Here is a 72,089-nt window from a genome sequence, read left to right as displayed (position 1 = left end):
TCTCCAGAACGGAGCGCCGATAAATTGGTCCATTGGGTAGCGGCGCACCTGGGGTCAGATCGATGGAGTGCTTGACTTGACAGTGCAGAGGAACCCCTGCCGGGGAGGTGAAGATGTCTTCGTACTCCTCCACAATCTTGTCCATCTGTAGCTGCCGTGCAGAGGGACCCCGTTTGGAGGCCGCGGCCACTGTCTTCTTCTTCCCTTGAGGGCGTATCATCAGGAAAACAAATTTCCTGGTTTTGGAAATGATCTTACTGCATTGTTTTGCAGTAATCAAAGAGATGGCGGCAGGTGGTGCTACCTCTGGTATCCTGAACAACTTATTTCCCAATGTAATAATAACAGCACGGGGCCTTGATTCATACACAGCATGTCGCTTCCACAAGTATGGTTGTCCTAGTAATACATCACAAACTTCAAGGGGAGCAATGTCACACAATACCTCATCCGTGAAGGGCTTGATGTTGTATGGAAGGCGACACTGCTGGCTCACGCGAAGATCTCGCCCTTGGTGAAGCCACCCAATGGTGTATGGTTGTGGATGTGCTGTGGTCGGTAAGCCCAACCGCTTCACGACCTCTGCCGAAATGAGGTTCTTTTGACTCCCGCTATCAACAATGAACTATATTGGGGAGCCCTTTACCCACATCTGGGAGTGGAAGAGACGCTCCTCCTCCTCTGGATCTTCGGGTTCATTTTTCTGGATCTTTGCGGTAGCAACAGTGGCGCTGGGATCCGCATCAATGATCTGCTTCCCTTTTTCATACCCCTTATCGGGTTCTGACTCAGAGTCAGAACATGCATCTGATTCTGAAACCTTTAGCTCAGCCACCAGTGACTGCTTGGCCCGACACTCACTTGTGTTGTGAGTGGAGCTCTTATGGAACTCGCACCATTTTCCAGTGTCCTTTCTCGGCTTCGCGGCGTTGCTCTTTGCTTGCAGCTTCGGCTGGTTGTCTTGGGCTGTCCCGCCTTGGCTTTGTCCTTTGTTCTGTGGTTTAGGGGCACCTTTCCCCTGCTTTGGATTCGCAGATCCAAAGTCTCGCTTCTTTTGTTTAAACTTCTGCTCGACCTTGACGGCATACCGGTATGCTGCGCCGAGCGAGGGGATGTTTAGGAACTGTATTTCTTCCTGGATGTACTTGTGCAGGCAGCCACGGTATTTGAGTATCAAATGTTGCTTCGAATCCTTGATACCCAACTTCGTGCGAAGGGTATGGAAAAGATTGGTGAACTCCGGCACGTCTTGGTCCCTTCCCTGCCGCAGCGTGGTCCACTTTATGTATTCATCCTCATAGCTTCCGACAGGGTAGTACTGCTCCTTGATGGCATCCCGGAACGAATCCCAGGTGGGTGCGGCTGAAAATAGTGAGCCAGTACTTTCATCCTTCTGCTCGCAGTAGGTTTCCCACCAATCCTTGACGTGGGGGGCTGCTTTGAGAAGAGCAAAAACAATCTTTTCCCGACTCGAAAATTCATGAACAGAAAAATAACCCTCTAGCAGATTTAACCATTTATCTACGGCATCGACGTCTATCTGACCCTCGAATATGGGGATTTCAAAATTAACTTGTACCTTAAAGGGTGTGGCGTTTCCAGAGGAGCTGCTGGAAGCCGATGCGCCGCTTCTGGGTAGCCGCTGAAGGATCTGCGCAAAGCTGTCCATCATCGCGTTCCGTTGTCGCTCGAGCGCTTCTTCGAGCAAGATTTTGATGGGATCTCCTGACCCCTCGTCTTTCTTCTCATCCGCCATGGGAGGCCGTCGGGATTTGCGAGGCTAGTCTTGCAAAGGTTCAACCAGTTCAAGCCCTAACTCCTTATATCCCGACCTTGTTGGGGACATGCAAAGAAAAACAGAGAAAAAGCAGACTGCTCTGATACCACTGATCCGGATTTAAACAGGAATGCAACAAATTACAGAGATAACCATATACACAAAGATGCAGCGGAAATAATACTTCATTTCATTAATGGAAATACTGAAATATGCTTACAAACAGAAATGGCAATAAACTAACTAGGGCGATGGTAGCTTATCTCTGAGAAGAGATGTGATGGCTACATGCCTCTGAATTGTTCTAAAAACTGTATTACAATGAGGCTCGAAGGCCTATTTATTGTTGAGAAACAATGGAAAACCCTTCACATCCGAAACCTAACCCTAGAAGATGAAACACCAAATTGTGGGCCCCGTTTGGGTAAATTGGTACATCAATTTCCCGGGTCGTAACTTTGGCATACGATCTCTGTTTGACGCGTACGATAGCTCGTTAGAAAGATCTATCCGAGAACTACCACTTTGAGGGCAACATCGTCCATTGAGTCGTTTAGGGCCTCAAAACGGCTCCGGAAGTTCAGGACCCGAAAAACTGCTAAAAATAGTAAGTTGTGCTACAATTAAGGAAACTGAAAATGCTGAGAAAGACAATGGTGGGGTCCAGGTGGACTTGGCAGGTGGCCACCAATATCCACCTGGATCATCTGTTCTAAATCAAAAGGCTACACGGCTTCAACAGTGGCCTTAACACAGTGAATTTACGGCTCTAATGTAACAGCCGTAACACTGATAACCTAAATTAGCAGAGAGGAAGACGTAAAAAAAAACAGAGTATGACTGAGGTAGCAGCGTAGTGAGCACAGCGGAATAAGGGAAATGAGGAAATGAAACAGCGTGAATGGAATGGAATGATACGAGCGTATGAGGGTTATGAAATGATGGGTATAAACGGTTAGGTCCTTAGGCTTCGGTCATAGGTCACTTGGCTGCGTGATTATGACTTAGAGAGACGTAGTACAGCAGTCTACGTCACTTAGGTACGAAAACCTTAATGGAAGAGCAGCCGCAATCCAGTTTCAAAATCGTGATGAATCATGACCGATGAGTGGGGAGATACGTGGATTTTTGGTCGCATGATGGATAAAAACTGGTAATCATTACATTAAATGGCAAGAAACATAACCCCGAAACTTTGCAAAATGAGATAACCGTAAGTTTAGGATTTTAGATCATACCTCAGGTCCGCGCTTGGATTGCCTTTGATTATTTCCCACTAACCCTTCATGGTTTTATTGCTGTTGCATGACTCTTTTCCACTTATTGTTGATGACTTTTGAACTATAAATTTCTTTTCAAACAGGCTGTGTTTTTTTTATGCAGGTGCAGAGAGCTGCGGAATCGTTAGATGGCTGCGGAATCTGCAGTAGTACCCTCCGGCTGCACAAAATAACTTTAGTTGTCTAAAAAAAATACTTTATTGATGGAATGAAATGTAATGAATGGATGGATGGATGGAAAGAAATGAGGTGAAGTGAAAGTGATGAGATGGTGAATGAGGTGGATGAAATGGCGAAATGAGATGGAAGAGAGAGAGATTTTTTTGTTGGAAAACATGAGGTGTCAGGTGACCCTGATTTTCACCTCAGGTTTTCTGCATGAGACTGCCAATCAGAGATTGGTTTTCAGGCTCATACATTTATTTTTTTTTTTCTTTTTTTTTTTTTCAAAAACCAAAGATTAGGCTGATGGAGGAGAAGAATCCTTCTCCACCAACCTGATTGCAGAATCTTCTTTGAACAATTTGACAAACTCTTCTTTTGAGAATGGCTTTTGGTAGATTTTCAAGCGATGGCCATTCACAATAAGAGGAGTATGAAATTCATCGATAGTTTTCACTCGAACTGCTCCATTGCTAAAGACTTCATCAATCTCATATGGCCCAAGCCAATGAGTTTGAAACTTTCCTTTGAAGTCTTTGAATTTTGAATCAAACAATAGAGCCCAATCTCCTCTCTGAAACTTTCTTTCTTTGATATGACGATCATGCCATTTAGATCTTTGGTGCTGAACTAGATCGGTCCTTAGAATTGCATCTTGTCTTATTTCATCTAGCTCATTTAGCTGGTCCATTCTGTGTCTTTGGGCTTCTGAGAGGCTCATTCCCAATTGGACTGCCATCTTGAAGGTCTTGATTTGGAACTCAATGGGGAGCAGGACTTCCTTCCCATAAACAAGTTCATAGGGAGAATGCCCTGTTGTATTCCTCCATGTGGTTCGATAGGCCCATAAGGCTTCAGGAAGCCTTTCCGCCCAATCTCTTCTATGAAGATGAACAGTCTTGGTGATAATGCCTTCAAGAACTTTATTGGTAGATTCCACTTGGCCATTGGATTGCGGATGGTAGGGAGTAGATGTTCTGTGCTTGATCTTATATTCCTCCATCAGCTTCTCCATCAATCTAGATGTAAACTGGCTGCCCTGATCTGTCACAATTTCCCTTGGGACAACAAAACGAGTGAAAATATCCTCAAAAAGAAATTGAACAACTAAATTTTCAGTGGCAGAAGGCAATGCTTTCGCCTCTACCCACTTAGTAACATAATCAGTACAAACCAGTATATACTTCTTTTGCTTTGATGGAGGATTAATTGGTCCAACGAAATCTAGAGCCCATTTCTCAAAGGGTTCGATGCATACCTGAGGCTGTAGTGGCATTTCATTTGAAGGAGTTGGTCTCCCAACTCTTTGGCAGCTGTCACACCTTTTAACATACTGCTTTGCATCTTTAAAGAGAGAAGGCCAATAATATCCTAAAGAAAGGATTTTATAAGCTGTCCTCTTGTCCACAAAGTGCCCGCCGCATGGTTCATCATGACATGCCTTAAGGATGTCAGGCATTTCATCTTCCCGAACACACCTTCTGATTATACAATCTGGCCCTGTTCTGAACAATTCATTAGAAATCCAAGAATAATGTGAACTCTCCTGAATGATTTTCCTTTTTTCATTAGGAAATAAGTGTAGAGGAAGCTTTCCTGTAACTAGATAATTAGCCATATCTGCATACCAAGGAGTCTTGGTAGTTACTGCAAACAAGTATTCATCTGGAAACTTATCTTATACTGGAGAATCCTCATTAGTGTTTTGGATTCTAGACAGGAAGTCAGCTACTGTGTTTTGTTTTCCAGGTCTATCTAACACAGTAATGTTGAATTCTTGCAAGAGTAAAAGCCATCTTGTAACTCTACCATTAGTGACAGGTTTGTTCATTAAATATCTTATGGCAGAGTGATCAGTATGGACAAAGGTTTCATAGCCGGTTATGTAGTGTCTAAACTTATTGATCGCATGTACCACAGCTAAGAACTCTTTTTCTGTAACAATATAATTTAACTCAGTGGGAGTCAAATTCTTACTTGTGTAATAAATGGCATAAGGGATCAAATCCTTTTGTCCCAAAACAGCTCCTAGAGCTGTATCTGAAGCATCAGTAGAGATGTGGAAAGGGAGTTTCCAATTTGGCCCCCTTAAGATGGGTGCTTCAGATATTCTAGTCTTTAAAGCTTCAAAGGCAGATTGACACTCAGGATCCCATTTAAACTCACAGTCTTTGGTAAGCAATTTAAAAAGAGGAGATGCTATCCTAGTGAAGTTTTCAATAAATCTTCTGTAATATCCCGTAAACCCAAGAAAACTTCTAACATCTTTCTGGCAATTTGGAATAGGTAACTTAGAGATGACTTCCACTTTGGATTTATCAACCTTAATTCCATCTCCCGAAATATGATGTCCTAAAACAATCCCTTCAGTAAACATCATAAAACACTTTTCATGACTTAAAGAAAGATTTGTTTCCTTACATCTTACCAGTACTTTTTCCAAATTTTCCAAAGCTTCTTCAAATGTATTACCATAAACTGTGAAATCGTCCATGTATACCTCTACACAATCATGAATCAGATTTGAAAAGATTCCTAGTACAGCCCTTTGAAATGTAGCAGGTGCATTGCACAATCCAAAAGGGAGTACTCGGTAGGAAAAAGTTCCCCAAGGACAAGTGAATGTGGTTTTGTCTTGATCTTCAGGCGCTACCTGAATTTGATTGTACCCACTAAAACCATCCAAGAATGAGAAATACTTTTTACCTGCTAAAGTGTCTAGGACCTGATCAATAAAAGGTAGAGGAAAATGATCCTTTAAGGTTGCCTTGTTCAATTCTCGATAATCAATGCAAACTCTCCATTTACCATTCTTTTTGGGCACTATAACCAAGGGAGAAACCCATTGGCTGTCTGAAATGGGGTAAATGAAGTTTACCTTGAGCAATTTCTGAAGTTCTTCTTTCACGATTTCCCTAAGGTTTGGATTCATCCTTCTTTGTGGTTGCCTAATAGGTCTGCTGTTTTCTTCAATATAAATGTGATGAATACAAGTCTTAGGATCGATTCCTTTCATGTCAGTGTATTCCCATGCAAAGGCAGTGGAATGTTTTTGCAACAGTTTAGTTAATTCTTCTTGTTGTGACCTTTCCAAGTTTTTGTTAATGTTTAATGGTTTTCCTGGAAGGATTTCAACTGTAGAACTACCAAACTCTTCCATTGAGAAGAGAGACATCTGTCTAGAGGAGAGATATTCAATGTCTGCATCTATCTGAAAATGTGTAGAGTCATATTCTAAAGATACTTCAAAATTTTCTAATGTATTTAGAATTTGACTGTCTTCACTAATCTCAGAGATGGTTAGAACAGGTTGAATAGTATCTTCATCCTCTACCCATTCATCTTCTCCTATTTCTGTTATAGCTTTTGCTGGGGGATACAAGTTGAATTTCTTGGTGGAATTACCATCTGATATATACATGTCTCCAGACCTACAGCTTATGAAAGCATCAGCTGTGGCCAGCCAAGGTCTTCCTAAAATAAGAGGATGTCCTCCTAGATTATTCTTGGGAGTTAAAATCATAAAATCAACTGGATATTCCCAAGAATCTAGAGAGACTGGAATATCTTCCAATACACCATCAGGTTTAATGATTGATCTATCTGCAAGCTGCAGCAAAGTAGGTGTAAAGAGAAGGTTAGGAAGTTTTAACTGATCCATGGTCTGTCTACTCATGATGTTGATCGCGGCTCCTAAGTCAATCAGAGTATTTGGGATTTCAACCCCATTAATATGAGTTTTGACAATAGGGCTACCGGGATCCACATATTTTTGCATGGTAATCTTACCCATCATAATGTCTGCAATTTTTCCAACTAGATGTATCCTTTTGGTATCTTTGGTTCTTTTTCCTGTTTTCTTCAAACTCAACTCCTTTATTGTCTTCGCTAGAATGGAAATTTCCTTAATGGCTTGTAACAAGGGGATCTTGATACATACATTCTTCAATTCATCTAGGAAGCTATAGTCAGGCATCCATATCTGCTTTTCCACTCCTTTGTCGATTTGTAGTCTTTCAGGGAAAGGAGGTGTAGCTACAGGTGTAGGTTGCTCAACTATGGGAGTTGTAAAGGTTGATTCTTTTTCTTTTTCTTTTTGGATATTTTGGTTTTGAAGTGATACTTCAGAACCTTTATTGACTTTGAGAGATTCCTCCTCAGAAATGCTTGGTTGTTGAACACTTGTAGAAGGTTGATCTAAGATTCTACCTGATCTGAGTTGTACTTCATTAAGAGGAACAACCATATAGGTAGGGAATGGTTGACCTTCCATCATGTAAGCATTTTGAGGGTTCCTATTATTTGGATTTGGTAATGGCTGAGAGGGAAGTTGATTTGATTTCTGCTGGGATTGAAGCGAGAGTTGAGAATTTTGATTTTGTGGAGGAGGTTGTTGTTGTTGAGGGTATGGCAATGATAGTTGTTGACCTTGGTTTGGAAGTTGTGGAGCTTGCTGATTCTGAAATGATGGAGGATATTGATAGAATTGAGCAAATCTCCCATAAGGATTTTGCATGCTTTGCATCCATGCTTGGAAAGCATTTTGAGGTTGAGGCCAAGGTTGTTGCCAAGGATTCCAATTTGGTTGGGATTGAGAATTCATAGAGTTGTTAAACCCTTGATTCTGTTGCCCTTGCCAAGGTCTCCTTGCAATGAAACAGAGAGATTCAAGTGTACTTGGATCCTATTGAAAGACTGCTTTGAGGCCAGGTATCGAAGGACAATCCTTAGTCTCATGAGTTTCTGAGCAAATTACACATGTTTCTACAACGTGTGCCTCTAAGGGACATTCCCTTAAAGCATGTTTTTTTCTACATTTCGGGCAAAAGATAGCCAAAGCCTCAGCTTCTGCTTGTTGTTTATTGTGAATCTTAAGGGTATCAAGTTGTTCACTAAGACTCCCTAAGATGTCAGTTTTAAATTCATCAAGCATATTGCCGATTTCAGCCCTACTTACTGATCCTGTTGCAGATTTATTTGCCCTAAGGAGAGAAGGATCTCTAGGCCCTTTTTGAGTTTTTGATTTGCCTCTCGAGAGATGGATACAGAGTTCTGCTATATCATTGAGTGAAAGTTGAGAAATATCCCCTTTCCCCATCATGTTTAGGATATCTATCCATTCATCCCTAATGGCTTTTAATAAGAGGGCTTTTAAGGTCTCTTCATCCAAGGTATTCATTTTTGCTCTTTTTAAGTTATACTGAAATCTTTCAAGTAAATCTTCTAAGCTCTCATCTTCTCTTTGCATCATTTTAAAAACCTCGTCCTTGTGATTAGTAGGCATACAATAGTCCAGATACCTATCCAAAAATGTCTGTTTCATTTCATCCCAAGTCCTAATGGATTGAGTGAGTAACCCCATGAACCATTTCAAGGCTTGATCCTTTAGTGTTGAGGGGAACAATTTTAATTTCTGGGAGTCATCCAGGTAGTCATAAGTTCGACACACCACTTCGAACTCAAACAAAAATGTTTCAGGGTCCTCAGTCCTTAACCCATGGAAATTTGGGAGGACAGATGGTGATATGTTCTTCATAGTAGCTCGGGAATCCTCATTAACAATGGAAAACCCAAATGAATTATCCCCATATCTATTTCCTCCTCCAAGGGGACCTCTACCTCCATTATTATTGTTATTGTTGTTTCCTCCTCCTCCTCTACCTCTACCTCTACCACCTCCTTCTTCCTCGGCCATAATGGTTCTCCTAGGGATTTCAAAATCTTCTGGTTCCTCTACAAAAGGTGAATGAGAAGAGATTTCTCCTTCTTCTTCAGATGATTCCAGTTCCTCAATGACAATTGGTCTTCCTGTAGGAGAAAGAGAAGAGTCTCTTCCTAGTTCAAACTCAATAGAAGGTGTAGGAGAGTCAACTCTTGGCTCTTGAATTCCAGGAGTGCTGGTTGGAGATAAGGGAGGTGTCTCTTGTCTTTCCCTTGAAGCAGATGGACTTGTAAAAATTGAACTTCGAGCTCTAGCTAAAAGCCTTCCTCTAGAATCTCTAGCTCTATGCATGTCATTTTTTATTTTTTCCTTCAAGTCAAGTTAATAGTTCTTTTTTCTGATCTTCCAGTTCACTCTAGGTGCAAGAAGAGAGCATACTCAAGAAACTATCAAATCAATAACTTTCTCTTTTCTGATCCTCTAGATCACCTTACAGTGCAAGAGGAGAGCATACTTTGATAGGTTATCAACTTCTTTCCTTGAAATCTCTTTTTTTTTTATGTTTTTTTTTTCTAAGAATCTGGCTACTTAATTTCACTTCCCTGGCAACGGCGCCAAAATTTTTAGTCAATTTAGTGTTTCTAAATTGATGTCATTAATTGTCAACCCCGGGCTCGTAAGCTGATGAAGTGAAGGTGTACTACATGTACTTAAGCAACCTCTTAGAGCTTTTGTCGTTTGGGGTGTTGTTTGTGGTTAATTTATATTTCTAGGATGGAGTGATGTTTTTATGAACAGATGAGTGATGGTGTGTGTAAGGTGAATTCTAGATGAGTGAGAGTGTGTGTAAGTGGTTTCTAACTACTTGCTGAAAAGGAAAAGCTTGAATGAAATAAATAACTGGAAATGACTTGAAAGCAAAGAACCACTTTCTAATGGCATTAGACACCATTCATGCTGCTGCAAATAAAAGGTAAGAAAATCACTTAAAAGACCAATGATAATGTTTATCTCTTCCTAACTCTCTGCCTCTAACACATAGTACTGTGTAAGACACGATTAGGGAGTAGCTAAAGAGAAGTCTAAGAAATGATAAAAAAAATGAGAAAATCTACTTTAAAGACTAGTTATGATGTTAAGCTCTCTCTAACTCTCTGCCTCTACCACATAGTACTGTGTAAGACACGATTAGAAAGTAGTTAAAGATTAGTCTAAAAAGCACTCAAAGCCAGCTGCAATGTATCAGTATTCTGATCTCTATAAGATAGACAATTTATGATAAAGAGACCATTCATATGTTAGCAGACAACTGTGAGAAATAAAACTAAAAATCAGCTATGAAAATAAAGTAAAGGCAGCAACTTGAATTTGTCAACTGAAACTACCACTAGATATTTAAGCAAATACACAAACACAAAATCAATCCAGGGCTTAAAAACCTACAAAAGAACAATGCTGATCAGCGTAAAATAAAGGCTGGAAATGAAATAACAAGAAAGTAAAGCAAGCTGTACATGTTTCAACTAAAAGAAATGCTGAATAGAAATAAGGAAATGCTGCACATAAAATACATAAAATACTTTACAAGGCTAACATGAACAGGGCCCTCCATTCATATCATCCAAAAGAGACTCAAGGAATTGTAAACTTCAAAACAACACTGTTTCTATTACTCCATGTGCAGAAAAATACAGTCCAGAGTGCTAGAACAGCACTATAAAAACAGAGTCTTCGAATGCTCTAAAATAACAAGTTTATAAAATGCAGCAACTAAAAAGTAACCTTCAGCGTATGCAAACGCTAGTTTTTATAGGCATCTGAAGAATAGCCTAATGTGTACAGCTAAAACTGGAAAACTAACTAACTGTCATGCGTAATTAAGGATCAAAACACGTCATAAGTCTGCGTGGATGAGCTGGAGGTTCTGGTCGTTATGGGCATTGAATCCAGAGTTGGATTATGTCCCCCACGGCCTGCATAAGACGGACAAGTCACCTTTTAAACTGACGTGACCCAACAGCTTACGTATCACCGTTAAGCTGCCTTTGTTGACCGTAACTTGACCCTCGTTGACCGGAGGTACAGATGACGTGGATGGCTGAACATATAGCACAGGAACCTCGAGCACCTTGATTCCTAAGTGCCCATGTGGCTCATTTGGTAAAATGACATGTGGAACCTTGAGATTAACAAAAAGGCTGCGGGATCATCAGATGGCTGCGGAATCAGCAGATGGCTGCGGAATGCCTATAAATACGTCAAAATCTAAACAAAACAGTCACACATTAGCAAAATCCCTAAATCATGCTTAATGCCATCATATGTAATGATCTGGGTGAGTTTATGCAGCAAAATAGAGCAAAAGGGAGAGATGAGTGAGGGAAAACTGTAGGAAATGATGGATAACCAAGTGTAAAGTAGAGACTCTACAGTAAGTTTGTGAAATTTCTAGGGAAATTCAAAACACATTGGTTAGGCCCATATGTTATTAAGTATATTACTGACGGAGGTGCAGTACAGTTAGCGAAGTTAAATGGATAATTAGTTCAAGGAAAAGTAAATGGTAGTAGATTGAAGTTGTATAGGGACAACCTTGTACCTACAACTTCACCCTAAAGAAGAAAGAAGAAAAGCCTTGGTGTAACATGCAGTTGAAAGTGGACACTGGACTATAAACTATGCTGTAAAGAGAGCTTCAACGAAGAAATTACTTCTTTACAATAAGGAATATGTCGAAGTTCCTGGAAAAGTAGAAATATGACTGTTAAAAGGGAAAAGCCAGGCATCAAGTTGCATTTAAGACGACAATTGGCATAACTGAATGATAAATGCACAGTTAGTGATGAAATCTGAACAGAATCGAGACAAAATCAAATCTAATGATGAGGTTCGAAGGCCAGAATTACTATAAATAGCTAACTCCCCGCTGATTAAGAAATTTATTGAATCGAAAGTTTGAGAGAGTAATAGTGAGAAGAAGTTGCATATATTTCTTGCATGAATATCTTGTTGATTGAAGAAATTGTGCAAATTATTAATGAGAAATGCTTAGGATTTATGGAAGTAGCTACCACAACAACAACTGATACACCCACAACATCACTAGTTGCACCACCCGTAGCAACAACACCCTCAGTAGCTGTCACCACAGAAGCCACAAACATCGCCGAGGCAGAAGCAACCCAAGGAAGTAAGAACCGAGAAAAATCAGGACAAGAAGCCTGCCAAACCTATCAATCCTCATAAGAAACCTTAACAGGTTGACATTGAAGAAGCAGTGGAGGAAATCCAGGTGGAGGAAGGTGGTGCAACATTCATCTCACCTCTACCCTCATATATCTCGCCAAGGAAACCAAACGCTAAACCAGTAAAATATGCCAAAGATGTGAAGTATGGGACATTAACACCTCTCTTTTTGGAGGATGTGCCGTTTGAAGGAGAGATTTCAGGAAAAACCTCGCAGCTGAAATTCATAGATAATGATTTTAATGACAGAATGAAGTACCCTCAATTCGCACTAGACCGATACTTGTAGCATGTTCATTATCCAGACAATGGAGTGATGAGGTTTGAACCACATTGGTGGGAAAACAGGTTGGTGCAGTCAAGGCTGCTCAACATGTTGAATGTACCACACTTTGGCAAGAGTTCATAAAACACATCATGTGCTCAACAATTGTTGGTGTTAGTACATGATGGACACTTACAGATGGGAGATAAGATCCCCATAGACCAAATGTTGATCTAGAGGATCACTAGATTACCGTACCAAGGGCACAATCCCATAGAGGAGCTTGTGGGGAAGGACAAGGACCTTGCCTTGGCAGAAAGAATGAAGCAGAAGTATGGTCTCCTGAAAGGAAACAAAGGCTATAACATAACATCTATGAAAGACCAAGCAGTCGGCTTCATGGAACATATTATGGATGGAAATATTATGAGGAAATGTTGTGCAAATGAAGTCCCTACGCCGGTGGTGGCTTTAGCCGTGTAGTGCGCAAATGGAGTCCAGTATAACTGGGTTGCGTATTTATGTAAGGAATTCCTGGATGACTGCCGCGAGGTCTAGGAGAAAGGTACATCTTTCCATTATGCTTGGTTACTATTGATCATTGCTATGTTGGCATGGAAGGAACAAGATGTGTTGGGCATGGCCCAACTTGCTCCAAGTTTTGGGTAAAATACCACACGAAAGAAGGAGCGGACTGCACTGAGTTGGCGAAGATATATTCATGGCGCAAACTTTTAGGGATTTTGGGGTGGGATAAAGACCTTATTTTGTAATGCGTATTGGGTAGTAGTCCTTGTTTTATGGATCCATGGTATATGGACCATGCTTTTTGTATAGATAAATTGAATAAAAGGATATGTAATACCTTAGCGAAATGCAATAAATAGAAGAAAGTAATGAAATATCATAAGTGAATCTATGTTTTCACGTTTGTAGTCTGTAGTTTTGGAGAAGGATATGCAGCTGAGTGCGCGAAGACCTTGGAAGAGTATGTAGTTGAGTGCGCAGACCACCTGTAGATGGGTGCACAGGTCAGAGAAGTGAATTTAATTGAAGATCTATTTAATAAAGAAGTTTTGGCGAAGTATTATATCTTTGTATCTATTAATTGTGTACTGTTATGTATCTGATTATATGTTTTTCACTGAATAATGTGAAGAAATGTAAGATATACTGTTATGTGTTATAATTTATTCGTTTTTGTAAACTAATTATCTACACGAAGTTCTTATGTATGTGAAGTTATAATATTGATATACAATAGAAGTAAATACACGATGCCACTTTGCAGATATCCCTTCGATTGTGGAAACCTGATTCTACAACCTCCCATAACTGCTTCGGGTGAGACTGCGATCTGCTTGTAGGTCGTTGCTGAAAGGGCCAATAGTTGAGGGCTTTGTTGGTGTGAAACACACTCTGAACCTGGGTCAAGGCCCCTTAAACCAAAAAATGGTTTTGTTGCCGGGATCTACTTAAAGGGATATGATTTGGTGTCCATCGAAGAAAGAACTCTAGGAGTGGATCGAATAGAAAGAAAGATAATTTGTAGAAAGAGAGAAAAAAATCTGTGTTTATCTATTGAAGCTTGATTGCGGAGATATATCTTTGAAGATCAATACAAGATTTTATTTGGTTCGTTCCACATTGAATTGCTTGAGTGGATATCTAAGTTAGCTGAGCATAATAATTGTTTCAAAGGCGGCGAACCTATGAAGTGGAACCTTGATTTGATACAACGTCTCAAGAGAATTGATAACAATATCTCAAGGGATGTTGATTTCTAGATCGATAGCATTTTGGGAGGATTCATCACTGAGTTCACGATTGACCAAATCGTGTCCTATAGCGAAGCTAAATGACAATTCTTCAAAGGACCACGTGGTAAGATTTTAAATTCTCTAAAACTCTGTATTAAAATGTTATTGTGAGAAAAAGGGATTCACAGATGCAGTCAGATTAATGTTTAGGCAAAGAAGAAATAAGTCGGAACAAGGAGCTATGCCAAGTGGGGAGTGATATAGAATAGATTCGAAGAATTTTATTGAGGTTGAATATATCCCTCTATTGGGATATGAGAACGAAGAAGAAAGAAGTAACCCTACAACCTTGCGATATTCTGCCACCCATCCTGAAGGCATGTTGAAGTTAGCGAATGAAAAGAATTAGGGCGTCTTTGGGATTCCCCATCCATCCACCCCCCTCACACCCAATCCCCCTCATCATAATTCACCTCCACCTCCACCTAGCCCCCCAAGAAGAAGAATCACTAATGACATTAAGATACTTGTCTTTAGAGGACTGGGAATAGAGGACCCTAACCAGTTTTGGTTCGTAGTTGATGCAGTATGGATGACAAGACAAATTAATAATGATGATGTAAATAAGGCACAACTCATCACGTCACTGAGGGAGAGGGTGCTGACATGGTATATGAAATACTCCCGAGTAAGATGAATGCTATGTTTGATGAAATTAAGAAGGCCTTGGTAGCAGAGTTCAAGAAGCCAAAATCAGAATCATAATGTATCATAGAGTTGAAAGAGATCAAGCAAGCATCGAATGAATATGTGTGGGAATTGGATCAACGATTCAAGGTTTTGATGGGTCAAGTGAGCTTTGAGATACCCCCACAACAACATAAGGAATGGTTCATAGCCGCGCTACTACCACATATTAGGTTACCATTGACACAATAGAAGATCAGGACACAAGCTGAAGCATTGGAGATTGCGATGAAGTTGGAAGCCTCGTCGGTTGGAGATACTCACATAGGAGTATAACAAATACATAATCAAATAGCTATGTTGACCCTAGAATTATAGGATCTAAAGATAGGTAAAGAAGTCAGACCTGAAAGATCAGAAGTATGGTGTACAAAGTGCAAAGTGGAAGGTCATTATAAGGATCAATGCCCAGTATTCAGAGATTATATTGCAAGTGGAGTACCTAATCCAGTGAATCTGGGTCTGTGGTGTGAAATTTGTAGGATGCGAGGTCAACATTGCTCTGAAGAATCCTATCTATTACAGAAATATATACAAATCCTGAAAAAACTATTTTGTAACTTCTGTAGATTAGTAGGCCATGATGAGAATTTTTTTGAAGTTATGAGATAATGATGGAGCGCACTGCTGATATTTATATACTACAAGCCGAAGGACATGCACATGAAGAGCAAGGCTAGCACACTTGAAGAGGAGGATTTCAAGAATGAGGACAAGGAAAAGGAGGAGGAGTTGGTCAAGGACGAGGCCAGATTATTTGCTATAACTATGGACATACAAGACACTTTGCGAGAGACTGTCAGAACTCAACTACAACCTACAATTACTGTAAGGATTTTGATCATGTCATAAAATAATGTCCCATCTTCATTGAGAAGATGTAGGAGAAAATAAACCAGCAACTTGCAATAAATGTCCAAATGACGACCGCTGAGCCAAAATTATAACAAGAAGTGGAGCCATGACTGGGAATGACAAGGCTGATGGAAACAAGGAAGATGAAGTCACATGGATAAGGAAAAGCACCGAAAATGCTCCTGTATTTGATATCTCGAAGGAAAAGCAAGAATTCATGGAGGTGAGGTGAAGCTTTATGGATGATGGGGCCTTGACCTCTACCACGCAGCTGAATCAGAAGGATAACCGTGAAATAGTACAAGTTGCGACACAAGAGGTGGATCCAAATGTTTTGAAGTCTTTTCTATAGACCTGCATGAAGCTATTAAGGAATCAGAAGGTTGTGGAGGGATTACATGAAATGATAGACTCCTATACGTCTAGGGATATACCACAGAGCGAGATTCATGCAATGAATAATCTGCATAGACACAAGAAGAGAGAAGGGACAGAAATGAGGATTACTGTGCATATTGGAGGATATGACATGGATCAGGTTATGTTAGATCTGAGATCTGATGCCAATGTCTTTCCAAGGTAGACTTGGGAATCGATGGGTAAGATGAAGCTGAAATGGTCTACTATTCAGCTGAAGATGGAAAATAAAGATAAAATCTTACCCCTAAGAAGGTTATCTAATGTTAGAGTGAACATCAATGGAGTGCACAATACCACTGACTTCGAAGTGATTGAGATAGTAGATGATAGTAATCCTTACCCCGCGTTGCTTGGATTGGATTGGAGTTTGACAACATGGCTATAATTAATCTGGAGAAAAGGAAAATGATATTCGAAAGAAACAATATGAGGGTTATTGTTCCATTGGACCCATCAGAAGGGACGGGGTATACAAAGCCTATGAGAGAGGAATATAACAAGGATGAAGTTTATAATATATATCAGATCACAACGAAGGAAGAAGGATGGATCAAACCTACTGTAGATGGAAAGCTGACTTGGGAGAAAGATAGTTCCTATACCTCAGATTCAGAAGAAGAATTGGAGAACTGGCAAGACAGATTGCATGAAGTGTCTACAAGGTGATGTGCAAGGATCACCAAAGTAGTGCACTACATGACAACTGAGGTACGAGATTTACCTTTATATGATGGTTTGGGTGATGTAAATACCTTCTTTAAAGATTATGAAAGGTGAGTACTAGAATGTAAAATACTGTTAGCACTGGATCAAGCACTGAGGGCTACGCTCGCTAGATGGTGGGGTATGCATCAGAAGAATATAGGAGATTGTGAGAAATGTAGAAGGTTGATGTGGGTAAGATTTGGACAAGTAGCAATAGAGTTCACAGATAAGTATGATGGCTAGAATGATCCCATAAACCATATACAACTTATATGGAAGCTTGGAGAGACATTCTGTGAGAAGAATCGGTGCATGGTTTCATCCATACCATGGAAACGATCCCTCAGAACTGGTATTTGGAAATTGATCTTCGACATGGCACTACTAGCTAGGCAGAAATGGTGGATGAATTTTTGATGACATTCAGATTTGAATATGACTCTCCATATATAGATGTATCTCTAAATATAGTTAAGAAGAAGATTTTTGAAAATGAAGTTCCAATTATCTGGAAACTTGATTGGGCTGCACCAATCCAAAATGTGATGGAATGTTATAACCTTGTTGCAGAAGATGACGAAGATCCTCACAACATTTATATCGAAGAGTCAGAAAGGACATTGCGGAGTGAATGGACCTTAGATATAGATGCTAGATATAACGTAGCCACTGAAAATGAAGAAAGTAAATATAGGGACAAAAGATGAACTGAAGCATGCGACCATAGGAGATTACTGGGACGACGACACTGTCAGCAAGATAATAGATTTGTTGCATGAATACAAGGAGTTGTTTCCCTCTAAATTTTCAGATATGAAAGGCATCCTAGGGATTTGGGAGTTATGAGGATTCCTCTGAAGCTTGATGCAAAGCCTATTATGCATAGGCCTTATAGACTAAACCCAAAATATAAGAAAAATGTAAAAGAAGAATTGGACAAAATGTTAGCCACGGGGATAATTGAACCTATCGAAGAGTCTGAATGGGTAAGTCCCATGGTAGTTCAAGAAAAGAAGGATAAAGGGGAAATTAGAATCTATGTGGAATTGAGGAAGTTAATTGATGCATGCCTGCATGACCCTTTTCCGACCCCATTTATAGACAAAGTGTTGGATAATGTAGTAGGACAAGATGTTTACTTTTTCACAGATGGCTTTTCGGGGTATCACTAGATCATAATTGCATTGGAAGACAGACATAAGACAACGTTTGCCACAGAATGGGGGTCTTAACAGTACACAGTGATGCCTTTTGGGTTGAAGAATGCACTTATCTTTTTTTCTAGAGTTTTAATTGTAACTTTCAAAGAGTTCACACACAAATTTTTGGAAGTTTACTTCGACGATTGGACAATATTTGGGCTATTAAAGAAGCATGTGGCAAGCTTGAGGTTGATGCTAGATACACGTAGGTAGTATCAGATATCGTTGACCTTGAAGAAGTGCATATTTTGTGTTGAATTTGGAATATTGTTGGGACATGTGGTTTGTAAACAAGGATTGATGGTATATACAATGAAGATAGTATTCATTTTGAACTTGCCAACACCAAAAATAGTAAGACAACTGCATACTATGCTAGGAAACATTAGTTACTACAGGAAGTTTATAAAATGATATGCGTAGATAACTGTGCTGATGGAAGGATTTTTGAATAAGGATGTGACATTCCAGTGGGATGAAGAATTCCTCAACAACTTGGATGTGTTGAAAGAAAAAATGGTAAATGCGCCCATTCTAGTTTTTTCGGATTGGAAGAAAGAATTTCATGTGCATGTTGATGCATCCTGCATAACTTTGGAAGTAGTACTAGCACAACCGGAAGCAGGGAATATTGATCATCCCATCGCATTTGCAAGCAGGAAGCTGTCTAAGGCAAAAAATAATTACAACACAACAGAAAGAGAGGGGTTAGCTATGGTGTATGCACTATAGAAGTTCAAACATTACTTGTTGGGAGGATACTTTAGGATGTTCACAGATCACTCTATGCTGAAATATTTGGTAAAATAGTCCATCTTAGGAGGAAATATCTACCGATGGTTGTTATTATTCCAAGAATATGACTTTGAAGTTATAGTGAAGCCAAGAAGATTAAATGCTGGGCCGGATCATCTATCTAAGACAGAGACAGGAGAAGAACCTACAAGTCTTGAAGATAACCTACTTGATGCACAACTGTTTGAAATTAAAGTTTTGGATGATCACTTCACGGATATGATTTAGTTCTTGTCCATAGGAATGACTCCCGCAGAATGCACTACAAAGAAAAAGAAGTGATTGGTGGTTCAAGAAACTGATTTATCGCTGATTGTGGGACACTTGTATAAAATGGGACAGGATGAAGTACTGCAAAGATACATCCCTGAACATGAAAGACAAAATATTTTGACGAAATCTCATGGAGGAGTTGCAGGTGGGCATTATTCAGGAAAGCCACTGCACAAAATATTTTGAGAGTTGGGTTATGGTGGTCTACAGTGCACAAGGAAGAAAAAGACTTTTGTCAAGTATGTGATGTATGTCAAAGAAAAGGAAATCCATCCAGAAGAGACAAAATGCCACTAGTAGCCCAAGTGACTTTGCAGGATTTTGATAAATGGGAAATTGACTTTGTTGGACAGATCAGTCCACTAGGGAAATAGACTGGTGCAAGATATATCATCACTGCGACAAATTATTTGACAAGATGGCCCCAGGCGAAAATTGTAAAGGGTTGTAGCGCAGAAATTGTTGCAAAGTTCATTTTCAAGTATATATTGTCTAGATTCTGTTGCCCAAAGATCTTGATGAGTGACCAAGGGATGCATTTTTTGAATAAGATGATTAAAGCACTAACTGAGGAATTCCAAGTTTACCATAAGAAGATCACTCCCTATTATCCTCAGGAAAATGGGATAGTGGAAGCTTTCAATAAGATTTTGGAGAATACATTGACCAAAGGTGTGCAACGTAAACCGAGATGACTGGGATTTGAGGATTCTAGCAGTGTTGTGGGCATATAGAATGACATGCAAGAAATTGATTGGGCATACACCTTTCAGGTTGGTATATGGACAAAAAGAAATTATGCCAATGGAATACATTGTGCGAAGTATGAGAATTGCAACTGTCATAGATATGGCAGACCCTATCATGACGAATGAGAGGATGTCGCAGATACTAGCTTTAGAAGAAGACATATTCGTAGCAGGATTCCATTTGTAGGTATAGGAAGCAAGGGAAAATCCTAACATGATAGACACATCAAGAATAAGATATTTCATGAAGGGGATCTTGTATTATTATAAGACAATAAATTTGCGAAGTTCCCTGGAAAATTTAAAACACATTGGTTGGGGCCATATATTGTCAAGAACATTACAGATGGTGGTGTTGTTCAACTCACGAAGTTAAATGGTCAAATGATTCCAGGACGAGTAAATGGTAGTAGACTGAAAATACACAAAGACGATTATGTCCCTGGACCATCACAATGAAGAATGAACAGAAGGAAGTCTTAGTGCCACTTGTAGTTGAAAGTGGGAATGGGACTATAAATTACTCTGCAAAAATGGATTTCGTCGAAGGAAGATTAATGTGTGATACTCATGAGTATGACGAAGTTCGTAGGAGATACGAAGAAGAGCTGACTATGCCAAGAGATAATTGAGATGAGGTTAGCTAGAAATATGACCATTGGAAGGAAAAAGGGCACCGTTAAAAATAAATAACTGTTGAAGGGTGCAGAAGAAAAACATTATGAAGCAAAACTAGATGTATCTAGCCGATACTTGCATTAATGAACCAAATCTAGAGCCAATCATGAGTCTGGGAATTCAAAATTGTTATAAAAACCACATCCCACACCACATTTGACACTTTATTGCCTAAGAGAGATTAGAAATTGCACCTAAGTGAAGAAGAGCTATTGCATGTCTGAGAGAAGCTAGAAAGAGTTGGTTAGACTATTCAAGAATAAAGAGCTAGCTAGTATCATGGAGTCATGAGCAAGAAAGACTGCAGGAGAAAATGTACCTATGTCCCTAACACACTTAAGGTCGCCAAGGAAGGTGTCACAGGCACATCCGCAGTTGCAGCCACAAAAGATGAAGGAGAAGAGACTAACTGAGGTCTTTGCAACATAATTGAGAACGTCACCACGAAAGAAGATGCAAAAAGAAGTGCGGTCGAAGAACATGGAGGACAAGGGAAAAAATCCCATGCAGAAAGGAAAGAGACCGATGCAGCATGAGGGACCTAAGTAGGTCAACAACAATGAGGAAGAAGCTGAGTTTCATAGGAAGGAGACAGAGGATGTGGAGACTCCCTTTGTGCTCCCAACATACATGTCACTGAGAAAATCAGGCGCAAAGCCGGTTAAGGAGCCAAAAGAAGGGAAATTTGCTACTTATATGCCATTGTTGCCAGAAGAGGTGCCTTTTGAAGGAGAATTGTTGGGGAAGATTCCCCAACTCAAATTGGAATATTCAGATTTCAACAACAGAAGAAAATTCCCGCAATTTGAGCCTAGTAGGTACTTGAAGAAAGTCCACTACTCGGAGAGTGGAGTTACAAGATTGGAGCCGCAACAATGGGTTGTGAGAGTGTAGAGAGCATGACTTTTGAACATGTTGAATGTGCCACACTTTGGTCAAAGCCCATTCAACACAATCTATGTGCGACAACTCCTCACATTGGTGCATGATGATTGCATTTGGTTGAGGATGAGGATCCTAATTGATGAGATGCTCATAAAAAAAATAACAACGTTTCCATATCAAGGAAAGGACCCCGTGGATGAATTCGTTGGTAAAAAAAAAAGACAAGGAGATGACCCAGATGATGAAACTAAAATTCGGGCTAGTAAAGAAATCTCGCGGATACGAGATAAACTCCATTGAGGATCGAGGTGTGCACTTCGCCGCACATATCTTAGTGGGAAAAATCATGAGGAATTGCAGGGCCAATAAACTGCCTGCAACAATAGTGTCGTTAGCAGAACAATGTAGCACAGGGGTCTAGTTCAATTGGGAATCTTATCTATGTAAGGAATTTTTAATGGATTGCTGGAAAGCATAGGAAGAAGGAAAGACCTTCCACTCTGTCTGGTTGTTGATTCTTATTGCACTTATTGCATGGAAGGAGCCAGAAGATTCTCAACTTTTTACTGTTGAGGTGGATATATGTGAATCCGTGAGGTATGCTTCACTATGGTTTACGAAGGAGTCAACACGCGCAACAGAGAATAAGATGTTCTTTGTAGTCATGGCGATGGATCAACATATGGTGGTGAATCAATATCCCAGACTGTCACCGAGCCTGTACAAACAATACTATCATATAACAAAGTTTAAGGTAGACTTTCATAAGGCGTATGTGAAAGCAATGCAGGACCCAACATAAACATCATTGGCATCCATAGCCATACCTGGTAACGAAATATGATCTCCTCGTGGTAGTGCAGGATTGGCTAGAAGAATGGATGAATCCATCTGTGGGAGCGGTTGGAGGAGAGGGAGCAGAAAAAGGTACCTCATAGGGTGCGGCTACAACTAAGAAGAATGTCGATGAGGAAACAAAAGAAATAGGGGGAGGGAAGGAACATGAAGAACACCGCAGTGATGTAGAGGTATTAGAAGAATCACCCTTTGTGATAAAAATGTGGCCAAGAAAGAAGCATAAGGCATATAAGAGTAAGGGCGCAATGCCGCTTGTCCTCATTGATGGGGAAATCGATGATATAACAAAGAAAATCTAGGAGATTAACACATAGACCTAGGACAAGATTGCTGATCGTTGTAAAATGATCTTGACTGAGGTACAAGAAGGAATCATAGAGAAGAAGGTGTTGCCACAAGCAGTGAAGAAACTAGAGAAGGCAACCTAGCCATCGAAGCAATAATAGGGACTAGAAATGAGCTTTGGAATAATGATGTTACATGTGTTAGCTAGGGCACTAAAGTTTGAAGCAACAACAGATAAAGAGAAAGCCAAGGCATGACATAGTGTCCAGATGAATGTAGCTATGATACCCCTTTAGGTGTTGATGAATTTCATCAAGGAATCACAAAAAAGATGTAGGAATGAGAGCAACGTATGTCACTCTTAAAAGGAAAGGAGGATTCAGAGAAAGCAACCCTGCAAAATGATCTGAAGCAAGTGGCCAAGGAAAGGGAGGAAGAAAGGTAGAAATGAGAACAGTTGGCATTAGGGGATTTTTGAGGTCTAAAATGGGCCTCCTAAGAAAAATGTACAACCAAAATAAAATTTATTAGAACCAATAGGATTCAATATGATGGTATCAACCATGGGGGATGATTCACCATTTTTGGGGTAAAAAAGTAAAAATAATAAAAAATATTAAAATAATAAAACTACTTTTTCAACTCGTATTTTAAACTTATCTCCCTAAGGTTTTACTCACATTTCAAGCGGTAGTACTTGTTGGATGCAAAATTTAATTTCTCATCCAAGGAGTACCCATGTTGCATACTTTTTATGGACCGTGCTACATGAAAAATGAGAAATACATGAAAAAACGTGATTGCAGTCACTTTTTTCAAGTATTTCTCATTTTTTGTGTAGAAGGGTCCATCAAAAGTATTCAACATGGGTACTCCTTGGATGAGGAATCAAATTATGCATCCAACAAGTGTTTCCGCTCGAATTTTGAGTAAACCAATAGGGAGATAAGTTAAAAATACGAGTTGAAAAAATAGTTTTTCTTTTTTCCCTCTAAAATTTGATGATGTAATCAAATATTATTTTATTATTTCCACTATTATTTTATAATTTCCTTAGGAGGCTCATTTTATACCTCAAAACTCCCCTAATGAGAAGGCCATTGCTGAGACTCACAACACAGTTCTGGATGTAAAGGTCGGAGAGGATGAAGCACCAACAGAAAAGGTCACCTCACCCTCGCGATCAAGGACTCAAAGAATGCTATAGCCTAGCTGAAATTTGATTACGAAGTGAAGATAACTCATAGATAAAAATAAGGTTGTAGGCAAGTACACCACCAGAGGTTTGGGAGAAGAGACAAAGGGATCTCAACACAACATTGAAAGGCACATCTGATACGGTGGCAGATTGTGGGAAGTTGCTCGACGACACGATGTAGATTTGGACCTCGCTGAAGGGGGATCCAAATGTATTCAATATTGAGGAAGAAATACATGCCAAGCGTAAGTGGCGTGTTGCGATCTTGGTGGCTGTGAAGACTTACCAGTCTGTGCAGAGGCTTTCTAGCATTTTCGAAGGAAAGAATCTTTAGACGCAAATAGATGAATTGCAGAGGAAAGCACAAATCTTGTAGGAGAGGACTTAGCCATGGTAGGAGGAAGCCATGGAACTTTCGTAGGCAGTAGATGAATAACTGAAGGAATTGAAGAAAAGGGAAGCATAGCTACTATAGAAGACCACTGGCCCTACTACAAAAGCTTTGCTGAAGGAGGCACAACAAGAATAAAAGTTGATGGAAAAAACACTTCAACATTACAATGCAGTATACAAAAGGATCACATCGAAGATCAAGGGCATCGAAGCTGAGTGATTCAGGATGTTTCACATATGAGTGTTGGGGGCCTGTTGGGCATGGCCCAACTTGGTCCAAGTTTTGGGTAAAATACTCTGCGAAAGAAGGAGCGGACTGCGTGGAGCTGGCGAAGATATATTCATCACACAAACTTTTAGGGATTTTGGGATGGGATAAATCCCTTAGTTTGTAACAGGTATCAGGTAGTAGTCCTTGTTTTATGGATCCATGATATGTGGACCATGGTTTTTATATAGATAAATTATATAAAAGGATATGTAATACCTTAGCAAAAGGCAATAAATAGAAGAAAATAATGAAATATCATAAGTGAATCTCTTTTTTCATGTTTGTAGTCTATGGTTTTGGAGAAGGCTTTGTTACTGAGTGCACGAAGACCTTGGAAGAGTCTGTAGCTGAGTGCACAGACCACCTGCAACTGGGTGTGCAGGTTAGAGAAGTGAAAGTAATTGAAGATCTGTTCAATAAACAAAAAGTTTTGGCGAAGTATTGTATCTATGTATATGTTAATTGTCTATTGTTATGTATCTGATTATGTATGATTTTCATTGAATTATGCGAAGACCTGTAAGATATATTGTTCTACGTTAGAATTTATGCATTTCTGTAAACTAATCATCTACGCGAAGTTCTTATGTATGTGAAGTTATAAGATTGATATACAGTAGAAGTAAATACATGACGCCACTTCGCAGATATCCCTTCGGTTGCGGAAACTTGGTTTTGAAAACTCCCATAACTGCTTAGGGTGAGACTACAACCTGCTTGTAGGTCGTTACTGAAAGGGCTAGTAGTTGAGGGATTTGTTGGTGTTCAACACACTCTGAACCTGGGTCAAACCCCCTCAAACCAACAAGAGGATATGGAGTTTCCTTCGATAGAAGAAGATGTATGTGAGGCCACGAAGTATGCTTTGTTGTGGCATACCACTGAACCATCACATGGACAAGAAAACAATATATTTTTTTATACTATACCAGATGGATCTGCACATGCTCATAAACAAACATCTGCATCTTTTGCTGAGTTTGCACAAACAGTACAACCCTGTGGTGAGGTTCAAGGAAGATTTTCATAGATTGTACATATAGCTGTACAAAGATGCGAAGAAGCAACGGAATGCATTGCCATATATGGTAAAAGAGGATGATCTACTAGACGTAGTGAAAACATGGCCCACATATTAGATGACTTGGCTGGAGGAGGTAGGAGACAACGCAACAAAAGAAGAGTTGGATACCTCGCACCATGGCGAAGGTAGTGGAAAAGACAAGGAGAAGGAAGCAGAGGAAGAGGAAGAGGAAGAAGAACATCATGAAGAAGAACACCATGATGAAGAACACCATGAGGAAGATCCTAAAGAAGGTGAGGATATGACGAAGAAGACAAAAAAGGCAGAAATAGAGAAATCTGCTGTAGAGAAAAGGAAGAAGCAAGGCGAAGCTTCCATCAAGGCCAGAAAGAAGCATAAGGAAGATAAATCAAAATAGATCACAAAAATGGTTCTCAATGAGGGATACTTGGATCAAATTGGAGATAAGGTTCAAGAGATCACAGTGAAATCTTGGAATTGGGTGGAATTTTGCTATGATGAGATTATCGCAAGATGTGCAGGAGAGGATTGCAGAGTTGAAGCTTTTGGCATTATCAATTAGACAACCTGCACAAATACAGAAAATGATTATAGAAGGAAGGATGATCATTCCTATCCTTGTAGTGAGGCTGAGACAAATGCCTGTAGGGGTTCTATAGTTTGAATCAAGAGAAATTCAACAACAGGCCAAGGAGTGGACACATATAAACATGAACATCGTAGCAGTGCCACTGCCAAGGTTACATAAGCTGCATGAAGAGATTACAAAGGAATTAAAGCTAAGGGAAGAGCACACATCATAACTCAACATATAGGTGGAAAAGGAGCAGGTTGCGCTATCACAAAAGCTTGACTAGATAATACAAGAGAGAGATTAGATAAAAAAATAATATCAACATTTAAACACATAGTAGAAACAACATGTAAGGGAATTCTAGACATGGAGGTCTGCGAAGAGGAATCAACAGAAGAAAAGGTCGAAAAGCTTGACCTTGCAATCAAGGAGAAGAAAGACAATGTTGTTGTGGTACAGTTTGAATACGAAGTCAAAATCAGTGAGATGCAATTGAAGCTACAACCAACTACACAATAGGATGTAAGAGACCAGAGGGAGGCTGACCTAAAGTTATTCATGGTTAGTATCTCCGCAACATTGGAAGAATACATCAAACTATTGGACGAGAGTATGAAAATTTGGACTTCACTGCGTTAATATCCAAATGTTCAGAAACTGTAGGAGGAGATGCAGCAAAAGCAACAACAATTAGAGGAAAGTCGAGCTGCTACGAAGACATTGCCTATATCACAGAAGCTCACAAAGATCAATGAAGTGAAGGTGCTGCAGAAGAGTATCGTAAAGCTAAAGAGGGAAGAGTAGACATTGATAGAAAGAACTTAGCCTTGGAAGGATGAGGTTATTCAACTCTCCCAGACAGTAGATGAGAAGCTCCAGGAGCTTTGACAAAAGGAGGCAACATTACTATAGAAGGCTGCAGAGCATGTAACACAAGCATTGTTGGAGGAAGCACACAAATGTTGGACACAAATTGTCATTGATGTCAATATGGCAATATTCAAGAGGAGGAGACAGAGCATATCGGAGCCGAGAGGATCAAAAGGAGCCAGAGGAACCAAATTGGAGGAGCCACATATATCAGAGCAAGAGGAGCCATATCGGAGGAGTGCCATCGCAAGAGGAGCCATATATGCCTTTATTAATACTATCGGGCGTTGTTCGGGCAATGAAAACCCACATATGCATGTATTAACAATTATCGGGAGTGGAGGCAAATCGCAACGATATCGTATCGGAACCCTTAGGGATGAGAGCGGACGCGAATTCTTATTCAGATTGGTCCAGACCCCGGAACCCTTAGGGATGAGAGTGGACGCGAATTCTTATTCAGATTGGTCCAGACCCATATCGGGTCCGAACCCAAATATCGCATCGGAGGAGTGGCTTGGAACTATCATGTGAAAGCTCCGATATATATCAGAGCCGAAATATTATTCAGCGCTCCCTATAAAGCGTCGGGTCCGTCATGTTCAGAGGAGGGAGTGTTATTGTCTGTGACCACCGCCGATAAGCGGACCCGCCGAAATATCTATAGCGTGGCATCTAAACCTTTTCAGGTCCGAAAGGAACCTCAGCGCGGTTAAGTGACGAGCTCCGAAATTCGGAGCCGAAGTATTATATTGAGGATGGTTTAATGGGTCGTCGGGTCCGCAAGGTCCGTTAGACTTTGAAACTGCCAGAAGGGAAGTCGCCGAAATCCATCGGGACCGAAATCATAATAAAAGGCAGCTTAAAGGTGTGTCGGGTCTGCACCTCGTCAGAGGTCAGGCCTTAACAGTTTTGTAGTGATCGCCGAAATTCGGATCCACCGATAATTATAAAGGTAGACAAATAAGAATTGAGATCCGCGTCTGTTGAATGAGAACAGGAATTACGTTATTTTCCTGTGTGTTAAAATATATGTGGCTGCGGGGTTTTTATAGTGTTGGCCATATATTGCATATGATATAAGGCTTTCGATGGTTGATTAAAACGCTCGGGTGGTGGCTTCCGATGGGTGATTAAAAGCACCGATAAAGCCTGTAAGACAAAAAAAAAAAAGAAAAAAAGAAAAAAAGAAAAAAAAAGAAATGGAAACCGAAGTGTCAAGCGGCTCCAGTATATGCCTGCGATCATGAGCAAAACATGAGTGTTGTTATAATTTTGATGTATGTATCCTGTGATTATTGGAACGATTGGATAAACAGAGGTAACTGACAGGGCAAGCAAGTGCTGAGGAAACCGAAGAGCCTACGGAGTAAGGAAGCTGAAGAGCCTGTGAATAAAGGAAGTCAAAGAGCCAATGAGAAAGAAGAAATGAAGGGACAGAGGCATGGAGCATATGAAAAAAAAAAGCAGCAGAAAATAGTGAGAGTAGTTGTTGTTGTTCGGGGACCGGATAACCTGAGCATGAGATAGTGGAAGCAGCAGAAGAAAAGAGGGCAGCAGAAGCAGTGGAAGCTGGAAAGAGCGCAGCAGCACACCAGTGTATACCAAAGAGGTTGGAGCCTCAGAATTGAACAGGATTGAAGTCCTTGGGAGTTGGTGCTCCTAAGTCCAAGATTGGTGTCTTGGCAAAATAGAGTTGGTGCTCAGGAGGTTGGAGCCTCACCAAAGTCCAAGTTGGATCTTGGCAACCAATTGTGATAATCTATTTATTGTATTTATTTTTACTACACAGTTATATTAATAAAAGCATTTATTCCTGCTGTTCATTTTGTGTTTCTGAACATATATGTTTTAACTAGTAAAACAATAGTGAGAAAAAGAAATACTGATTTACCCCCCTCTCAGTATTTCCAACAATTGGTATCAGAGCGGGCTTCTTCATTCTAGCCTAACAGCTTGAAGAAGGATCAACAACCATGATGAGAAATCATGAAGCATCAGGAAAACCTCCTCTGTTCGATGGCACTAACTTTGGGGTTTGGAAGAAAAGAATGACTTACTATTTAATGTCCCTTGGACCTGAAGTCTGGAATTTTTGTCAAACTGAATATCGAGCGACTTCCACTCTTCCAACAGACCAAGACGAGAGGAAAGCCTACATTTCAAATGAAAAAGCCATGAACTCTATCACTAGTGGAATCACTGATTCCGAGTTTACAAAAATCATGCACTGTAACTCTGCCAGAGAAATGTGGGAGAAGCTAGTCGGCTTGTACGATGGAGACTCAAAAGTCAAAAAGGCAAAGCTTCAAACTCACAGAAGACAATTTGAAAGTTTGAAGATGGAAGAGGAAGAAGACATTGCAGCATACCTCCTCCGAGTAGCTGAAGTGGTAAATTCCCTGAAAGGATTGGACGAAAAAGTTGAAGAAAGTACTATTGTACAAAAGGTATTAAGGTCTCTTCCAGACAGATTTGACTCCAAAATAAGTGCTATAGAAGAATCAAAGGATCTTGACACCCTCAAAATGGATGAAATCCATGGAATTCTCACTGCCTATGAAATGAGGAAAGGTGGACCTAGCTCCAAAGATGCAACATTCAAGGCCTCAAAGTCAAAGAAAGGGAAAGAAATGAATGATTGTAGTGATGAGTCAGATGTGGAATCCGAATTGGTTCAATATGTACGAAAGGTGAAGAGAGGATCTAAGCTTAAAGGCAAGTATCCTCTTATCTGTTTTAAATGTGGTAAAATAGGTCATATGCAGCAAAATGTCCTCATAAACATGATAGTGATGATGAAAGAAATTCTAAAAGAATGACATACAAAAAGAAAGGGTTCAATAAGAAAAACCTTCTCTCCAAGCAAGGTGAGTCTGATGAGGATGAGTTTATGGTCATAAAAAAGAAATCATATGAGGAAAGCGATCATGATGAAAGCCAAGAAGCATTATTCATGGCACTCACAGATGATGATGACTCGGGGCCAGGAGGAAATGTGGATGAATTGTTAATAAGTGCCATTGAAGAGAACGAGAAACTACGGAACAAAATTATCTCTCTCAAAGTGGAAAACGAGGAAACAAGAAGGAGAGAATATCTCTTGGAAACAAAGCTTAAGGAAAAAGAAGAGACTTGTGAAGAACGTGAGGCCGAAGTAGTATCTCTGAGAAAGGAGTTGGAGCAAATTAAAAAGGGTTGTAAAAGCTCTCAAATACTTGATACTATTCTGAAAAATCAAAAACCTCAACATGATAAGTCTGGAATAGGTTTCAAGGGAGAATCCTCAAGCACTAAGAATAGTGTGAAAAGCTATGCCGATGCACTTTCCTGCAACCCAAAAGATGAAGAAGTATCTTATCAAAAGTGCATCCCAGATTCCAAGAATAAAGAAAGAGTTACTCCAAAGAAGAATGTGGAGTCGAATCATGGACACTATAACAAATACAAACCTGTACTCCACCAAGGGCCCATCAAAAATCCAAAGGATGAGGGAGGAGTAATTCTCAGAAAGGAAAGCGAATTAAACCGTGGTTGCTTCAAAACCATATTTCTTGGACACTGTTTTCACTGTAAAAACTTCGGTCACCAAGCTAGACACTGTATGGCTCGAAAAGACAACGCAAAAGGACCGAGTAATCAACTCATATGCTCCCAAAAGGCAGGGACAAATCAAAACCTTCAATTCATTCGATCCCTTGACTAAATTTGATCTAACTTGCTCTTTTTGCTACAATAATGGACACTATGAACAAAATTGCCCACTCAAAGGAAGAAAGGCGAGTAGCAAGATCTCTGCAATGGACAAATGCGGCCTAACTCTATTTGCGCAAAATAATGGAAACCAGTGGTTTGTGGATAGTGGGTGCTCCAGACACATGACAGGAGACAGAAGGAAATTTATCTCACTGAGCAAAAAGGAAGGGAATGTGTCCTTTGGAAGCAGAACTGGCAAAATTGCAGGAAGAGGAACAGTTACTCTGATCAATGGAAAAGGAAAAGCTCAAGATGCTCTGCTGGTTGACGGACTCAAACACAACCTTCTGAGTGTCAGCCAAATTTGTGATCAAGGACATAAGGTTGTTTTCAGCACCAAAGACTGTGAAATAAGGAACTCTACCTCTGGGAAACTTGTGGCAAAAGGAGTGAGAACACCAGACAATATTTACGTTCTGAACAAGATTCAGGAAAACAAATGCTACTTGAGTCAGGCAAATGAGAGTTGGTTGTGGCACAAGAGACTTGGACATACCAGCTTTGAAAATCTGGTCAATATCAGCAAGATCAAAGCTGTAAAAGACATCCCAAGGTTGTCCAAACCAAAGCAAGCAGTGTGTGGTCCATGTCAACATGGAAAACAGACCAGAACCAGCCACAAGACAAAGGAACACTATACATCAAAGCCCTTGGAGATCATACATGCTGATGTGTGTGGGCCAACTAGAAATCAAGCACTCCAAGGAGAAAGGTACTTTGTATTATTTGTTGATGATTATACTAGAATGATGTGGATATATTTCATAAAATATAAATCTGAAACTTTTGAGTGTTTTAAGAATCTAAAAGCCCTTGTAGAAAATGAAAAAGATTCAAAAATTAAGTGTCTCAGAACAAATAGAGGAGGAGAATTCACATCAAACGAGTTTAGAGAGTTCTGCAATATTCATGGAATTAAAAGGGAATACTAGGTTGCCAGAACACCTCAGCAAAATGGGGTAGTTGAAAGACGAAACCGAACTGTCCAAGAAATGGCAAGAACCATACTGTTAGCAGCAGACCTACAACCTAAATTCTGGAGGGAAGCAGTAGGGACAACTGTCTATACATTGAATCAGACTCAATTAAGACCAAACTGTGACAAAACTCCTTATGAGCTATGGAAAGGGAGACCTGCTTCGGTGAAGTATTTCAAAATATTTGGAAGCAAGTGCTTCATAAAAATAAATGATGGTTCACCTGGAAAATTTGATTCTCGGGTTGATGAGGGGATATTTCTTGGATACTCTCCACGGAGCAAGGCTTACAAGTGCTACAATTTTCGACTGAAGAAAATAGTGGAAGGCATCGATGTAAAGGTTGATGAAGATCTTCCAGAAAAGGAAATTGAAGAACAGGAAGATGACTTTCTCATTGAAGAAGAAGAACCTAAAGAAGAAGAGATAGATGATGAAGAAGAAGAAGAGGAAAGAGAACCACCTCATACCCCTTCAAAGATGAAGTATGTAGAAAGATACCATCCAGAAGAACAGATCATTGGCGATAGAGATGAAGGTGTGCAGACCAGAAGAAGGACAACAACCTCACCCAAGAGAAAAGCCGTTGCCCTCTTATCTATGATAGAACCAGAAACATTCACAGAAGCAAGTAAGGATCCTCATTGGGTAAAAGAAATGGAAGAAGAAATGTCCCAAATTGAGAAGAACAAGACATGGGAGCTGGTATCTCGTCCAAAGGACAAAAACATAATAGGAACCAAATGGGTGTTCAAAAATAAAATGAATGAGGAAGGATAGGTTATCAGAAACAAGGCAAGACTTGTCTGCAAAGGCTATTCACAAATTGAAGGAGTTGACTTTGAAGAGACATTTGCACCAGTGGCCCATATGGAAGCTATCAGGATGTTCTTAGCATTTGCTTGCTCGAAAGGATTCAAAATCTATCAAATGGACGTGAAATTAGCATTTCTAAATGGGGAACTCAAGGAGGAAGTCTACATGGAGCAGCCAGAAGGTTTTGATCTGACAGCAGGAAAGGACCTAGTCTGTAAGTTGAAAAAGGCTTTGTATGGGTTGAAACAAGCTCCTAGAGCTTGGTATGCAAGACTAGATAACTATCTCCAACAACAAGGCTTCAAAAAGGGAGTGGCTGGAAGCAATCTATACATAAAGACAGATCAAGGTAAGTTACTAGTTGCTCTTGTTTATGTCGATGATCAGATTTTTGCTAGTAATAATGATGAAATGAGCCATGAATTTTCTCAAAGCATGGCAAAAGAATTTGAGATGTCAATGATAGGAGAACTGTCCCACTTCCTTGGACTTCAAGTATCTCAAACCAGAGCAGGATTGTGTATATCTCAAGCCAAATATCTAAAAGACATGCTCAAAAAATATGGAATGGAGGACTGTGCACCCATGAGCACTCCCATGACCACAAACTGCAAACTGAGCAAAGATGATGACTCCCCTCTAGTAGATGCAACTCATTACAGGTCAATGATTGGAGCCCTTCTATACTTAACAACTACACGACCAGACATAATGCAAGCAGTAGGAATGGTGGGAAGATTTCAATCGGCTCCCAAAAAATCCCATTTATTAGCTGTAAAAAGAATCCTCAGATATCTGAAAGGAACTTCTGATTTCGGTCTTTGGTACCCAAGGAACTCAACACTGACTGTAACTGCATACACCGATGCTGATTGGGCTGGAAATATAGATGATCGGAAAAGTACTAGTGGAAATGCATTCTTCCTAGGAGACTGTTTGGTATCTTGGCTCAGCAAAAAACAGTTATCCATATCATTATCCACAACCGAAGCCGAGTATATTGCTGCAGCAGACTGTTGTACTCAGATACTATGGATGAAGGAAGCGCTAAAAGATGTCAACATATGTACAGATCAACCAATTACCATTTATTGTGACAACACTAGTGCTATCAGTCTCAGCAAAAATCCAGTGATGCACTCAAGAACCAAACACATACCAATCAAGTATCATTTCCTCCGTGAGCAAGTAGCTGAACAAAACATCGCTCTGGAATATATAAGTACTAAGGAGCAGATAGCTGATATTTTCACAAAACCTCTTCCTCGGGAAGCATTCGAACATCTGCGACAAAAGATGGGGGTTATTTCTTTATCATCACTCAAGTTTATTCATAAAGATGCAGCAGGACAGGGGGAGCAGCTTGACAGGGGGAGTTTGTATGCATGCCTTTGCCATTGATGTCAAAGGGGGAGAAGGCAGAAGAATATTGCCATCAATAACAAAGGGGGAGATTGTTGGACACAGATTGTCATTGATGTCAATATGGCCATATTCAAGAGGAGGAGACAGAGCATATCGGAGCTGAGAGGATCAAAAGGAGCCAGAGGAACCAAATCGGAGGAGCGACATATATCAGAGCAAGAGGAGCCATATCAGAGGAGTGCCAACGCAAGAGGAGCCATATATGCCTTTATTAATACTATCGGGCGTTGTTCGGGCAATGAAAACCCACATATGCATGTATTAACAATTATCGGGAGTGGAGGCAAATCACAACGATATCGTATCGGAACCCTTAGGGATGAGAGCGGACGCGAATTCTTATTCAGATTGGTCCAGACCCTGGAACCCTTAGGGATGAGAGCGGACACGAATTCTTATTCATATTGGTCCAGACCCATATTGGGTCCAAACCCAAATATCGCATCGGAGGAGTGGCTTGGAACTATCATGTGAAAGCTCCGATATATATCGGAGCCGAAATATTATTCAGCGCTCCCTATAAAGCGTCGGGTCCGTCGTGTTCGGAGGAGGGAGTGTTATTGTCTGTGGCGACCGTCGATAAGCGGACCCGCCAAAATATCTATAGCGTGGCATCTAAACCTTTTCGGGTCCGAAAGGAACCTCAGCGTAGTTAAGTGACGAGCTCCGGAATTCGGAGCTGAAGTATTATATTGAGGATGGTTTAATGGGTCGTCGGGTCCGCAAGGTCCGTTAGACTTTGAAACTGCCAAAAGGGAAGTCGCCGAAATCCATCGGGACTGAAATCATAATAAAAGGCAGCCTAAAGGTGTGTCGGGTCCGCACCTCGTCGGAGGTCAGGCCTTAACAGTTTTGTAGTGATCGCCAAAATCTGGATCCACCGATAATTATAAAGGCGGACGGATAAGAATTGAGATCCGTGTCTGTTGAATGAGAACATGAATTACATTATTTTCCTGTGCGTTAAAATATATGTGGCTGCGGGGTTTTTATAGTGTTGGCCATATATTGCATATGATATAAGGCTTCCGATGGTTGATTAAAACGCTCAGGTGGTGGCTTCCGCTGGGTGATTAAAAGCACCGATAAAGCCTGTAAGACAAAAAAAAGAAAGAAAGAAATAAAGAAAGAAAAGAAATGGAAGCCGAAGTGTCAAGTGGCTCCAGTGTATGCCTGCGATCATGAGCAAAACAGGAGTGTTGTTATAATTTTGATGTATGTATCCTGTGATTATTGGAACGGTTGGATAAACAGAGGTAACTGACAGGGCAAGCAAGCGCTGAGGAAACCGAAGAGCCTACGGAGTAAGGAAGCTGAAGAGCCTGTGAAGAAAGGAAGTCAAAGAGCCAATGAGAAAGAAGAAATGAAGGGACAGAGGCATGGAGCATATGAAAAAAAAAAGCAGCAGAAAATAGTGAGAGTAGTTGTTGTTGTTCGGGGATGGGATAACCTGAGCATGAGATAGTGGAAGCAGCAGAAGAAAAGGGGGCAACAGAAGCAGTGGAAGCTGAAAAGAGCGCAACAGCACACCAGTGTATACCAAAGAGGTTGGAGCCTCAGAATTGAACAGGATTGAAGTCCTTGGGAGTTGGTGCTCCTAAGTCCAAGATTGGTGTCTTGGAAAAATAGAGTTGGTGCTCAGGAGGTTGGAGCCTCACCAAAGTCCAAGTTGGAGCTTGGCAACCAATTGTGACAATCTATTTATTGTATTTATTTTTACTGCATAGTTATATTAATAAAAGCATTTATTCCTGCTGTTCATTTTGTGTTTTTGAACATATATGTTTTAACTAGTAAAACAATAGTGAGAAAAAGAAATACTGATTCACCCCCCTCTCAGTATTTCCAACAACAAAAAGGATAAAAAGATGACATAAGTGCTCCAATAGTTCAACTAGGCCTATAACAACATTGCAGAAATCAGAGGCAGAAGCAGCTAAATGACTCAGGATGAGTTGCATGTGAGTGTTGGGGGCCTGTTGGGTGCAACCGATCTTGGCCAAATTTTGGGCAAGGAAACCGGATTTTGGGGATAAAGTGCAAAGTGGATTGTGAAACAGAGCAACGAAGCACATAAGGACCATGAAAAAACTCACCACATAGTATGGGGGTTTCATGGCAAAGCCCCTTCCTTTTGGTAAAAAAGTTATAATATTGTAAAAGTTGATAGTTTTGAACCATAGTCCCTTGTGTTTTGGAAACCATGGTTTCGGGTCCATGTTTATGTAGTGACATAATCCCTCATGTAATAGTATCTATAGTGATGAATAATAAATAAGGAGGATAAGTATTGATCAAAATCTATGTTTATGGTTGTATTCTGTTGATCTGTACTTTGAAGAAAAGGCAAGGCTCCACAGTTGTGTGGATGGAGGCCTGGGTCTGAAACTTAGTGCACATATTGTCTGCAGATTAGTGTGTAGACACCCTATAGCTGTGTGAGCAGGGAAGAACTGTTGTTGTACCAAATTATCTATTATAAGAAACAATTCTTGTGGATGTAGTCCAACATTGGGATGAACCACGATAAAATCTATGTCTCATGTGTTAATTTTCTTATTATCTACATTTTTTTCAGTACTGTGAATTTTATGGATGTTTATGTTATGTTTAAGCGATGAATGTAATTCTTCGAAGTAATATATAAGTGCGAAGTAATTGATGTATGCGAAAAAATTTATAAGTGTTAAAACTTAAAGAAAATACAAAAGTGCCACATCACAAAATCCCTCAGGCAACAGAAACCTGGTTCTGCAACCTCCCATAATCATTTCGGATGAGACTGCGACTTGCTTGTAGGTCATTTCCAAAAGGGCCAGTGTTTGAGGATTTTGTTGATGTGTAGTAAAGTATGAACTTGGGCCAGCCCGACCTAAGCCAACAATAATACAAAAATTAGAACACAATATGGACATATGAATTCATAGTGATTCCATTTGGATTGAAAGATACGTTAGCCACATTTATGTGCCTACTAAATAATGTTCTCAACAAATACTTGGACAAGTTTGTGCTGACATTATTGACAATATCCTGTTGTAGAGGGAGAAGCACAAGGGACACCTTGAGGAAGTGTTACAAGTGTTGTGGGAACATAATCTATACACTAAGATCAACAAGTATGATCTATTCCAATCTCAAGAACAATACTTGTGGCATGTTATTTTAGAGGGAGTGGTAGTTGATCCCGAAAACATCAAGGCTATAATAGAGTGGACTAATCCCTGGAGTGTAAGAAAATTTATATCGTTCATGGGACTATAGATATATTATAAGAGATTTATATAGGTATTATCATATATTTGGCACCCCACTACAACATTTCAAAAGAAAGGAGGATTAGTTTTACGGGCCTCCTAAGTAGGTAAAACATAAGGCCCATCGATCCATTCCTAGGAACATACAAACTATATTAAACCTTCCTTTTGCACTTAATGACAAATTTCCTAACTTAATGATTTCTTAGGAGAGTGAATGAGATATTTCATATTTTATATGCCTTGACATGTTTATTGTGTATTAAACACAGATTTCGAGAAGATCCAACCACAGATATATGTGGGACCTGTTCCCTATTGTAGGGGAGTCTCAACTTGGTTGGCTGAGGGAATTTATGGCCCCTTCGTTCTACTGCGAGGTAGCATAGGCAATAATATTTCCTTTTATAGGTACTTTTGGAGGGAAATTCAGTCCTCTCCTCAAGGATGATGCTCCCTACTCATTGTATAAATACGAAGCTCAAGTACCCTAGTAGACATGTAGAGAAGAGTGTGAAGAATAAGATAAAACTCTAGATTAGTGTTTCCAAGGAATTTTTGTAACTCTATAATGTACAATCAATTTTTCAGTTAATGGAAGTGATGTCCTATTTCAACTCCTAGTTTAGATTTCCTATAAGGGCTCTAGGCTTCCTTGGGTTAGGACCCACCTAGGTGCTCCAGATCCCTCTTGTACTATTTTTTATTAGTATTATGCATCTATTTACTTTTGTAAGCATTTCTAAAAGTTAGTTTCATTTATAGCACTCAATCATGGTTAATTATAAGGTTTTGATGAACATTGTACTATTACAGGTTATCTGAGCATTTTCTGTAGTAGTAACATTAGTTAATGAAATTTCCACTTTGCATTTACTTAATTTTTGTTTGCTGCTACTCATTTATTATTCATTGTTTATTTCTCACTATTTTCCTGCACTATGTAACCAATTTTGTAGCTACAGGAAACATACCGATTTTATTTTTGCTAGTTTAAACTTGAAACAAATTGTTTTGATGCTTTCAACATGTTAATTTTATAATTTCCTAAATTCTCCATAGCTTCCTTGCTTCTCAATCCTACATTTTACTTGGTTAGTTGCTCGATGGACTTTCTCTTGTAGCAAAATAAGGACTCTTGTAGTATTTTGTAACCATCCTTTCAACCTCACTAAAATTTGCAATAAATTCATTTGTCTCCTTTGGTATATTACAAAACTCCTAGAACCTTGGTAATGGAACTTGGAGGTATATAAATATTGTATATGCTTTTGATTAGTTTTCTTTAGAAGATGTTTTTTCCACAAATTAGGGTTTTTAGTTTACAAGCTTTCTCTTCAACAATGATTTTTAATTTCCTTGTAATATAGAATATAGGTGTGCAAGTGTGCCTTCATTTCATTGCAGATAGTGTAGAAGTGTGCAAGTTTTCCTTCCTTTATTACAAGTAGCCTATGTTTGCATGCCATTTTACGTTCAACAAATTATTTCCTGCAATTGCAAATTTTCCTGTAGCATAAATTAGTCAACTTGGTATTTGTACATCTAGATTTCATTTCAATATTTCCCCTTACATATAAATCAACATAAAGGAAGAGATAGTTCCTACATATAGTGCCAAAAAATCTTAAGTTTGGATGAACCCAGGCTTGACAATTAAAGCTAAGACACTTGGGAGTTGCAACATTGTTGTTGCAATATTGATGGCCATCACTTTTTGGCACCATTTTAAGGGAGGTGTTAGAGTACACATTGCTTTTTCATTTATTTTATTAAATCTTTATTTCATTTTATCTCCTACAAAAATAGAAAAAACACATCAATATCTTCTTTTAAAAAAACATAGAAAACATACACTTTTCTTTTACACCTTGAAGAATGAGGGAAAAATAGGAAAATTCTTATGAAATCCCCCCACTTCCACTGGAAGCCAACCATTTTTAGTTGAATGTGAGGCTCATACCCTATCCATAGGGACATTTGATGCCCGTTTTGTTGAGAAATAAAATATATTTGAGCTTGTAGAAGGAGAAATACATTCACACCCCACAAACACTATGGCTAAAGACAAACAACCAGAAGTGTTCAAATTTCACATTTGAGAAATGATGGAGATACTAGAATGAAAACATTAATATATCAATCCTCCCATGCTTCTATGGTTTGATTACAAAGGATATTGACACTTTCATGTTTGATTTTGCTGTGGTATGCATGACTTATGTCAATACAACTAATGAGAAGAAGCTCAAACTGTTCCCTTCTACTGTTAAGTATGTAGCCCTATGATGGTTCATGAGCCTAGAAGGAGATACCATCACCACATGGGAAAAATGTAGCAAACCTTCAACAGTTAGTACTAGGATTACTATAGAGAAAGGGATATTATAGATGAGATATTTAGAATAATTCAAGGAGAAAATGATTCTTTGGAAGATTTTGAGGAGGGATTCCAATTGAGTTATAGAAGTGTGCATAATTGCACCTTGGATCTAGACTCCTCGAAGCTAGTTATACTATAAGGAGTTAGGGAAGATCTAATGGAAACAATAAACTTGTTGGCAATTGGATATATATATATATATATATATATATATATATATATATATACTCACTTATGATGATATAAAAAAGGTATTCAAAAACCATTCAAGGACTACTAGAAAAAGAGGTAGAGAAAGAAAAATCTTGATAAGTCCTTCCTCCTCCCTAATTACTAAAAATGAGATAGGAGGTATTCTAGAGGACATGAAGATTGAAATATTACATATATTTTCCATGTAAATGGACACTTCACAAATCAAAAGAAAATAGGAAGAATCAAAAAGGAATTAGCCATGTTTTTCTCTCAATGCACTAAAATACATCCTAGGAATTAATGTCATTTAAATATCATAGAAATTCGATCTATATGTGATAAGAACCATTCCATTAATAAATTTCCATATTTTCTAGGTATGAAGGCTATGTAATAGGGACTAGAAGTGAGCATGGATCAATTGTGATTTTTCAACCAAAAGAGGCCAAGAGCTCCAAGGCAATTCCAACAAGTTATGAACTTACCCCCTCCTTTAAATGATAATTATAATTATTTTTATTAAACTTGGTTCCATCCTAACCCTTATCCCTATCCTATTCCCACTCCTTTGCCATATCCTCCTCAAAATGTTGCTCCTCCCTTCAAACCATATCCTACCCAACTTCCTCAAAGGGGTAATCCATCATATAGATGGAGGCCTCATGTGGCTTGATCACCTACCTTGATGCCTCCTCCTAAACAAAAAAATAACCCAAAAACATTCCTCCAAAGCAATCATAGGTTCATGCCCAACCAAACCCAAATCCTAATAATAAGTGGGCTCAACCAGTCTACAATGGAGAAACTGCGTACCAAACTTATGTTGTAGAAATTCATGAAACCAACCTTAGGTCTAGGAATGTACTTCCTGATGTTCATCCACCTTATCCAACAAAAAATATCGAGCAAGAGGATTTCATACATCAAGTCCCCTAACCAAAACCTACCTATATTGAAAGGTTGACAACCAACAAAGCACACACCCTAGAAGAAGCTGAACTTTTGGGAGAACTAAAGAATTTGTGTGTCAAAATGCCTATCCTTGAAGATATCAAATATGTTCCTATCTATAACAATCTCATTAAAGAGGAATGTCTCAGAAGGTCTAGAAGAAAGAAAAAGGATGCCCTTACTATTAATTTCATAGGGTAGCTAGCTGATTGAATGCTTGGGAGAGTAATAATCCCCAAGTACGTAGATACTAGAATCCTATTAATATATGTGCATATTATTGACATTGTAGTTCCAAAAAAACTCATTGATTTCACAGCTACCATCAACGTCATGACCAAGGAAACCATTCCCAAACTTCAACTCCAAGAATCTCCAAGAAAGACCACTACTATGTTATAACTTGTTGATAGATCCACATTAGCACCTAAAGATATCATGGGATATGTAATGGTCTCTATTGATTCCTAGGATTATCCCACCAACTTCCTTGTCCTCGAACCCAAGACCAAGTATAATGGATATCCACTCATCTTAGGAAGATCCTCGTTAGACACTACCAATGAATACATTAATTGTAGGGTTAGAAACATGATCATCACCAATGGGAAATATAGAAAACAACTTGTATTATACCCACTAGCTCAAATCCTTGCTGAGAATGACTTTCCTACATGGGTAGAGGCAAAATAAGAAGACTAATCTTACCTCTCATCATCCTACCTTGTGTGTACATTAGAAGCCACCCTTGGTAGTAGGCTAATTGATGAAGATGATTTGATTGATAAATTTTTGCAAAATCAATATCCTTCTATCATTAATATTTATGGCTTAAGAGAAGAATCATCCATAGGATAGCCTAGTTGTCCCCAAGATATTTCATAAACATATTTGTTGGTTTTGAGCAAAAAAATGTAAAATTACTAGAAATTCCCCCCTCTAAAAAACTGAAAATGAACCCCTTTCTTTCAACTGACCAAGAATTCCAACTGCTCATTATCTTAAAGAGACATATTGATGCATTTGTAGGGGACTACTATGGGATGAAAGGAGTACATCCTTCTATGTGAACTCACCATATATACATCAAAGAGGATCACAAGTCAGTTTGATGGCCACAAAGGGAAATGAAACCTGCATTGAAATATATTGTAAAAAAATGATTATAGAAATTATTTGATACAAGATTCATCTATTTGATGTTAGATAGTGAATACATATCTCCCCTAGTTATTGTCCCTATGAAAATGGGAAAGTGGAGAATTTGTTTTGACTACAGAGAACTTTACAAAGCCATTAAGAATGATATTTTCCCCTTGATCTTCATTGACCAAGGTCTTGATGTGCTTATGGCGAAAAACTTCTTCAGTGGGTACACTTAGATCTGGATCATTCCTAAGGATCAAGATAAGACCACCTTCACATGTCCTTTAGGGGATTTATCTTACAAATCCCTCCAATTTTGGTTGTTCAATTCCCCCACCTCCTTCGAAAAGGATGTGCTTAGTATATTCTCTAATCTTGCGCATGATTTGGTGGAAATATACATGGATAAATTTACACCATATGGGGATGATTTCCAAGAGGCTCTCTCAAACCTAAGAAAGGTTTGGAAAATGTGTGAGAAGATAGCCTCTTCTTGATCCATGAGAAATGCCTATCCTTAATGAACGAGGGAAATGTCTTAGGACATTTCCTCTCCTCAAAATGTATCCAAGTGGACCCTAATAAAATAGCCATAATAAAAAATGTTCTTGTTCCTCTAAAGAAAAAACATGTTAGAAGTTTCTTAGGAATTCCTATTTATTATCAAATATTCATAAAAAATTCACCAATATTTCTTCTCCTAAGATGTCGAGTTATGTTGGATAGATTCATGCCAATAATAATTTGAGGGTATAAAATAAAAACTAATGATAAAACCTATTCTGAGAGGCCCAAATTGGACCCTGGCCATTCATATCCATAAATATGCATCATACAAGGAAATTGGGGCATCTCTAGGACAATTTGAAGGTAAAATCCCATATGCAATTTATTTCATTAGCATAAATATGTCCAATACTGACTTAAACTATACAATAACTAAACACGATTTCCTTGTCATTTAAATAAATTTAAACATTACATCACCAGATACCAATTATTCATGCACACTGACCATGCATTAATCAAGTACTTAATGAATAAACCAAATGTGAATTCTCACAAAATTAGGTGTTTAATGCTAGCTCAAAAATTTGACTTAACTATTATTGACAAACCTAGAAAAGAGAATGTTGTTGCAGATTTTCTATTAAGACTAACCTTGTCTGTAGATGAACAACTCCCAGATGTGCATATTTTTTCCATAACACTTCTGTCTCCATGGTTTGTTGACATTTCCAATTTCCTAGCTATTGCCCAATTCCCTCCTCACTTCTTTTCAAAGGAGAAAATTAATATTGTCAGAAAAAGTGCTTCCTACACTTGGAATGGGGGAATTATATTCAATGTGGGCACTGATCAAGTTCTGAGAAGATATGTGAGGGACAATGAAGTTTATGATATCCTCTCAGCTTACCTTGATGGGTCCTATGGGGACCGTTTGGCTACAAAGAGGACAACTTAAAAAATCTTGCAAGCATGGTACTTTTGGTGAACCTTCACAATGATTCCCAGAGGTATAATTCACAATGTGATGAGGGCCTAAGGTTGGGAAAACCTACTTGGAAAGATGATATTATCCTCCAAACTCAACTGTATTTTGATTCATGAAGTGGGGCATGGACTTGATTGGTCATATTGATCCCCCATCCAAGAAGAATGAATACATGATTGTATGCACTGACTACATGACTAAGTGGACTGAAGTGAATAGAGTAGAGGAAGTGATAGAACATAAAGTGGTTGAATTATTAAGGGAAAATTCTTCTACAATTTTAGTTTTCCAAGAGAATTGGTGATAGGCCAAGGCTCCCAATTCACCTCCAATCTAATTAAAGGGATAATAAAGCAACACCACATTTGACATCGAAAGTCCACCACATGTAACACCCCTTGTATTATCCCCTTATTTTGTAATGGGAAATTATGATTATGATTATAAAATAAATTTTATATTTGCCTCGACTAAAGAGTGGGACAAGAATATCCATGATCAGAGGAAGAGTTTTGAGTGGTGTTGGCTAGCATAGTTGAATGCCAACCACCAAAATAATTGGAAAATATATGGCGACGTAGAGGAGAAGCTCACATTCTTCTGTGCTTCGACAACTTGAAGGGAATGGGAAATGAATAACCCAGTGGAAGGAAAGGATCCCGAAGGAATAAAGGGGATGCAAGAAAAATAAAGAACTCCCAAATAGTAGGGAACAAACAACATGAGAGAACACTAAAGAGAGAAAATTAGCATGGAGCGCAAGAGAAAGTTTGTTGTGCACTATAGAAAGCCTGCTCAAGCTAATGGGATGTGATTCCTAGTATTTATGCATTGGAGCTATTGGACTAGATGTGTCCAAGCTTGAAATATCATTGGGAGGCTTAGAGGAGGTATTGGGTGATAAGTGCTTACTAATATGGCTAATAAACAACTAAGTTCTTACTAAGGAGGTTGATAAACCACTTAATGCTTGCCAAGAAGGCTGATAAACTACTAGGCAGAGTATTAATTCATTTGGGTGCTTGCTGAAAATGGATAATAAACCACTAAGTTCTTTCTAAGCAGGATAATAAACCACATAGTTCTTGTCAAGTAAGCTAATAAACCACCCAGAGTGTGAGCTACAAGTTCTTTAGTTATTTCCTTGAGGATAAAACTGATAAACCATTTATAAAGTAAACCCATACTCATGGAGATGAGAACTATCATAGATGAGCCTAGTTGAAATCCCTGAGAGAGAAATACCTCAGATCATGGATCTAGCTCGGGGGTGGAAAACTGCAAGAAATTCTATGGTACAACTAGCCTATGTTTGGGTGGAGAGTTGAAGTCCCACCTTTAGTTTCCAACCATATCTAGCCATTCATATAAATGTGGTGGCTCGTGTAAAATTTGAATGACATTGATTACCATTACTAGCATGTTAATGAATAATGTATGGCTCTATGTTATTTTCGAATGGTCATTGAATATTTCTACATGTCCTTGATGGGAAATATTCCTTGGATGTTCTTTTGACTAAGTTGGAATATTAACTTTATGTGGATGATATAAATGTTCCTGATTATATATGCAATTGTGGTTGGTTGCATGAAGACATTCATAAAACTGTTGATACTAGTGATTTGATGGTTGGCATGCTTTTAAATTTGAAGGTTCATTGTTCTTGCTTAATAATGTTATGCACTCTATTTATGCATAATATGGATATGCACTATGTATTGTATAAGAATATTGCAAGAGTTATAGAGCTTTGAGATAAATTGATTTGAATAGATAAATTGATTTGAATAGTAGGCAAATTATCATTGTAATGCATTCCTTCTTCATAAATCAGGTGTGCCTTATTGGGACTTATTATATGTTTGAATATGGTGTTATTGTGGATTTAAGAGATCCGTGGTTTGTATCTTTTGAGTTAGTGACCGGAGAATCCACAGTATGAACATTTTTATGCCAACGTTTCAAATCCCAAATGGGATCCATCATCAGGACTTATGAATGATGATAAAAGAAGAGCTGCTTAGAAAGAAATAAATACTAATGAGGATAAATTTTTAGGGATCAGCACAATGTCGGCTGGAAGATATATCTATTTATTAATTTTATTAATTTAATTTTAATAAATTCCTTTTATTTTTATTTTTACTTTTGAGTTTTATATATTAATATTTATTGAACAGTATGAGATTATTGTCTCGACAGTTTTTAAGAAAATGAAGATCCGCAGCTCTTCTTGCTATCCTCACTCTAAATCTTTCGAGTAAAAGGATTTCACTCCAAGCATCCCCTCCGTATAGGGACAAGATTCTGGATTGAAGAGATCTGTGGTTTGTATCTTTTGAGTTAGTGACCGAAGAATCCATAGTATGAACATTTTTATGCCAACGTTTCAAATCCCAAATGGGATCCATCATTAGGACTTATGAATGATGATAAAAGAAGAGCTGCTTAGAAAGAAATAAATACTAATGAGGATAAATTTTTAGGGATCAGCACAATGTCGGCTGGAATATATATCTATTTATTAATTTTATTAATTTAATTTTAATAAATTCCTTTTATTTTTATTTTTACTTTTGAGTTTTATATATTAATATTTATTGAACAGTATGAGATTATTGTCCCGACAGTTTTTAAGAAAATGAAGATCCGCAGCTCTTCTTGCTATCCTCACTCTAAATCTTTCGAGTAAAAGGATTTCACTCCAAGCATCCCCTCTATATAGGGACAAGGTTTTGGATTTAAGAGATCTGTGGTTTGTATTTTTTGAGTTAGTGACCGGAGAATCCACAGTATGAACATTTTTATGCCAACGTTTCAAATCCCAAATGGGATCCATCATCAGGACTTATGAATGATGATAAAAGAAGAGCTGCTTAGAAAGAAATAAATACTAATGAGGATAAATTTTTAGGGATCAGCACAATGTCGGCTGGAATATATATCTATTTATTAATTTTATTAATTTAATTTTAATAAATTCCTTTTATTTTTATTTTTACTTTTGAGTTTTATATATTAATATTTATTGAACAATATGAGATTATTGTTCCGACAGTTTTTAAGAAAATGAAGATCCGCAGCTCTTCTTGCTATCCTCACTCTAAATCTTTCGAGTAAAAGGATTTCACTCCAAGCATCCCCTCCGTATAGGGACAAGATTCTGGATTTAAGAGATCTGTGGTTTGTATCTTTTGAGTTAGTGACCGGAGAATCCACTGGGTTATTCATTTCTTTCAAATCCCAAATGGGATCCATCATCAGGACTTATGAATGATGATAAAAGAAGGGCAAGTTCCAGGAAATCCCTTAGAATTTCTATGTCTGCATACGATAAAAATTCACATGCACTTGAGATCGGATGGTTTTGGAGCAAGATATATATCCAAGGATGGATACCCTCTTTTACACCTTGAGCATTTGATTCATATGGATATATGGATAAGGTGGATATATAGAGTGGCCCCCACTTTGGAAAACAATTGTGATTTTATGGATTTTCTTTTAGACATAAAATTGCAGAGGAGTCATATGTATTTTGGTAGGTGTATCCCAGGATACACACATATGGCCATTTATTACTTGTGCACTTTTTCACATCATTTTGATCCATTTCCATGTGAATAAAAGTGGGTATTCGCAATGCTACCAATTCGGTAAACTTTTGTAGAAGGCCAGATTGAATGGAACTGGAGTTGTGTTGTGCATTTAGTGCGGACCTCACATGGTGAACTATATGTAAGGGGTCGAATGTGGGATTAGATTAAAATTTATCTCGAGACAAAGATGCATGAGGAAGTCCAGGGCACCTAAGAGTGGAGGCATGGCATAAATACTTGGGGAACCTAGATATGGGACCAGTCCTAGAATTGCATGGAGTAGAGAGTGAATCCATGTGGCTAAGAGTTTGTTATAGCAATATTTCTCGTGCAACCCAAAATTTTCCTGAAACTAGATATAACATGCTGTTATTGGGAATTAGGAAATATTTAGGGGGGCTGAATCAATATTCTAAAATTTTTTATAATTATTTAACCAAATATTCAATAAATTGCAATTAACAAACAAAAAAACAACATTCACATGACATGTTGGCTAAATGGGGCCTGACCCAGGTTTAGAGTTAAGTTAGCCAAACAAATCTCGGTACTACTGGACCTTTCGGCAACAGTCCATGGAGCGCGGGTTGAGGTATCACCCGAAGTAGTATAGGAGGGTGCTAGAACCAGGTTTTCGTACCCTGGAGATGTCTGATGAGTTCAAGTGGTCCGCGGTTTGACCCTACACGTAGGTTGCTTCGCGCACTTTCCTGTACTTTGCAGCTTGATATACTGTCTTCGCGCAACCCTACCCAAGGGCTGAGCATCGCACTTGGTGCTATTAACCAAGACCTCAATGGTATTCTAACGTTAGTCAATTAGCTTTGCCTACTTGAGTGCTTTAAGTATACTTAACAATATAAACCATTCATATAGGTGCGCACAGTAAATAAACAATCTATTTGAAAATTATATTAATCCTTCATTAACCCAATAACAGATACACAGAATTATAACACAAGCTCTCTTTATTAATTCCTTCCTTGGTTACAGACTCGACCTCACCCTGCACACTCAGCTGCAGGGGTCTGTGACTTAGCTGCGGACTACTAGGCCTCTGCGCACTTAGCTGCAGAGCCTTCTCCTACTCTACGACCCAAAGACACACTTCAAGTTGTGACTCAATCAATTAGAATCTTTTTTCCTTCCCTTTTACTTAGATCCTCTCTCTATTTATACAATCCCATGGTCCGCGGACCATGGTTAGGTCTATCTAGTTGACATTGTATTACAAAACTAGGGCAAACAACCCTGTGACTCTATCATACTTTCACGCCCCGCGCTCGTAATTTGCAGAGCTTTACAACAAGATTCGATCAAAACTTGGGCTTTGAGCCCCAAAACATGTCTTGGGGGGATTCCATGCCCAACATGACATTTGTACATAGTGATTTTAACATCGAAACCCTTTCGAGAGAAAAGCCACAAAAGCTTGTTTTAATTATGATGTAAATCAAAAGCACCAAGTCTGATTACATAATTTTTTGTGAGTACCCACTCACGGGAGGCCCCAACCCCCTCATATCAACAAGCACCAACTTTCTAGAGGCACCAACCTTTGATCTGTATAGGAACCAACATGTTGTAGCCAACAAATATATATTTCATACATTTCCATACTTAAACCTATGACAATGTTCTTCAATTCCATCAGATCAATATCACTACCCTATCATTAGTAGCCTTCTTCCCTTCTCCAATTTAGTCTACTTCCTCACATTTTGTGCAACACACCAATTTTATGCTCCAATTTAATTCACTCGTTGTCAAGCAGGGTTATGATTGACACTCTCTCTAACTAACTACATTCACCAAACAACCCAATGACCACTACAAACTCTTCACAACTGATTCTTCTTCAATACAATGCACACATATCGAAACATAAATTGCATTGATTCACATACGACTTGAGGAATAACTTCTATACAACTCACAGGGCTCAAAGATGAAATTCATTTACTCTTACACAACTCGAGGAGAGGCTTCTCGTAACAACCACACTAAAATCTTGCCATTCTTCCCATGATTTATCAACATTAAATTTGAATGATTATTTCAACTTAACCTTGTCATCACAGCCAAAAACACAGTTTTTTCCTCAAATTACACTAACTTTATTTTGGTGTTAAGAATGCCAAATTTGAAATGTGCCGCACCCTTAAGTTTCATCTCATTGGCACATATGATTAAGTGTTAGGATCAACTACTTAAGTGCAAAGAGTGCTTAGCCTCATAATTTTTTAAAACCTCCACAACCTTACGTTTTAGTGCTTGGGATTTATATGCATAAGGTCTATAGCCACACCTTTCCACCAAATGTGATTATACAACTAGCTAAGATGACCCTTAAGCCTTTTCTGGCCCAAAAGCCAAAGAATAATTAACATAGGAAAAGGATTATAAACACGACCCTCTAACATAGGACCTAATACCTTTCCATGTTAATTGGTGAAATGATCATTTTCCACATGGCAGTCTTTGGGTGGTGCCATGTGTCACTCTAATTCATCCCACCTGGCCTCCAAAATGTCCCAAAACACCTACCTTGTGTCATATTCTTGAAGCACCAAGTCATCATGCTTTCCATGTCACTTCCATCTATCTACCACCTATCACTTTCTTATTAGGCCACATTGGATATATGCCTCATCACTATCAGTTGTCATCCACCTGTCTCAATATAGAGGAGGGACCAAATTCCTTATTTTGAAACATATTTCTTTGTTAATCAAAAAGTTCTCCTAGGGCGAAAATTCATGTTATTTAACTTGTTTCATGTGCTGGAGAAATTATTTTTCTAGTTCCTTCTGTCTTTGCATTGTACCCATTTTTCCAACTCCAATAATCTTCCTCCAGCTAAGTATTCTGAGGTGTGACATGAAATTTCCCAAAAATCAACAGAAAGTTTCCTATCTCTTGGACTCTACCTACCATGGCACAACACCAACGCACCAATGCTCCAAGCTCTACAATCTCTTCAACTCAAACTTGGTAGTGCGTGATAATGTAACACTACGTTATCTATATGCCACATGTCACTTGATGAGTGGAGCCATGTGGCACTTAGATTTGGCCCACATGTCCACTTAAAAACAAAAAATCTAGATGCCACATGTTGCTTGCTACATCATGCCATGTGTCACTTGGTTGAGCTGTCCTTCCAACTAGTTGCCACATCATCCATATTACTAATCATTTTTTACTACCTGTAATTGTGCCACTTCATCATCTGTGTAGAGGAGGGCTCGTGGCCTGTTGATTGGTGGCATTTTAATTCATTATTTTTCATAGCACATAGGTTGAATTTATGTTATCTACTAGTCCCATGGCATTTTTCAATCATTTGATTTGTCAACCATAGGATTTTCGCATCGCTAGGAACTCCAACCAAAAAAATTGTGCCCAATTGTGATATCACACACTAACTAGTATACCCATTTTCCATGTTGCACCTTCTTTTAGCTAGAGGAGCCATGTAGTTGTAGAAATTTACTAAACTCCCAACTATCATAACTCCTTATCCTTTAAGAGTTTTTCAAGGTGACATATATCATTGGAAATGTCTCTAAGAGGAATATCCAACTATATAGTTTGTAAGATCACTTGAGCTGATAAACTAAAGATACAATTCCTTTAAACACTTTGACATCAATGACCACACTTTGACATTGATGGTCACACTTTGACATCAGTGATAAATTTTTTCTCAACAATATCCCCCTTCGGCATTAATGGAAACATTTCCAAACAATGTTGAGGCATTGATGGAAATATATATTTAACAAATCTTAGCATTACTCCCCTTGACACCTATCTGGTTGCATCCCTAAACGATTCACTTTCCATGGCTATTAGAAAAAATTAATGCTGAATGCTATACTCCTTGGACATTTCTCCCTCTTAGACACTTTATATGTTCTCCCTCTATCACAATGTTTGATCACTTCATCAATGGTAAAGGGCGTAAATGACTAAAATACCTTCCCTGAGACCATGCCTCTGTTTTTGATGTAGAACTATTGTGTAAATATTCCCCTTGAAGACATATACACATATCTAAAAACTTTCCATTTCATTATTATTCTCCTACAACTTACTCTTGAAATATTTTAACAAGTGGAGTAGCTGCCAATCCTCAAACAAACTTATTTATTTTGTTGAGGAAGAAACCACTCCTAATTTTTTCCTGAGGTACTCAAAAGGTTCCCTGGGAAGTGGTTTTGTGAAATATTTCCAATCTTCTCATTAGTGGCCACATATTAAAGTCTAACAACATGGTCAACAACTTGAACTCTAAATAAATGATATTTAATTGGAATGTGTTTAGTTGAATGTATAAAATGGTTATTGGAGATACTAATGGCACTAATATTATCATACATGATGTGGATTGGATCATTAAACTCAACTTTGATATCCTTCATGGCTTGCTTCATCCAAAATATTTGAGTACATCAAGTAGTTGTAGCTATGTACTTAGCTTTAGCTGTAGATAAAGAGATTGGATATTTTTTCTTGCTTACCCAAGGCACCTAGAATTTTCCAAAAAATAATGCTGCTCCACTTGTACTCTTCATGTCATCAATGTTTCCAACCCAATCAAAATCAGTATAAGCTTTTAAATTGAACTCCTTACCTCTTTCATACTACAAACCAAAACCTAATGTTCCCTTGAGGTATTTGAAAATCCTTTTTACTACATTGACATGGATTTCTTTTGGACTTGATTGAAATATAGATGTTATACCTACTTCTTGCATTACATCAAGTCTAGAAGAAGTTAAATACAAAAAAGTTCTAATCATATACCTATAAGTGACCTGATTTACATTAGGGGACTCATATTATTTTCTTAATTTGCAACCAATCACCATGGGTATGCTAACAGGTTTGCATTCATCCATTGCAAACTTTTTCAAAGTTTCTTTCAAATACTTGGATTGAGAAATAAAGGTATCTTTTTTGGCTTTCTGACTTGTAATTTGAGGAAGAATGACATCTCTCCTAGCATGGACATTTCAAATTCCTCTTGCATTGATACAACAAATTAATGCCCCGTTTTCTTCAGATCACTTCCAAAGGTGATATTATCTACATGCACAATAATTAATAGTGAATTATCATCTTCAGATTTAATATACATGTTTCTTTCTATAGTCCCTCTTTTAAATCCTTGTTGTTATAAATATTTCTCCAACCTTACAGATAAATATCTTGGATCTTGTTTTAGGCCATACAATGGTTTTCTCAACATACACACTTGATTGTTAGAGACTAGGAAGATAATGAGGGGGGGGGGGGGGGGGTTGAATTAGTCATAGGAATTTTAAAAATTTCACTTGTAAAAGATAATAGGACACAAATGAAAACTTCAACAATTAATTTAGATGACCATGGAAAGAATCAACATAAGTAGCAAATATAGTACAATATATCCTTCAAATTATTTCTTCAATTTACTTCACAAAGACAAGGTGCTACTTGCTATTACAAAGTTCTCTAGCTAAAACCAAAAGGAAGCTAGTACTCCCGAATTTATCAGAATTGAAAGGAGCTACAACACCTATTTTATCAACTATTGTAGAAAGGAGTTGAACCCTTAACTATTTACAAGCCACTATTAGAAGGATCTAAAACCCCTGATCTGCAAGCTACCGCTTTCTTGACCTCAATGATTTATCTTTCATACAATTTTCATACTCAAATCATGAAGGCCACTTCCTTACATTAACAAATAAATTTATCACTTTAAACACCATAATATCACCTTTAGTAATCTCTAGTCATTGATCAACTCCCCAGACACACATCAATCCAACAGAGATACCCACAACCACAATCTTTCTCAATCGATTAGCTTGTAATTAAATATGAGATGATAATTTTTGTCATTTGAACTTTAGTCATCTTGTACTTTTATTCTGGCATGGATATTTATTATTTCCTTTGTCCTAATTCAAACATGTCTCATGAATGTGCTTTTCAAATCTCCAAAATATTCTTACCTATGTCTATAATAAAAAATGAATTAAATTACTCAATTTTTCTATTATGGGATTTTTATTAGGGTTTAATAGAGCTTTACTAAATTTGGTGCATCGCCAAGTTTAGCCATTATGCTAAATCTACCTTCAAACTTTCCATGCCACAAAATACTACCACTAATGTTCATGCATATTTTTTTTTTTAAATTTTAGTGCTTCTTTTTTTATGGCATAAATGCCAAATTTAATTGTTTCTGACTTGTTCATGCCAAGCCTCCAATATAGCCCAAAGTGCTTTAATCACCAGAAGTAACGTACTGCTAGGCCGTTCTAAAATATAACCTTAAGGTATTTAATAAAAAATAAAAATTATCCATGCCCATGGTTTTATGCCCATATAGAACCGAGTAAAAGTGATTTTCCTGAGCTCCTAGCCTTATATTTGTGCGCTATTGAAAATTCTTCTGGAGATTGTGCTTCGGGATTACGTGTCTTGGAGGGAATCCACTCTCCACATGCACTCTTTTCATTGGTCATTGGTTCTTACTATACATGCCATATTTTCTCAGTACTGAGTCATCCTAGAGCTACCTGCGTGCACTCTTTTATCTCCTTTCAAGGTGGTGCCTCTGGGATGATGTATCCCGTGAGTTCTTGATATTGGTTTTGCCACTCCAATTGTAATTGTCACCATGTACTCCACCTGTCCCAAAGCGTAGTTATCCCAGAGAGTCTCTATTTTGTGCCTTTTGTTCTCTTTAGAGGAAACTCCTCCCAGATGACACATCCTAGTGGGACACGTGTCACACTCATGGACTGATCACAAACCTACTGGGGTAACTTGTACTTCCACATTGTTTGCCACCTTTTCCCAGCACTGAATCATCCCAAATGCCTTAGCCTGTGCACCTTTTAACCCTTCCGGGGAAGCCCATCTAGGGTGACATGTCCATATATCACCATGAGTACATCATCATTGCCATGTGGTGCCTCCTAAGTGGTGCCATGTGTCACCTAGATTTGGATGACTTGAACACCTAAAAATACCAAAAATGCATGCCACATGTCCTCTGGTCCATATTACCACATCACCTGTCCTTACTTCATACTGATCTCATTTCCCACTGCAGTTGCTACACTATTTGTATGAGCCAAAATAGTTATGCGAAGTGTCATATACACTTTCATGAGTACAAAGGAAGAGGGGGTCCTGGGTCTTTGTTTTATAATGATTTCCTTTATTAAAATTTATAAGGGTCTTAAGCCTTTTACTATTGTGTCATCTGCCACATATGCCCGGGAGTTTATAAATTGTGCTTGCCCTTGGCTCTTCCAATATTGGAACTTCCAAGGTGACGTGCTACATATGGCCCATTCTAAATCCTTTGCGCCAACCAACTCTTGCTGACGTCCTCCCGGAGCCTTGTCATCTTGGGAGTTCGCCTTTGCATAAATATTTGGTTATTATGGGGAAGTATTCCTATGGTGATGTGGCTCTGGGGATCATCGCACTGCAAACTCCATAATCCCACTACTACATTAAATGCTCCACGTCCACTCAATGCATTATCATATTCGACTTCTTCTATTACACACAACTTTTCAGTTCTAGGGAACCTCCATTGGGATTACATGGAAATGGGATCCACCATCATCCAATCACATTTTACTCTCCTGTTGTGCTATTACTCCACATCCTCTTGGATCTATGTTTAACTTCTCCAACAATGGCTCAACTGAGTTTGGAAAAAGTGCCAAACTTGCAACATTTTTACCCTACACCAACTTTAGTTGTGTAACCTTTCACTTTGGGGCACTGATCTTTGACTGGTAATAAATTTTGACCTAGGAGTCCATTTGCAGACATCCATATACCACTGGAAATCTCTTTCATCATTGAAATAGTTTCCAACTACATTTAAAATGATCCGATATGCCAAAAATGGCTCCAAAGTCTCTGTACCTTCAACGTTTTTTCCTTTGCCATACTTTGCGTTGATTTTCATTCTTCTTGCAACCATATCTACTTTTTCCATCATCATCATTTCCCTTTCCATTAATGAAAACATATTTCTAAAATTCTCCCCTTTTGGTATTGATTGAAACACCTATAATCAAACAAAACAACATTACTTAACTCAAGAATAAAAGAAAAAACAAGTCTTCATACTTATCTTCTTCCTCTCTTGTGAATGTTTCCCCCCCTATGATGCACTTCTTCTCCTTTGGTGTAATTATGCTTGTTAACGTGGAAAAATTGTACACACATTTGTAAAGGTCAGATGGCATGTTGGCTTATTGGGGCCTGACCTAGGTTCGAAGGTGATTTAGCTAAACAAATCCCAGTACTACTGGCCCTTTGCGCAATAGTTTATGGAGGGCGGACTGAGGTCTCACCCCAAGTAGTATGGGAGGGTGCTAGAACCAGGTTTCCGTACCCTAGAGATGTCTGATGAGTTCAAGTGGTCCACCCTATGTGCATGTTGCTACGCGCACTTTCCCGTACCTCACATCCTGAGATGCTGCCTTTGCACAGCCTACTCGGGGGCCTGTACACTGTTATTACCCAATTCCTTACTAGTATTCCAATTTTAGTTGATTATTTTAGCCTAATTGGGTACTTTAAGTTATACTTGACAACAAAAACCATTCATACAGGTGCACGCAATAAATAAACAGTATATTTTTAATTTACATCAAACAGGCATTAATCCAAGAACATATATACAAATTGGTAACAACACTTTTCTTTATTAATCTCTTCTTTGGTTACAGACTTGACTCCGCCCTGCACACTCAGCTGCAGGGGTCCGCGCACCCAACTGTGAACTACTAGGCCTCTGTGCACTCAGCTGCAGAGCCTTCTCCTACTTTACGACCTAAAGACACACTTAGTCGCTTGGACTCTATCCTCTCTCTTCGCTTCCTTCTTCCTATTCGTTATATTTTACACCCAGAGCCTCGCTCTATTTATACAATCCCATGGTCTGCAGACCATGGGTATGCCAACATTACATTACAAAACTAGGGTGGAAAACCCTGTGACTATATCATACATTTCGTGCTCCCCACCCACAATTCACAGAGTATTTACAACAATATTGGGTCAAAACTTGGGCTTTGAGCCCCAAAACATGCCTTGGGGGGATTCCATGCCCAACAGGCCCCCAAAACAAACATCGTGACTCTCCCTCGAGTCACTTTGTTGGCACGATGATCTTGGCATGGAGTCCCTCCAACTGTTCTTGAATCATGCTAAGGTCATCAGTGCACTGAGCTGCTGCTTGCTGAATCTACTGCATCCGTTGTTCCAAGACCTCTGATTCTAGGGTTCTTCTCTACATTAATGTGTGCATCCCCTATATGTGCACGAAGTTTCCTTCGATGTTCCCTATGATAGTGAAGGCCTCATCAATCCATAGCTAGACGCGCACTTTGATAATTGCCTCCTTGTGACGCGCCACATCCACCTGTTGCTTCAGTGCTTTAGATTGCTGCATCCTCACAAGCCTCTGGGTGAGGACTACCATCTACAAAGTTCCTCAGACACTCTCATATTGCTGCTGGATTTCTCATGCTTCTGTTTCCAAGCGCTATATTTTGAGGTGCTCATGCAGAGTCATGAGAACCTCAAGTGCTTCCTCCAACATGTTGGTGCAGTCTCGCACTGCACCTCCAATTTCCTCCAATCCCACTGTAATAGTGCTAGCACGCTATTCTCTAACTTACAGGGGAGTGGATGGCTATGCATTTAATCATAGCTCAATGATCTGAAGATTTAGCTCCAGCTGAACTTTGGTCGTTTCTTCCCTGGCCTCGCGGACTCCGGTGGCTAGCCTATGGATCCGCATTTCCACTGGTAGGTTTGTTGGGATGGCAGCTCTGGGATGCTTCAGCAAACGTCGTTTACCACCTGCACCAACTGTTGATTTTGCGACACCAATTTGTCGCATTGCAAGCTGAGTTGTTCCATGTTTATCTTTTGCTTGTTGAGGACTTGGATTGCGCAACTCTCCCTAGCACGCAGCTCTGCCGTTATCCCATCCTGTAGCAGATACAGTGTCTCACGTGGAAGGGCAGCCAGATTAAGGCCAAGGCCTTTCATCATGCTAACCGAAAATCTATCGGCCTCATTCGCTGCTACTAGGGCCCCTTCTGGCAACACTATTGTGTTTGCCATCCGTGTGCACAGCATCTGCTCTGCTGCCGAGGATCCTGCTGCGAGGTGGGTTGAAAGGGTACCCACCTGAGGGGGGCACACCTGTAACTCCTACAACTGGGCCTTGAGGGCCCCCAACACAGTCTGGTGCTCCTGCATGAAATCTTGAAGGGCCTCGTTTGTGACATCATGCACTATTTCACCGATGTCATGTAGATCACCCTTGGTTAGGGTGATCAGGTTAATGGCCAATTTCGAGGCCTTGACCTTCTTCCTTGAACCTGCTCGTTCTATCATGTGTGGGCGCTTCAACTGTGTGGGTGCGGTCCTTGGGTCCGCGCTCCCTTCTACTGTTTCTATTTCCTCTACCTCCTACCCCTGTGAGGGCATTTCTTGGCCCTCGTCCACCTCCATGGTTGCTTCCTCTGCCTCCTGTGCTGCTGCTACTGCTTCTGCAGACTTTTTTTGCTTGATGGCTTTCTGTGCTTCCCGCATTGCCGATACCTCAGTTGCTGCTGGTTCCTTCTGCCTTTTCTCGGCCAACTGTGTGACGCGCAACTTGGCATCATCCTTCTTCTTCTGTGCTGCTGCCCTCTTGAGTTTGGCAATATCTGGGGCACGCCATTCCGGGGGCCATGCCTCCAAGATAGTGAAAATGGCATCATTAGTGGCTACAAAAGGTAGCTTCGTCCATTGCTTCACCGGATCCTTGTGCGCTTTGATAAATATGTTGTGCATTTCAACCTTAAAGTCTGCAAAACTCTATAGATTGTTATACACTGTGGGCGACAAGCATAACTTCCAGTTTATCCACATCTAGATGTTCATCTCCATGAGCACCTAGAAGATCTTACTATTGTGTATCCTTTTCACATCCTTTGTGGCCGAGAGCGAAGCATACTTCGCGGCCTCCAGTAATTCTTTGTTAATGCTGGGGAATTGACTGTCCTCCAACAGTTCCCCTACTACGAGCACTATGGATAGAAACAACCATGCATAATGGAAGGTCTTACCCTGCTCTTGGGCTTCGCGAAAAATTTTCAAAAATTCCGCGCAGAGGAATTTAGACTAGTTTAGATAATCTTCGGCAAAATCACATAACCAATCTTTTGTCGACGCGTTTCGAACCAACCAGTGTGGTTCATCGTCAGGACAAGTTGAAGAACCAATCCGGCTTAGCTTGATTAAATAGAGTGTGCAGAGACTCCAACAGCTATAATGCTAACGGCTAATTTTGACCTAAAGATCCTGGTCAAACCACTAAAATAATTAATTAATATTTCTCGAAAAAGGTAAGTAAAGGAATTCATTCGTTAATTAAAAATAGATATATTATTATTAATATCTCAAATATGAAGAGAATTCATAGTATAATTATAATGGTCATTAATAAAATATATATATTAAATAATCTATATTTAATATTAATCCAATATAATTTAAATACAAGTAAAAGGTAATCAATTATTTTTAGAAAATAGTTACCTAGATAGTTGTGTGATAATAATTCAATGGTCCTTGGTAAGTTATATCTTCATTATTTTGTTTTTTAGAGTATATCATATTCATTATTTAAATAAAATGGTCCATTAAGATAATAAGTTATAAACAATAATGTATGTATATTGAATAATCTATATCTACTAAATAATTTATAATTCTAAACAAATTGTTAAATCAATATTATTCCTAGAATTTAGTCACATTAGGTAAATACCATAACATAGGGTTGTTAAAGCCAAGTTTATTAATAATAGAATAACTAATATTATTGGTATATTATAGTTTATCCTATAAACTTAATGGTCAAATAATCAATATTAGTTCAATATTTATAAATTCCAATAAAATATTAAAGTTAACTAAGACCCTAGGTAAATATGTTATTACTACCGGATGAATACCATAATTCAGGGTTGATAAAGTCCATGTTTATCACTATAACTAATATTATTGGTACATCATAATTTATCCATATTTAATATTAAAGTTAACTATGTCAATAAGGTTTAAAAGGGGTTTTTAGACATTAGTTAAAGGGAGACTCAATTCTAAGGTTATAATGAAATTATGGAAAAAACCAAATCCAATTATAATATGCCCAATAGTAAACAGGTTAATACAATAATTAGCCCGAAATTAATTCATAACAAATTAATGACTCAAACACTCCAAAATAATAGGACCAATCTGCCAAAAGAAAAATTAAAGGAGGGGGAAGACAGAAACCTAAGACCTAACAAAAAGGGAAGAGGAGGCTAGGAAGACAAGGCAGGGACCCAGCAACTGCTAATCCTCCAGCCATCATCCCTATTAAGATTGTTCGGCATTTTCTCAATCTCCAGGGCCTCAAACTGGACCCCCTCCGTGCACTACTTGGCTAATGCGACCACTAGCAATGGTACCTCGTCAGCGTGGGACTTTTGCATAACTTTGTCGGCTAGGATTTGGGTTGCTAAGTGAACCACTTTGTCCTTGATGCTGGAGATGGCGTAGCCCCTCTTCTTATTCTCCATCTTTTACTTCATCTTCATGGCCTCCGTAAGGGCCAAATCACTGCCCTTTCCTTTGGCTATGGTCGCGGGGCCCTTTCCTTTGTAGGGGAGCTGTGAAACATAGTGAATTAGGTTTTCCATGATGGGGATAGGCTATTCCAGCCATAGATACCCATCATGCACTAGGTAGAGCAGCTGCCTGATGATGAAAATGGTTATTGGCGTGTGGTGGAAATGTGGCACCCATAGTAAGTTCAGAAGCCTGACCTTTTCCACACCACGCAACTAGTTGTCACCACCCCCGTGGTGTTCTTCTTCATGAGGTTCCTAGTTTCCAGGTGAGGGAACTTCTCGCAGTCAGTGAGGTCCCAATCTTCAAACTTCATGGTTGGCATGCGGCCCAGGTGCGTGCCTTCAAACACAATGCCGTCTGGGAGGAGTGGGGTTTGGAGTGAACTCTTGGTTTTGTCCAGGTCCTTTGGCACTTTGGTATTCCCTTTCCATGGAGGAACATATGCGGGTATCTTTTTCATAGAGTGTGTAGGTTGAATATCCTCCTCCATGCTTTTGTCTTCTTCCTCTGTAATGATAAGGGCTTGCAAATCTTCTTCTTCCTCATCTATTTCTATTGTGACAAATTTCCCCTTCTCTGCCTTCGATAGTTTGCTGCGCAGTGGGTTCCTCGGGGACACGTGTACGGGGGCCATTGCTTGTTTATCCTTCTTAGGCCTTGGCGTACGCGGTGATTTTGGGATTTATGCTACAACCCCGATGCCTTCTGGAACATCTTCCATAGTTAAGGCCTGCACGACCTCGCCGACGGTTACCTCTTCTATTCCTAAACTGTCCTTATTTGCTGTCATTGTATCTGGGCTGTAATCTGGCACTTGTGAATTTAGAGGCTCAATCAACGCCCGTTTCACAATGCTCAAGGCTCTGCTTAATCGCTCAATTCTCAAATGACCAAGTCTTGTTTGCTGGGTAGCCCTTTGTGTTTTATAGCGCCTTTTGAATTCGAATTTGCCGTTCCCCCCAATTCTGGTCCATTAATGCTTTCTTGGCAGCATATTTTCCCAAATCTTGCCCATAAATTGTGTCTTAAATGCCTGCCGCCCACTCCATTTGGCCTCATGTCGGGCATCCCATCGTGAACAGTGACCTCAATGGTCATTTTCTAGCCAATCTGTGCAGCAGCGCAGCCCCCCGTGCGCGGTTGCAGACCTTGTGACTCTCTACTTCTGTGCACATCCCCAATATCATGCAGCTCTCGGGCAGAATAGTTTATAGTCCCGCGCTCCCTTCCAACTGCTTGGAGCGCTAAGGTTGTCCTTCCCACGGCTAGTCAAGTGGTCGCACCACCCGTGTGGGGCTCCATCCCATCCTTCACTATGGTTCGCGGAGAATCCCCACCTTCCATTGTTGTGTTTGACATCGCGCACTTCACCACTTGTAACGTGATACCCTGGTCACTACACTTGGCAATATGCGGTCCAAGCCAAGGCAGCAGACTAACCAATTCACGACGATAGTTCTCAAATTTATTAATATGATCGTATGCACCTTTCTTGACCATCCTAGGTTTTTCGACAAAAAATGCTTCCTTTAGCTCGTCCTCGAGCTTCTTGACCTCCACATCCATCAAAGCACTTTTCTTCCTTAATTGTACCCTTTCGTTTTCAAGTTCACGGAGTCTAAAGTTTCCCCATCGGATTTCTTTCTCAAGTTCAATGTGTTCTGTTTCTTGCGGCTGCGTGATTCCTTCTTTTTGGGCTTCACGAACCATCATATCTACGGGTGCTTCTATGCGCGGACTAGGATTTACATGCTCCATAGGGATTACAACCTTTGCTTCATACTTCGACTTTGGAAGTTCTTGTGCGGTCAAGGTTTTGCACATGGTCCTATAAGGCCATAGAACTACTGGTACGCGCAGGTCCCAATTAGTGCGTCTCACATTGTGGATCGCATTCAGTACTTCACACACTTTGTCAAAGGCTTCCATGAAAATAATCTTTGGTGCATGTGGTCTTATCATACTTCATCATTCGTGCCCTTGTCTTGCCCGCTCTTGCTTGTTGGTCCTATTTCCTATTGTGAGGACGGTGTGCATTCATGTAGGTTACGTACCATATGCTTGTACCCATCTGGAGAGGTGGGCGCACAGGCTGTTTCGTCCATCATATCCAGCTTTCATCCACATATGAGGCTTTCCAAACCATATGAGCATCATCCTTTTGCATTCCCACCAGTCCTCAAAATTCTGTTGGTGCGTACCCCACCACCTTGCGGGCGTAGCACATAGTGCCCATTTCAGAGCGTCGAAACGCTGCGTTTCCGATACTTCTCTTTCAAATTTGTTCAAGAAATCATCTACTGCAGTCAATCTGTAATACAAAGGCATATCTATTACCTCTATTGCTACGTAGCATAGTGACCTTATCATCATGTTGCAGTTGAGCGTGGTTACCTCGTGTAACTGGTTCTGCCATCTTTCTATCTCCTCGTTCGAATTTGAGGTGTAGAAGCTTTTGTGCTCCCACAAAATCCTACCATCCACTGTTGGATTTACCTAATCCTATGCCCGAGCGGTTATCTTGTAAATACAGTCTAGATCATCATCACTGTCGTAGTCGTGCACTAGCTCTGTGTAGCGTGATCCTTCCACAGGGTCTAGAGGTACCACTATGCGCAGTGACTTTTTCTCAAAAATCATCTTGCATTTTTTTAGATTTATCACTCCATTCATATCAGTGGCCCAATCTATTCCCAGTAGCGCGGGATAGGGATTGTTGTCATCAACAATCTCTATCACTTTGAAATTTTGCAAGCGTTCTCATACCTTCGATATCTACCGTTATTCCCTATAATCTTCCCATTGGTAGGATCTTTTGCTGGTTCACCATTCTCAATTGAATAAGAGACCATTGCAACACGGGCCTACCCATGCGCTCCCATGTCTACTTTGGAAAAACATTCGCGTCCGATCCTAGATCCAAAATCAGTTGATCCATTTCATATTCCTCGATTTGCGCAGTCAATCTCATCTCCCTTCTTGTTCGCATTGCGTGCTTTTTGAGCTTCCGGACTACGCGTGGTTCTCAGGGTCTAGCACATCTAGTGATGAGTTCTTGCAGCCCCTTCATCGCTTTTCTGTCGCGCAGCAGCTTCATGCATGTCTCCAAAAAGGTGGTGAGAATTGATGGGTCCATCTCTGCTTCTTGTTGGTCTTTACTACCTGAAGTGGAGGCCTCCTTGAAGCTCTTCTTAGCTTCCATGAATGTCTCCTTCGTGCGCTCCAAATCGAACTCTGGTTCCTTTGTTGGAGCCTTGCAAACCCAGGCACTCTCTTCGGGCTGCTTGCCCTTGTCATCTCCTGTCGTGATACCGCTTCGGAGCATGATATTTACATTCGGGTCCTCCTCACGCGGCTTAGACCTCATCATTTGCAGGTTTTTAGTCGGGGGAGGTTGGAGTGTTCCTTTATCATGCAACCTTGCTATCAGTGTGGGGCAGTCCTCCATCTCATGATCAAACTCGGTACAATATAAACATGATGCTCTCATTGGATTTGTACAATCGCGGGCATAATTCCCTAGCCCTCCGTAATTGTAACAGATTAGCTCTTCGCGACCCCTTCCTAGTCCCATTCCACCTTGGCCTCATCCGTGCCCCTGAAACCCAGTGCGCGCCATCATTGCATTTTGATTGAGGGCTTGTGTTTTGGTTTGAACTCTGTAGGTAGGAGTTTGATCCATCATCAGTTCATAACTTCTACAGGTATGCTCATCATGTCCTACTGACTTGCAGAAACTATAAAACAACTGCTGGGATGTCTGCGTAAACTTTTGTAATAGATGATAGTTATCTGTAGCATGCTTCCCTCCTATCTGAAAAATCATGCACCATAATGTAGGCACCGTGCTTGGTCCTTCTTGTGCCTCTAGTCTCAATGGAATTGGCCCTCCGCCCGCTAGGTAGTTCACGAAGTCTGGACAATGGTCCTTGTCATGTCCTTATCCTTTGCACTTTATGCACCATATCTCCTCGAACACTTCTAGGTGAGCCATCCTATCTTATTTCAAGATCTACATCTCAAGACACAAGTTCTTCAATTGTGTGTGGATCTCTTGGACTCCCAAATTAGGATCTTATATTGGGGTCTTGTGAAGTCTCATTGCGATCTCCAAAGCCTCAGCCTGAGTTGACAGCTTCTATTATGACATCGCATTCCTTAGATGCAGCATTAGCGACGCTACAAACCATGCATGGTGTTGCCCATCCATCAAGGTCATGTTGGCTTCGCGAATCATACACTTCAGTCTCTGATCTAGCTCCCAGGGAGTCTCACCTGGAAGCATCGCGATTTCCTTAAATCCAATAATCGTTTGTGTCTCTCATTTTGGCCTGCTAAATTCCTTGTTTAGTGTAGCTTGGATATTTGCAATCCCTGTGTTTGGATTTTCATTGGAATGCTTAATGTACCATGTCAGTGTGCAATCCTGCAAGGCACTAACCAATGTTGCCTTCTTGATATTATCATTCATGACTCCTTGCACTTCCCATACAGCCTTTACTATGAACCAAAATTGGTCCAGATATTCATTCCCTACTCCTTTGAATACCGACAACTTTATTGCACTCACCATATTGAACTCTGGTGGTGGCGAAGGTGGTGTGGGTGAAGATGGGGGTGAAGATGGTGAAACTGGTGGTGGTGTAGGTGGGGGTGGTATGCCCAGAATTCACTATCTTATCAGACTAATCGCACTTCTTGGTGAAATTTTCGTGAGCTCCTCCTCGCTCTCCCGCGGAGGTGAAATCAAGGGACTAGTTTCTAATTCTTCGCTACCTTTGTTTCTGTAGATCCTCCTACTTTGCGTAGCCCCAAACATCAATTTATTCACATAACCTGCTTTTCACACAGTAGCATTTTAATCCAAGTGTTCAAAGATTTAATGTACTTACCTCGTGGTCCTTTGAGGATGCGTCGTTCCGCCTCGTTGTAGCTGACTGACGTATCTACCACGAACTCAGTGATAAACCCTCCTATAATTTTATCGAGCCAATGGTCCACAGTGCGTGCGAACTTATCTCCTGATGCTTCTAGTCTACATACTAACTTTGGAGTCCACACAATAGGTTTGTCGAGCCTACACCTTCCTTGATTGTATGCTAGCTTCGCAATCCACTCGTACAACTCAGAGGGGAAGGATGCAAAGAAAATTTTGTAGATTTCCGTATAAAGTAGTGTTCTAACCACTGTTCCTTCGATACTCACAGATTCCTATTTTCCCATGCCACAAACTCGTGAATCCTTATGTCCAACCACCCTTCAATTTCTTTCTTTGTTGGATTCCAGTGACACGACATCAAACATCTCTTATGTAGATCCTAGTCCCGACAACGGAACCACTTGTTGGCTTATTGGGGCTTGACCCAGGTTCAGAGGTGATTTATCCTAACAAATCCCAGTACTACTGGCCCTTTTGACAACAGTGCGCGGAGCACAGACTGAGGTCTCACTCGAAGTAGTATGGGAGGGTGCTAGAACCAGGTTTCTATACCTTGGAGATGTTTGATGAGTTCAAGTCGTCTGTAGTTCGACCCTGTGCGCATGTCGCTACGCGCACTTTCCCGTACCTCGCAGCCTGAGATGCTACCTTTGCGCAGCCCTATTCGGGGGCCAAACACTGTTATTACCCAATTCCTTACTAGTTTTCCAATGTTAGTTGATTATTTTAGCCTATTTGGGTGCTTTAGGTTATACTTGACAACAAAAACCATTCATATAGTGGCGCGCAGTAAATAAACAATATATTTGTAATTTACATCAAACATGCATTTACGCAAGAACATATACACGAATTGGTAACAACAATTTTCTTTATTAATCTCTTCTTTAATTATAGACTCGACTCCGACCTGTGCACTCAGCTGCGGACTACTAGGCCTTTGCGCACTTAGCTGCAGAGCCTTCTCCTACTCTACGACCCAAAGACACACTTAGTCGCTTCAACTCTATTCTCTCTCCTCGCTTCCTTCTTCCTATTCATTATCTTTTACACCTAGAGCCTCGCCCTATTTATACAATCCCATGGTTCGCGGACCATGGGTAGGCCGACATTACATTACAAAACTAGGGCGGACAACCCTATGACTCTATCATACATTTCGCGCTCCGCACTTGCAATTCTCGGAGTCTTTACAATAATATTGGGTCAAAACTTGGGCTTTGAGCCCCAAAACATGCCTTGGGGGGATTCCATGCCCAACATGACACCCAAAGTCAAAAAACAACATGTACAAGTGAAGCTTTTCTAGATGAAGACATCATAAAAATAAAAAATTCAAAGGTTTTCTAAGGTTACATTTTAAAAATCAACCCACACAAGCTATCCAAAGGCAGAAATTCACTATTTCATGACAATTTCTTTGATAGCCACGTGGGTTTCCCAAAATCCAATTAGCAGTCTAGGCTACTCCACACAATTTGGGCTAACTACCTGTCAACGGTGTTGGATCTGCCAACATTCAGGGGACCACCCTGGTATGAAGTCCCAACTAGACCTCACACTGCTTGGTGTGGGAGTCCCATCCGGTATGATGGCCCTTGCCATTGTCTTAAGGATTTGACTCAACTCTTGCTTGTCAACATAGGAGAGTGGTCTGCTATGCATTTGAGAAGTGAGGTTCACGTGCCTGGTGAATGCTAGTGTACTTGTGTTGATGGTTCTTTCACTGTAATGGGAGAGGGTGAGAGTGAGTCCCAAGTTGGTTGGGATGAAGTCCCAACTAGGCTAGGAACAAACAACACAATAGGACATGCACAACTTCCATAGGAGAAATCCACATGGATGCAGTAGTCACAACACACAAGGTAAGATAATACGTACAACACTCAACAGAAGAGTCCGAACGAGTGCAACAGTTGTTACAACAAGATTTATGAAAAAGGTCTGACTATTGTCTGAAGAGATATCCACCACGAGAAAGACAACGTTAACAACACATACACCACATTTCCATTAACAAATTATGCATTACAACAAGTTAAATAGTTCAAGTGTTCAACATAGGTTAAAGCAACATGCATTACAAGTGTTCAAGATTAGTCTTACAACAATAACTATACATGTGTGAAAACACGTTGGCCTGATAGCAGGCTTCTGAATTAAGTGAAAGTTCCAAGACACATCGTTACACCATACATCACTAACCCTGTGAGTGGGGCATTGGAGCCACTACTTACTCCTCAAAGAAAAGATTACAGACTCTCTTGGCTATATGGAAGGAGCTGAGGTGGAAAGTCCTTTGCATGTACAAATGAGGGGGTATTTATAGCCAAGGGTGAAACTGACCCTTGTGGCTGTTTGAATATCCTCATGACTGTTTGACTTCAATGACTTTTCAACTTTACCTGACTCTTTGTACAACAAGTGGGTCTATTGGACTTCCATGTTAGATTACATTTATTGAAAACATGGCTCACAATAGAGATGTGGGTGACATGACTCATGACATTACTCAACATGACAGTGATGGTACATTCGTGCTGTTACTGGAGTGCATGTCGAGCTACAATGCTGTTAGGTGTTGGATGTCTTCATGGTGTAGCACAACTTCACCTCCACATGGAAAAGTGCATAGAGTCTTTGATGGTCTTTAGTTCGCTCGATGATGCTTTGGCATGTTTTTCCTTGCTTGCATGTTGGAAGGCTTGACGAGCTCATCTATTCACGAAAGGTGCATGTTCGTCCGTTCATTCGTCCGCGAGCACATCTTGCATGTTTTCTCATCTGTCCGTTTGCGAACACATCTCTTCACATGCATTATTATTTCATTCGTTGGTGAACCTATCCTTCTGCATGTGATCTCGTCGTTCATCCCTTTCATTGTCGCGCCATGTTTGTTAGTGTACCTGTGCCTGTAGTCACTCATGACGAGATGAAATCAAATCCAAAAACCTCCTAGTCAACCATGACACATGATCATTTCGTATGCAGGTGACTGGGAGAGGCAGCGAGGCTGCGAAGTGGGATGATGGCTTTGGCACTGCTGATGAAAACTATGCAAGAGTCATTGAGTGATGAAGATGGGCAATCCAAGTTGACAGTGTTTGCCTGCAAGGTCCGGCTCGTTTGGAAGGCAAAAATTGTGCAAATTTTGAGAGGGACAGTCTGGGCTGCAGGAAGGAAAGGTAGGAAGAATCTACACAGTTTCCAGAATGAGCGGGCAACAGGGGCAGGAAGGCAAAATTTGCACAATTTTATGGATGAATAGGCTAAACTGCACAGAGGATCACTAAGAAAAAATTGCGTAGTTTTTGGGAGGAACTGGCCGGGATCCTGGCAGTCAAAACTACGGAATTCCTGGAGGGAACTAGAAGTTGGTTGTTGGGTCACCGACAGTAGAAATTGTGCAATTCCCAAGGGGAACTGACAGTTAGATGTTGGGTGCTTGGCAGCAGAAACTGCACAATTCCTCGAGGGAACTGGCAATCTGCAACGTGGAGCCGCTGGTGAGGAAAACTGCACTGAGGTTGATAGGCTGGACTACTAATCATCTTTGGGTAGTTTCTGATCTGATTAGATTGCTATCTAGCAGAAGGCATTCTCATGAAAACTGCACAGTTTCTTGGATGAGCAGCTGGTCAGTTGTTGGGAGGATTGACTGGGAAAACTGTGCAATTTTATGGGGAGATAGGGATGGGCACTTGGTGTCTATACAACCTGTCTGCGCAATCTCCTCAGTCAGCAGAGCGGGTAAGGTCAATAGCCTCTACACAATTTTTGAGGGGAATCAGTCCTAGGGTAGCTTCCGAGTCCGACTGTCATAGTGGTCAGCATGAAAGTTGATTGGATTGCTTGCGATCAACACAAATTGGAAAGACTTTCTTGGTGCTTCTCGCTGATTTGGGTGATAGTCGATCAAGTCGATGATGGGGTGATGGTCCGGCTGTCAGAGGGGAGTTCGGTCATCAAAACTTTAGAAAAATGACTAAGTGTATGAATAATCGAAATATGCATAGGTGATAATGCAAACACACACTCATATGACTCGACGACGAATCAAATCAAAACATACAGGCACACATGTTCAACATGACTGACCAATGGTGCAAGCGACAAGCACGAAACTCGTGATTGATCTTTGATCGACCGTGACGACACTTGCGTGACAGTGAATGTGACTCCGTGTGTGAGTGTGACAGATGCTTTCATAGCGAACACAAAAAGTACAAATGAAGCAAAGACTTTGAGCATAACCAGAACATGGTCGCAAACATGAATTAGACACCGACATGCAGAAACTTGGGTGAAATGAACAAGTAAGGCTGATGAAAAGACTCCCAAGGGCTCATGGAGTGAACCTAAGGGTGTGCAACCATCAAGCAAAACTCGCATGGTAGGCTCCGAAATTTGGTGCATGCCAAAATTTTGGAGGGTGGTTGTAGCCACTACAACACTACCCTTGACATGTACTACCTAAGTATAGGTGATTTGAGCCTACTTGGATATATGTAACCCTCAGGGGAGTCCCCTTGTCCTGATCTCAAGTCATTTTCTCATTAATGAGACAAGGGAGGGAAACAGGAGTTCAAATTATATATAAAAAAGGCATTGGAAGACCAAAGAGAAGAAGAAGTATGTGCATTCTTATGTTGGAAAAATTGCTCCAAATAAATCAAACATTACATTGTTGAGATTTTTCCACCACCATTGAGAGTTCTCTTGGCTTCTTTGAGAGATAGTGAGTTTGCATAGGAGATTGGAGAAAAGGGTTCTCTGTTGAGATTTTTTTAGCACCATTTCTTAAGAAAATCCCTTCAAGCGTATTGATATCTTATTTGTAGCTCTTCTACCAATAATGAATAAAGGGGATTATGTTCCTATATCTTTGTTGATGTGTTTATGATTCATTAAGCATTGTTTCATGTTTTTTGTTTTATTTTTTGTTTAGTCCCACTCATGCATTTTTCTTCTCACATTCCATGCTTTTTTGGTTCTTATTTAAGAACTAACATCATCCAATTGTTTGTATGCTCTTTGTAGGTGACAACAAAACTACAAGGAAAGTTGTTTTGGGACACCTGATCAACAAAATACCAAATACAAACTGATGACCATACTTTGTGGCTTTATTTGATTTATTTCTTTATGTTACAGGTCATCTCTCTCTACATTTTCACTATTTTTTGTATACATAATTTCTTTGGAATTTTGTAGGTCCCACTCAGACCTATTCGCAGCCCAAATAGTACCTCAATTCAAATTTTCAATCCGGTCGCATATATTTTCCCATAGACATACACACAAGTCAAGCGTCTGTGTAGAGAATAACCTGCATATATGGAGGAAAACTTGAATAGATTTATTGATAATCAAGAAAGAGCCAAGAGAATTACAACCAATTGTTCTGACCCAACATCATCCTCTCAGCAAGAAGCCCTTCTTCACCTCATGACAAGCTTAGATCACCCAACACTATGATATTGCACTAAGAAACCAGCAGCACTTCCTTACAAGATACAAAATTCCAGCCTCTGGATCTCTGGGATGAGGGATCCATATATAGATGTCTGCAAGGGAGGTGAGTCAGATTTTGAGATTTGATTAGTGTCTTCCCTCTAATAGTTCTTGATTCCACTTGGAGATTGATGATCTCTTATTCATCCCTGGTCGAATTCAGAGAGGCAAGTGTCACAGGAGAGGTTTCTGGAAGATTCCATGCTCCTCCACCTTGCGGATTGACCCTGCCATTTGTCCCTTCTCGCCCATCGCACCCCATAGAAGGGATTTTTGACATGAATCGCACCTACTGTGTGTATTCAGGTGGGATGCAATGCACTTTGCCTATAGAGCAGGTGAAATGGTCCAGTTTTGACCAGTTCTGAGTAGTTTTTCATGGAGAACTTCTGGGAGAAGATGTAATCAGCTGACCTTGTTCTTTTAAGGGTCAGAACAACACTTTTAGGGACTTAAGAGCCCTTGGTTTATTGACATTTATGATTGGGGTTGCAGTGCCCAAAAATGTCTATAACACCTACCTCAGACAAAGAGCTCGTCATTTGGGAAAACAAGAACAACAAAGCTTATGCATTAATTCGCAACATCTGTAAATGAAGAGGTGAGTCGCCATATTTCGTCAAATTCAACTGCCTTTGAAGCCTTACAAAAGCTGAAAGAACTCTATGGCTCACATTCTGCAGTTGAAGTTGTTCAACTTATGATTAAACTCTTCACTCTTGAACTGCAAAATAATGATCCTCTTGCTCTTGCATCTGAAGTAAAGTCTATAATGCATGATATCAATTCCACTAAAGTTGAGCTGGATATTCCTCTTATTGCTTTTCTCAAGGCACTTTATCCTACTTATTCCAATTATCTTGAGTCATTGCAAGCAAATGGAAATCTCAAAGATATAACCTTTGACTCTCTTGTGAAAAAGTTTGCTGAAAGAGAGAAAGCTTTTGGAAAGAAGACAACCCCTAAATCTTCTGAAGAGACTGTGTGCCTTGCTCATAAAGAAAAACATCCTGCTCAAGATTCTACAAGAGGAAGAGGTGGATGAAGAGGAAGAGGAAGATATTTCAGAGGCAGGGGGGAAGACATTCTCAAGGAGAAAAAGCAAATCTGCACTGCATTCACTGCAAAAGAAATGGATCACATGATGCCTCTACATGCAAGCTACCATGGGACAAAATTGAGCAGAAAATAAACCAAAAGAAAGGTAAAACTAATGATACAGACAAAGGTAAAGCACCTGAATCCACTCACTATATTGAGGCACAATGTAACATTGGAGTAAATGAAAATTTGTTTAATGCTTCACTTGCTTCTTGGAAAAATGATTGGTTGCTTGATTCAGGAGCAACCTGTCACATGACTCATAGAAAAGATTTTTTTGAAGATCTCACTGACAATGTTGATGGAGCAGTATACTTTGCAGATCAATAAAAAATCAAGCCATCAAGGCTTGGCACAATCAGGCTTAAATTGCCTGGTCTTCCAGACTTTCTTCTGGATCATGTTCTATATCTCCCACAGCTCAAGAGAAACTTGCTGTCCTTGGTCCACATCCGCCAACAAGGTCACTCCATTCATATGTTTGATGGTAAGCTTGAGGTAAGAAAAGCATCTGACCACTCACTTTTCATGAGGGGAATAGAAGAAGAAAGGCTTCTCAAACTGCAAGGAACCTTTGCTCATGCACAACATTTCTCATATATTTCTCATCATGAAGAAGGTACACTTCCATCAAGTTTATTATGGCATGCTAGATTTGGACATTTAAACTATGACAGTCTCCGCTTATTGAAGAAAAATGGTGTTGCTGGTTTGCCTACAATTCCTAGGAAACTTAAGAAATGTGATGCTTGCATTCTAGGAAAGCATAGCAAACAGTCTTTTCATGATTCACATTCAAGAGCACATAGGAAGCTTGAACTCATTCATTTAGATTTATGTGGTCCAATGCTTGTTCCTTCTGC

This window comes from Pinus tabuliformis, chromosome 2_2, assembly GCF_031772625.1.
Source record: "Pinus tabuliformis cultivar Carrire ecotype Pingquan chromosome 2_2, CPIR1, whole genome shotgun sequence".
Classification (NCBI taxonomy): Eukaryota; Viridiplantae; Streptophyta; class Pinopsida; order Pinales; family Pinaceae; genus Pinus; species Pinus tabuliformis.
The sequence above is the reverse complement of the archived record's forward strand: the minus strand, read 5'-3'. Positions refer to the sequence as shown.